The sequence below is a fragment of the Canis aureus genome, chromosome 14 (genome assembly GCF_053574225.1).
Source record: "Canis aureus isolate CA01 chromosome 14, VMU_Caureus_v.1.0, whole genome shotgun sequence".
NCBI lineage: Eukaryota > Metazoa > Chordata > Mammalia > Carnivora > Canidae > Canis > Canis aureus.
The window spans coordinates 54,966,296-55,038,384 of NC_135624.1; the positions used below are offsets into that span (position 1 = coordinate 54,966,296).

The window sequence follows — 72,089 nt, forward strand, 5'->3', positions numbered from 1 at the left end:
AATGTGTTATTTTCTAAAAGGGGCAAAACAATCTTAATGGTCATATCTCTCAGCTTTTGAATTTAACATAATTTAGTTGTCAAAGAATACTAATTTATTGTTATGAGAAGGCCCTCAATTGAAAGAAATGCTTGAATCCAATTTTGACAGCCAAAAACCTAATAGGGGAAATACATAAGCATCCACATGATTGAGATTATACCATCATTTTAAACGTGGCTCACTTACAAACTTACATTTTTCCTGTGTTTTTCCAGCTAGAGTGTGCAATTGTTTAAATAGACATAGCATCCCTGATAAAGCACAATGCAGAATCTAGGTTTCCATCATATGGACACTTAACAGTCTTTGTAAGATATAATTCAATAGGTGATCCTACCTACTGTACTTGAAGGCTTCTCTCAACCTTCATGAACTTCTCTAACTTCCTTTTAAATAAGATACAATGTTTGCTAAGCAATGCTCTCCAACCATGAAATTCTACTTGAGCAAAACTCAGATATAAAGTGTTATGTGCAGCTCTATAAAAAGTTTCCTGGCAAACAGTAACAGAATAAAATTTCTGAAGGTAAAATCAACAACTGTCTGTACCTCATGTGTGTGAGACCTCTTTCAGAGGTAGGTCACAAAAAGCTCATAGCTGGTAAGCTCTGTATGACTGAGGCTCACCAGACCCCATAGGTACATGGGATATAGGTGTTGGGAAGGTTTAATTGGCTAGTCATAAGTATTAAAACTTTGTAGAAATCACCCTTGTTTTATTTTTCTTTATACTTACAAAAGCACAAAATGAAAGAGGCATCTGGGTGGCTCAGCAGTCAGGTGTCTGCCTTTGGCTCAGGTCGTGATCCTGGGGTCCTGGGATCGAGTCCCATACTGGGCTTCCAATAGGGAGCCTGCTTCTCCCTCTGCCTATGAATCTGCCTCTCTCTGTGTCTCTCATGAATAAATAAATAAAATCTTTAAAAAAAAAAAAGCATAAATGAAGGAAAAAATGTGCCATTTGATCAGAACCAATCTTAAATTTCTATATAATCTGAAAATAGGATAAACAAAATGATACCTCAAACTGTAGTTTATTTTTCTTTATATTGATGTTTCCCAAAGTGGCACTGTTGACATTTTAGACTGGATAATTCTTTGTTGCAGGGAGTTGTCCTGTGCACTGTAAATGTTTATCAGTGTCCCTGGCATTGCTAATTCATTGTGCAGTTAGTTGCACATTCCCAATCCTGTGGAAACAGTCAAAACTGACTACAGATGTTAGCAAATGTCACTCAAATAAAGTCTAGCATATAGATTTTCTTTTTACAACATAATAGTTCCAATATTATTTGGAGATCATGGCTATACATATAAATAAGCAATTAAGAATTTTCTTGTTTGATAAGGAGACCTCTCTGCAGCTCCGCTATGGACTGAATGTTTGGATCCCACCCCTACCTCTCGAATTCCTATGTTGAAATCTTGATTCTCCAAATGATATTTTGGGAAGCAATTAGATTTAGATGAAGTCATGCAGGTGGAGCATCCATAATGGGATTAGTGCCCATAAAAGAAGAGGAAAAGACAAACCTTCCCTCCATAATGCGAGGATACAGAGAAAAGGTGGCCATCTGCAAACCACAAAGAGGGCTCTCTCCAGAATCAAATTCAAGCAACACTTTGATCTTGTACTTCTCAACCTCTAGAATTATAAGAAATAAATCTTTGTTGTTTGAGTTCCCAAGTCTACAGTATTTGGTTATAATGCCCACAGTGACTAAGATGAGGCCTTCTTACATAAAATATAAAAAAGTCATAGTTATAGGCTTTATTACAGGATGGCAGTTTATTATCAATAATGTAGATCACAGTAGAGCAAAGAAAAATCAGTCAAGTTAATGATTTCAAAATATTGATTCAACAGTCAATACAATTTCTACATCTAAATAAAATATGCGTTAATTCATACTGATCATAGTTGGTCAATTCTATTGATCATGTTTTTTTTTTTTTTTTTCCCTACTCTGTAGTGAAGGATATAAAAACAGAACAGGAGATAACAAAAAGTATTCTCTACTCATAAAAGTATTAAAACTTCATGTCTTAAATGCATATATTCTTGATTTTTAAAAATGGCTACGCAATTGGGAATAGAAATATTTGTATAGTATGTAAATAAACTTATCTCAAATCAACAGCAAATATTGAAATTGCTATGAAATCATAATTTCATTATCATTATATTGAGAATAAAGTTGCTTCATTATATATATTTCATCTAATATTATTCTCAAAAGTCATAACACTGAAGTAAGAGACACATAACTAAAATAAGCTTAGATGAAGCACAGTGGAAACTCAAACAACTACAAAAAAACAGACTTGTGAATTTAGAAAAGATGACTACAGAATAAATATATGAAAATATATATTTTTTCTTTATATTAACATTAACCAACTTGAATACATAATAAAAACCTACATTTACAGTGACAAACATAATATAAACTAACTAGAAATAAAGATAAAAATAAATGTGTTGGGGGATCCCTGGATTGCTCAGCGGTTTAGCACCTGGCTTCAGCCCAGGGCATGGTCCTGGAGTCCCAGGTCAAGTCCCGTGTGGGGCTCCCTGCATGGAGGCTGCTTCTCTCTCTGCCTCTCTCTCTCTCTGTGTTTGTCATGAATAAATAAATAAATCTTAAAAAAAAGGAAATATATTGTTCCTAAAGAAAATAAGCAATAAAACTGCTAATCTACAGAAGAGAAGTTCTTCAAAGTAAGGAGAGTGACTATTTTCATGGATAGGAAAACTGATAACACAAGAATTATATACAATAGTAGCTAGTACCTATTAAATACCTGATATATGCTATACATTTTAAATATTTTATATAAATTTTCCAAAAAAAATGTTTATAAAAATTCTACCAAGTTGCTACTATGATGAAAGCTGAGTTTGGAGAATTATATCTATAAAATCACTAAGAACCAATCTATGAATTTAAACAAAGTCTGAGCTGCTAGCCACTCTTTTGTTGTTTCCATTTCAGTTTTTTTTTTTTTTTAATTTATTTATGATAGTCACAGAGAGAGAGAGAGAAAGAGGCAGAGACATAGGCAGAAGGAGAAGCAGGCTCCATGCACCGGGAGCCCGACGTGGGATTCCATCCCGAGTCTCCAGGATCGCGCCCTGGGCCAAAGGCAGGCACCAAACCGCTGTGCCACCCAGGGATCCCTTCAGTTTTTAATTATAAGATTAACCCTGGGAATTGGGAAAGGAATAGCTTTAACTAAATTCTGTCATAACATGATATTCATTTTCACATAATCTGAAAATAATTATAAATTTGTAGTCAACATATATTCAGTGTCTAATATGACCAGAACTGGGCTGAGCTTTGGTGATATTTAAAAAATAGCTGTGATTTGCTTTCTCATTTTTAAATAATGGTTGTTTAGGAACCACATTTATTATATACAGATTTAATTTAATTAACCATAACTTTTACCAGTTAGAATAAAAACAAGCTGAATTAAAGGTAAATATCTAATATTATATATAAGATACATTAAATTGAAAATTCCACTTGTTGGGATCCCTGGGTGGCACAGTGGTTTGGCGCCTGCCTTTGGCCCGGGGAACGATCCTGGAGACCCGGGATTGAATCCCACATCAGGCTCCCGGTGCATGGAGCCTGCTTCTCCCTCTGCCTGTGTCTCTGCCTCTCTCTCTCTCTCTCTCTCTCTCTCTCTGTGTGACTATCATAAATAAATAAAAATTAAAAAATAAAAAAAAGAAAATTCCACTTGTCTATTTCAGCTTTTAAATATATTCTTATTTTCAACTCAATATTTAGTCATAAAAATCCCAAATATATGCTTCTGTTACTGATTCTTAAAAAATCATATATTCATTAACATTATAACTTCTTTTTTAATTAAAAAAATTAAGATTTATTTATTCATGAGAGACACAGAGAGAGACAGAGACATAGACAGAGGGAGAAGCAGGATCCCTGCGGGGAGCCTGATGTGGGACTTGATCCCAGGATCCCAGGATCATGACTTGAGCCAAAGGCATATGCTCAACCACTGAGCCACCCATGTGCTCCCATAACTGCTTTTTTTTAACTGAAAGATTAGAAGATAAAAATACCAATGAAGCAAAACTTGTGGAGAAAGCTTGAACACTTCCATAGTGATAAGTACCAATAAAATAATTGGCTTTCATATATCTCTCATTTAATCTGCAGTTTTCCTTGTGCTCATGAAATATATTCCTGGAGAAAGTGGGTACTTAAAATAATGGTCATTATGCAAGAAAACATGAGGGGAAAAACTGAGAAATAAAATAAGCCCTCCAAGAAATATCAATTTTCACTTTAATTTGAAAATTGTCTGAGATACATTTAGTGTCTTTTGCCTTATACCTTAATGTGGTCCTGAGGAATATTCTGTTGGATTTATTTATTTTTTTTACCTTTTTTTAAAGATTTTATTTATTTATTCATGAGAGACACAAAGAGAGAGAGGCAGAGAAATAGGCAGAGGGAGAAGCAGGCTCCCGGCAGGGAACCCAATGTGGGACTCCATCCGGATTCCAGGATCACGCCCTGAGCCAAAGGCAGCCACTCAACCACTGAGCCACCCAGGCATCCCTATTCTGTTGAATTTAAATATGACATTATTTATGTCATTGTTGCTACAAATGTTGTTTTTAAGTGCTTTAATTAGTTTAAAAATGTGTCTCTAAAACCAATGTTTTACATAATTAAAATAACAATATGCAAATACATATAATGTTTCAAAATTTATACCAATCTCAACACTTCAAAATCCATACTAAAGAAGATTTTGTAAGTGGAAACCTATCAATCAGGACTTTAAAGGCTAAAACAAGTTTTTACTAAAATGATAATTACATTTTTAAACTAAGTTATATCAGAGACCAAGTGACAATAAAGACAGAATTTGGCTTTCTGTGTCACTTTGATCATCTACAATTGATGCCAGCTCAGCTGCCAGAAGAGAGAATGCTGATGGATAATCCGAAGTACTGCTGATGCCATTTTCAGCCACTTAAATATGGAAATGGAAAGACACAGTATAGTCCCTGATATTTAAAGTGTGGTTTACTTCTTATACTAATTCAGTCCAATGGCATTCTTCCTTGGATGGTCAAAGCTAATTCTGGGTTTCTCAGAAAGTTCACCTGCCTCTCAACAGGCAATACTCAGGAAACTTCAGGCATAGAGAGAGCTAATGGACTCTTTCTTGTGAGGTCAATGCTTTCAATTATGGTCACTGAGTGATATTGCTGTTAAGAAATAAATTCTTGCATTTTCTTCTCTGTATTGTTGTTTCCAATCTATTTGGAAAAACTTTTCAAATATCTTGGTAGAAATCATACTACAGTATTTATCTGTTCTAACTCCCCCCAAAATTTATTTGGCTGAATGTTTTATAAATTACCAAGCATTAGTTTGAAATCTGGTGCTAAATAAAAAACACCCCAAACTAAAGTAAAGTAATAGAAAAGATAGAGACAGAAAAACAGAAACAGATATCTATAGGGAGAGGCTTAATAAAACACAATTATAATTTTGAGGAAAGTAGATTTCTCGACTTCTTTCCATATCTTTGTGTAAGGTCATTAGTAAAATATGTAATGGATTAAACAATGATTATTAGTTCATGATAAATAGTAGTAAGTTCAATAAAGTAATTATATTTATAATTATGAAAGTATAAGTAGTTAAATTTTATTTTTAATTTTAATTTAGAATAGCTTTGTAATTGACAATCCTTTAAAGTTAGTTTTAATTCTCGAGATATTTGAATACAATATTTTTTCCAGTTTCTGAGATCGCTTGCTCATGACAAAATTGGTTGTGATAAACTCATTTTTTTATATTTAGATTCCCAAGATTTTTAAACATCATTGGAAATATCTTTGTTTTGTAAAATTTAAGTCTGTATGCAGATCAGAAAGTATCACACTTACTATATCTTTGACTTACCTGATTCCAAAAGAACGAAGTTTATTTCCCTATTAAAGCTACTACTATTATTATCATTTTGCATATATAGAGTCAAAGCAGAGGAGAGTAAGTGATTTTACCATGGTAAAACAACTAGTACAAGGAGGATCTGATTTAGACAAAAACTAATCAGGTTCCAAGCTGTATGCTCTTGGCCATTACACTATGCTACCCCACATTTTGTAAGTAGGCTGCTGAGACCCAGTGGAATCAAGTTACTTATCAAAGTTCGCTGAGTAAGGAAGTGACTTATTTGATACAAAAAGCAAGTAATTCTGATCCTCCATTATGCATGCATATGTTCTTAAACATGGTCAACTAGTACTGGTTTCAGTATTGTATATATGCTATAAATATGCTATCTCTCATTCAACATCTTTTCTCGTAATGGTTGTCATACCATTTCATACCAGGAAATATTTCTACAATATAATTTAAGTTTATTTAGCACATTCTTTATAAGAGTTGGGAAAGTTGGCAGAAAAAAGTAAACATCAAAATGATTTCATGCGTTTAGCTGTTGTGAGAGTGGAATGGGTTTCTGGGAATACCTCCCAAGGTATCTGGGAGAACTTTGGTTCACATCATACCTATATGTCTGTTGAAACTGAAACTGTCACGAGAAAATGGTGTTTCTCTTACTTATTTAACAGGAGATGAGATTTGGTGTACTTTATCGAAGTGATTTTTGCAAAATTAAACAGTGTGATTTTGGCCTCCTAATGCAATTGCACTACCCACTCCCAATCCCCCCAAAAGAATTCTTTGTGGAATTTCTCCTTTCTGGAAAAAAAAAAAAAAAAAGATACTAATTTAAGAGTTTTATTTTTAGCGACCATCCCTAAATATTATAGTAAACACCACTGATAAATCCATTGCATTTTGTGATTATTCCTATTCCTAAATGATAAATGTGTTTTTTTAAAAAAAGAACTGATGGGGCAAGATTTATAAAATCTATGCATCCCCCGATTCTAATACCCCCCTAAATGATTCCATAATCTGAGCCCAAATCCTGCTCTTTTCACTTGCACCTGCCTGTCAATTGTCAGTTTAAACGAGTCAGCTATATATATTTTTTTCTATTCTCCCCATGAAAAACGATGGAAATTCTCGCATGACAGTTAGTAATTGCAGAAGTTCCACAGGGACTAATATTCAATGTGCTAGTTGAAGCAGGAAAGTCTGGATACAATTATTGAAGTCATTTCCCAGTGCACTGCAGGTACCCTCTAAAGATGAGGGGTGAATAGATTTATTTATTGCTCTCATCCAAAACTTCAGTTTGATGAATAAACCAGTTTGCATCCATGTGAAGCTCTCTTCCACATTGGATTCAGCCTCTGCGTACTCCATTGTCTAAAAATAGAGAAAAATTATCTTTCCCTTTCCCTTTGGCCAGACATTAAGGCCTTTCAAAGTGTAATACTTCCGTCAGATGCATATTTATTACAATTTGATATCACTACAACATATTAGAGAAATAGCCTATGCATTCTAGTTTATTTAAATAACACAATAAAAAAATCAGAGATCCAAGAGTTATGGTTAGGTTAAAATAAACTGAAGAAACTTGATAGATGGAGATTTTTAGGATCATGATCTGATGTTGATTAGACTATAAACTTGGAGGTAGGGTGGGGTGAAGATGAAGAGTACAGATATTCCATGTTATGACATCCATTGGATGAACAAGATGTTTCAGATATTGCTAAGGAGTTTGATTATCTAAGCAATTTCATTAAATCTAAGCCATCTCAAGATAGGAAGAAAGAAAGAGAAAGAAAGAAGAAAGAAAGAAAAAGAAAGAAAAGAAGAAAGAAGAAAGAAAGAAAGAAAGAAAGAAAGAAAGAAAGAAAGAAAGAAAGAAAGAAAGATAAGGGATGCCTGGGTGGCTCAGTCAAACATCTGCCTTAGGCTCAGGTCATAATCCCAGAGTCCCAGGATCCTGCTCTACTTTGGGCTTCTTGCTCAGCAGAGTCTACTTCTTCCTCTGACCCTCTCCCCTCTCATGTTCTCTCTCTCTAACTCACTCTCTCAAATAAATAAACAAAATCTTCCAAAAAGATAAAAGGAAAATAAGATGTATCCTACAGAAACTATTCTTTGAAAAAAAAAAAAAAAAAGATTTTATTTTTTATTCATGAGAGACACTGAGAGGCAGAGACACAGGCAGAGGGAGAAGAGGCTCCATGCAGGGAGCCTGATGTGGAATTCAATCCGAGGACTCCAGGATCACGCCCTGGGCTGAACACAGGCGCTAAACCACTGAACCACCCAGGGATCCCAACAGAAACTAGTCTAATTCAAGACGTGTGTTGGCACATGCGACAAAACCCATGCAAATTGAAACCAAATCAACAAAACCAAATAGGACAAAGATATCTTAACCCAAACTATAACTTATGATATAATTTAGAATACAAAAACTAGATAAATAATGAACAGAATTAACATGCACTTTAAAGTATGCTACGTGTTGTTCTTGGTTCCTTTGTAAAAACTGTAATGGGGCAATAACCACTTTCCTTAACTTTTTCCTACATCATTCTCTTCTAAAAAATAATAGGTAAATACTTATTCTTGGAGTACATAAAATGTATAAGGCATCTGAAGTTTACTAAAAATTGAATGTAGATTAAAACTGTTTCAAATCTAGTTTCAGTATTAGACCCGACCCTAAAACTAACTTACTTAGCTTCTACTATATCAGACAATTCAAAGTTCCACAAAAAGGGCTGAAAAATAAATTTTCTATCCCCCTCTGTCAATAGGGTGGGCTTTGAAGTAGTCTCAGATCTTATTTCATCAATCTCTTGTCCCTTCTCTCTGCCTCCACTGGTTACTCATTATTGCCATCACTACTTCTGCTGAGATCATTTATTTTCCTGGATTTCAGTTTTGTTAAAAAGCAGATCTGTATCAGCTTAGGAGTTAGTATGGTTTTTGGGAGCATGCTAATAATCAAAATACCTGGTTTCTAGACATGCTACTCGTCCCTGGAAGGCCAGGTGTTGCCGGAACTCCATTTAGGGCACACACTATATTCCAAGGACCTGGCATCATTCTTGGACCATAGAAACTCCTCAACATACATTTAAAAGGATGAACAAGGAAAGGAAGAAGTTGGATCTTGGAAAGTAATTTGATTCTTTTCACAAATTCATTCTAGTTGAGAAGAAATGAAATGATAAAAACAAATATACAGACAGGTAAGTTAAGAGCTAATGTAATATGTCATACAAAAAATAAAGAATCAACAAAAACTTAATAGGATAGGATAGGATTTCACAGGAAAGCAAGCCCTTCATTTACAGGGGAATGGAAGTAATATCTCTCGCGGCCTATTATATCTCTTTAAATGTCAACAAAAGACTCAGATCATCCCAGACCGAACCCCAGATCTCTCTCCCATTACCTACCACAAAATGTCCCTCCTCCTATTTTACCTATCTTAGGAAATGGCTCTCCTATTCATACAGTTATGGAAGCTAGAGACTAGAAAGCCATCTTTGCCACCTCATCCTCATTCAACTAACGTCCCCAGTGTATCACAAAGTACTAATGATTATTATCTCCCAATATTCATTTCCTTATATTTCCACTCTTATAACAATGTATGTCACCATTTTAGAAATTCACCTACATTTACAAAAATTCTTCTATGTATCCACTTTTTCCTCTTCTGATACTTTACCCCCACAGTAGCCAAAGTAATCTCCACAAAGGCAAATCTAATGATAACGACTTCCTCCCTTAAAACTTTCAGTGCCATCCTATTCTTCTTCATATAAGAAAAAAAAAATCTCTATACAGGGAACCATAAAGAACCACCATTCTACTCTACTTCTATGGGCTGACTATATCAGATATCTTACATATGTGGAATCATGCAGTATCTGTCCTTCTTAAACTGACTAAGGCAGCCTTCAAAAGGTGACCGGCACTGAGGGGGGCACTTGACGGGATGAGCACTGGGTGTTATTCTGTATGTTGGTAAATTGAACACCAATAAAAAATAAATTTATTAAAAAAAAAAAAACAAAAACAAAAGGTGCATCTCTTCTCCAAACTCACTTTCACAGAGACTAAGCTGCTCAGGCTTTTCAGGGAAAGATATCTGTCCATTGTCTTTGGGAAGCTCCCAAACACATTCCAAAGTATTTTCCCTTAAAATTGGAAAATATCGTGGTAATATAGAAACACTTGTAGCACAAAAGTTAGTAACACTTCTTTTTAATGCTGGCTATTAACGGGGGTGAGGGGGGAGCTGAATCATTTAGGAATTTAGGATAACTTTAAGGCTTGTTTTCTTTGGATTCAAGAAGAGTAAAAGTCACTCTTGGATTTCATCCATATGTTCCTTAAAATGGTTATCTAACACATTTTAATATTCTAATGCAGTGTTTTTGTAAACACTACTGACAGGCCTAAGCTAAGATACATATGGTCATATTTTTTGTTTTAAAAAGAGAGGAAAGAAAGCAGGCAGGAAGTGATTTAGTAGGTGGTCAGGATGGAATGAGTGTCAAATTACAATTAAAATACTCAATACTCCTACCCGACACTCTTATACGTGTAAACTGAACACAAAATAAATATGTGTATGATTTTTTTTAACTTTAAATAGTATATGGGATATATGTAAGTCACTTGTGAAGAGGTAATATATCTAATTTTTGCTGACGCTTGATAATTGTGAATGGTATGAATGGAAATACACTGGTTTATAAACATGGGTGATGAATAAATAGGAGATATTTTTCTTATAAAATTGAAGAATCTTTTTTTTAAGTTATATGCAAATTTCAGGCACATTGTGTTTAAAATAGTTATTGAAATATATAGATTACTTAGATAACATGGGTTCTATTTTTATTCAGTTGGCTTATAATTACAATGGGGGTGATTTGTCCTAGCTTCAAAGACATAGCTTAAAAATTTTAGGAACTTAGAAAATTTTCTCAGATAAAAATCAATTCAACTTAGAGGATATGAACTGTTATTCTAATTATGTTTACTTAATTGGATTATTATTTGTATTATATTTCAAATTTCTGAAGGATTAGGTGCAGCATTGTACAGATTTTATTTAAATCAAACAACAGTAAGAGTTTAGCAGAAGGTTAGTCAAATCTAGTAAACTGCAGTAAGAAACACAAAAAGTCCAAGAAAAGTTGGAAAGTCATGCACATTAAGAAAAAATGAACCATAATGAGAGTTCTAAGTCCTTTAGGATAATTTTCAAAAGTTGCTAATAGAAAGGAGAAGAAAGAAAATGGTTTTCGTATTAGAATACTTGAGACAACTTTGGGGAAATCTCTATTCCTAAGGCAGTTTTCATAGAGCATCAGATGGTGCCCTTGACAAAGATTGACGTCTAAAATGAGAAAGTTATAGAGCAAGTAGAGTGATTCAAGTCCAATAAATCACCAGGACCATATGGTATATATCCAAGATTTCTGAAGGAAATAAGTGTGAACTAGCATAGATACAGGGGGAAAAAAAAAAACAGTGTGAAACACAGTCTTAATGGTAGCATCTGTTTTTAAAGATTGGAAGATTACTAATTTGGTATCTAGACAATAAAGGGAAAATTTTTTGAAAAGTGTCATACAAGAATTTAATATATTCTGCCTTTATTAACTAGTGATGCTGAGTAATCTTGATTATTTCTATACTGTTCTTTCGTTATCTTTCCCTGATCCTTCGATAATAAAGCTCTTCAGTCATGTCTCTTTCTGATCTTGGCTGTTCTTCCAACCATGCATTGCTTAATAAACCAGCGGTTAACCACCCTGGATCTTCAAATTTATGCTCACCTGTCGAGGACAAAAACTGATATCATACCTGTCCCTCCTCAGAGAATTTGCAGGGGTTTTATTCTTGTGGTTATTTGCTTTTTGTAGTTGTTTTGCTTTCTTTCTTTCCTTTTCTTTCTTTTTTTTTTTTTCTGTTTTGTTTTGATGACAATAAATTGGAATATACTGGCCTACAAATAGATCTGGTGTTGTTCCATTTTGTTTTTCAGCCATTAGCTCACCCTCTTACATAGCTATGAAATCCAGGTAGGGTTATTCAAAAGATCTGTTGAGTTCTAATTTGAGAAAGTGAAGATTCAAATGGGTTGGCTTATTTTTAATTGAAGTATCGAATACATACAGAAAACTGCACTAATCATAAGTGCATGTTCTCAGTGAATGTTTACACATACGTGCACTAATGTAAGCCCTAGCTAAGTCTTCATATAGTACATCAGAGCCCTTAATAAGTTTTCCTTTACCCTCTGCCAATCAATATTACCCCCAAATTAACCACTAATCTGAACTATAATACTATCAATCAGAATTGTCAGTTCTTAAACTTCAACTACATAAAAGCATACTGATTATTTTCTGGCTTCTTTTGCTCAAAATAATGTCTGAGATTTGTCAGTGCTGTAGTGCCAATCAGTAGATGAGTTTTATTTTATTTCTAAGTATAGCTTCATTTTAGAATATACCATATTTTATTTATCCACTGTTCTATTGATGGAATTTCAGGCTATTCATTTTTGTGTCTTAAGTGTAAAGAGACTGTATCATTATTCTTATTTTCATGTCTTTGCTGAACATATGCACTGTTTTTACTTGTTAATAAACCTAAGAGTGAAATTGTTAGTCATGGAGTAAGCACTCAAATAAATTCAGTAAATAATGCCAAGCTGTGTCCCAAAGTATTGATACGTTTAACACTCTAATAGCAATACATATGAGTCCAATTGCTTCACAAATTCACCACCACTTGGTATCAATAGTCTTGTCCTTTTTTTAGCTATTGGGTAAGTGGGTGAAAGAATCTCATTGTGGTATTGATTTGCATTTCACTGAGGGGTAATGATGCTCACACAGTTTACAATGTTTATTGGCTATTTGAATACCCTCTTTTTTGATGTATTAAGTTTTTTGCTCATTGAAAAAATCAGATCTTTTATCTTTTATCTTTCTCTGGTTTTTAGGAAATCTTAATATATTCTGTATTTGAGTCCTTTGTCAAATCTATCATCTATCTTTCCATTTATTTTTCCATATAAATCAATATTCTTAATGTTTGAGGTTCAATGAAGTTTCTTTTATGCTTGTGCTTTTTGAATTGTGTTTTAAAAATCTTTGCCTCCATCAAAGATCATACAGATATTTTCCTATAATTTAATTCCAAAGCTTTATTGTTTTGCATTTCACATTTAGATGTATGATTCTTTTAAAAATAATGTTGAGGTCCAGAATGAGGAAAAGGTTAATGTTCATGTTTTTCCAAAGGAAAGTCAAATTTCTCCTGCACCATTTATTGAAGATACCATTTTCCCCTCACTGAATGTCTCTGGAATCAGTGAGAAATGAAACTGAACAGAATTTTTATAATATTCCATTACTCTATTGCCTATCCAGTGCCTATTGAGTATTCCACTGGAATTTGCAAAGATTATTCAGGAAAACAGCATACGCCCAGACACCCAGACATGCATACACATGCAATAAGAGAGACATTGAGAAAAAAGGAGAAAGATTGCATTCATAGGAATGCATTTGCCAGTTTATATCAACCATATGAAAGAAAAGTGAAAATGTCCATATGCAGCCAGAGTGATCTTTCAAAAGCACGTATTAGATAATAATACTTTCCTGATCGCACATCTCCTATGGCTTTCCATTTCACTTGGCCCAATATTTTACCATAACCAGTTAGTTTGTACGTATTGTGGCCTATGACAAACTCTCCAATCTCATCTCAAGCCACCTTCCCCTCTCCCTCTCTTCTTCTATCACTCGCAATGAGATATCCACAGTAACATTTTTTCTCCAACAAGGCATGCTTTTTGTTCATCTTAGAGCCTTGGAAATTCATATTTCACCTGGAATGCTGATACCCAGGTTTGTGCTTTGCTGAATCAGTTCCATCATTCCAGTCTCAAAATACATGTCCAGTTCATAGATACCATGGTTCATCAAATCTAAAATTTCAGCCCTCATATGTACCAGCCCAACCGCACTCTTCCCACCCCAGTATCTCTCTATTGCATCTTTTCATTTATTGTGTTAAAGAATCTGTCAGCCTCTGACATGATCTCATTCATGTATTTATCTTAAACTCACATATTTTTATTGTTGTCTGTGCATTTGCCTAGTTTTATTTTAGTATAGTAATATTTCCTGTAGATCATATTTATTGACAGTGTACATCTTTATTCAAGCCCAAGGAAATAAAATTGTGAACTATAAAATACTGAATACTATCTAACTGATTTCAATAAAAAAGATAGTTTTTTTATTATTTTAAAATACACTGTAAAATGAAAAGTAAATAAAAAATAGTGACTTTCTAATCATTTTAGGCTAGGCTGATTATGTAAAAGCCTTCAGAGCCTTCCTATCTAGACACTAGATACTTTAATCAAGAAAAGTATCAATACAGGATACTTAAATACTATGCAAATGGCAAAGAACTATAAAATAGCTTAGGATCCTTGCTTACTTTTTTAAGGATGCATGTTCACACATGCATGCATGTGTACTTGTGTGTGTGTGTATGTGTGTGTGTTTCCTTTTAGAATCTAAGCTCCTTGGGCTTTTTATTCTGAGGGCCAGATAGGGCTTGACATATAGAGCTTGCTAAATAAACATCTGTTGAAGTCATAAATTAATTGGAATCTTAATTTTAAGTGAGTTCTAATCAAAGTGAACACACTAAATATTATTTAATATGTTTCTTCCTACACAGTATAGACTCACAAAAACTGTATAATTCTTTTTCTCCTCTCTATGTCCACCCTGTGATTTTTCTACCATGCTAATTTTTCAATAATTTTTAGTGACCTAAACGAGGCTCATTTGAATTCTTGTCATTAAACATATTCAAATATTTAATTTTTTTCTCAAAGATATGTGGTAAAATCCTTAAAGGCCCACTTTACAGAGAGAAGGCAATATACTGTGGCAGAAAACAGCTTATTCTTATTAACAGGATGAATAAGATGAAACTTGCCTTAGTTTCCTTATCGATGAAAACAGAACATTAGACCCTCACTCTTCAGTCAATTACTGCTCTAACATTCTTTGATTTTATGCATTTAAAATGAATAACAAGGTACTTACTGATATTCTTCATGACTAAGTTGAACTCTTACTTTGGATTAGCAAGAACAATGCTGGTGGCTTCAAATCTTCTTACCATGGAAAAGGCTGGCATTCCTCCAAAGAAAAAGCTGCTGCTCCTGCCAGGGATACAAATATCCACTAGTGAATGATTGTAAATGTTCCCTTCGCTACAGTTTCAGCAATGTTTCTCCAGAGTCAGTGGTGGAAGAGACACACTTTCAGCAGTGGTCCCAACTTCCCGGCAGTGACTAGGATAAGTTAATTGGGCCCTTGGAAGTTTCTACTCAGATAGGAAAACTGAGGAGCATATCTGGCAAAGACAGAAGACATTATAGCCAGTTAGGCAGTGAAAAGACCTTATAGAACTATGCAGAAGAAAACAGAGAAAGGTAAGTCCCATCTTTCCTTGTGAAAGACTAGAAACTGATAAAGAAATGAAACATAAGTCACTTTTAGAACGTGTCAAACAAAACTACTCGTAAAAAGAAGACTTCAACTTCATGGAAGAAAATGTCAATGTCCCAAATGTGATGGGCAGTAACAACAGAGGATATCCCCAAGGTACTCTTCTTTTAATGGGATAAGAAAAGAAAGTCAGCTAGGACAAAGAATCATTTTTAAGAGACAAGGCCTTATTTATTTATTTATTTGTTTGTTTCAAAGAGTTAAACTTTCTGAGTAACAGCATTTTTAAAATTGGGAACTGTCTTTTAAAGGAATACATTGAGTTTATCTTATCAGATAATGGTCATGCTATCAAGAAATTGTAAGACTTTTGGATGACTTTTTAAGCCAGGAACTTTGGATACTATATTTTTTTTTGTTTTTCTACTACATAGTTAATCATTTCCTTGATGCTATAGAGTTTTTATTAGTAAGGTTAGAAAATGCCTCAGTAACACAAGCAGAGTATCATTATTTCATCCTGATTTTTTTTTCTATATATTAAACAAAGTCTCTAGTGATGTTGATTTCAAAGCCCATGTTTGATGAGCACCAGGTGATGAGCAGTAAGTGTTGAATCACTATATTGTACACCTGTAACTAATATTACACTGTATGTTAACTGGAATTTAAACAAAATCTTGAAAAAAAAAAGAAAACAAAAATAAATATAAGTAAGTAAATAAATAAATAAATAAATAAGGATTAAGGTATTTCCAGGTTCCATTCAGACAGAAATTTCTAAATGGACCCCAAGACTTAAACGTCTTTTACTAACCTTTAGCAATTTGACCAATGTTTCTTTATGCTACATTGTCCCTTTTGGAGATTCTAGGGTTTAAAAAATAATTTAAATATAAAGAAAGAAGGAGTTTATTGTTTGCTAAAGATTGGATATCACAAGTCAGCCTGACATAGGGAATCCCTAGAAAATATAAATGCTTATTAAAAAATTTGTTTAGGGGCATCTGGGTGGCTCAATGAGTTATGCATCCAACTCTTGATTTTGGCTCAGGTCATGATCTCAGGGTTGTGAGATTGAGCCCCACTTTGACCTCCATACTGAGTGTGGAGCCTGTGTTGGATTCTCTCTCCCTCCCTTTCCCTCTGCCCCTTCCCACCTCTCTCTTAAAAAACAAAAACAAACAAAACAAAGCAAAAAAAAAAAAAAAATTCTTTAAAAATCATTAGGGTGAACTGACCTTGAAAAATAAGTGGTTCCAAAAAAGAAAGTAAAATAATAATAATAATAATAATAATAATAATAATAAGATAATAAAAATATATATATATTAACCTTACTTTGATTTTTCCTTTAATAGAAAGTTGGGAAAATCAGTCTTCTTTATTTAGGTAATTTGAAATGTCAAGGACATATATGTTGAATATTCTCTTTCTTTAAACTTCATTATTCTCTCCAAAGATATATCTAAGGGGACATTTCTCTTGTTACTTGTGAGAGACAGTATAGTCTAGTAGAAAGATCATTATCTTAGGCCTACATCCTTGATAGGTCTTAAAATACGTTGTCCCTGATCCTCCATTTCTTCATCAATATACACGGGAACATTAATCTTGCCCTTAGGTGATACTGAATTTTTGTAAAGACCTGATATGTTGAAAGTCAAATATAAATAATCAATAAACAGATCATTTTGTCTTTATTTTTATGTATTTTATAATACAATAAAAGCAAATGCCTTTGTACAAGAGAAATGTTTATCAAAATGAATAAATTTTAAAAACTGTAAGAAACTAGAAAAAAGAGAAAATTAAACCCAAAGTAGAGAGAAGAAAATAAGTAATAAGAAGTAAAGCAGAACTTAATAAAATTAGAAACAGGAAATCAATAGAGAAAATCAATGAAACCAAAAGATGGCTCTTTGAAAAGATCAATAAAATAAATTATGTTTCTAAAGGAAAAAGAAAGAGAAAGAAAGAAAGAAAAAGAAACAAAGAAAGAAAAGAAAGGAAGAAAGAAGCCCTCAAAAATACATATAAAATAGAAGTTAAAGGTCATTGGCATGGTGTAGGTGGAGAGACTCTGCAATTAAAATCATTCAAAGATACAGATTCCTTCCATTTGTTGTTCTGTTCTTTACTATGGTGTTTTTCTCACCTGCATGGTTAAATGAGCTTATCTCCACTGACCAGTTCAGCCTATGAAAGGGGGAGAAAAAGTTTAAAGTGAAGAGCTTGAACTTTATCTGGAACCTGGACAGATATTTCTTTCTAAGCCATTGGACCAAACTTCAATGTTGAAATCTGCTGGACATTCCCAGAAAAGCTGGGAAATCTGAGTAATCATATGCCCAACTAAAATGTGGGGGATCCCTGGGTGGCGCAGCAGTTTGGCGCCTGCCTTTGGCCCAGGGCGTGATCCTGGAGACCCGGGATCGAATCCCACGTCGGGCTCCCGGTGCATGGAGCCTGCTTCTCCCTCTGCCTATGTCTCTGCCTCTCTCTCTCTCTCTGTGACTATCATAAATAAATAAAAAAATAAAAATAAAAATAAAATGTGGAGGTTTTGCCTTCAAAAGATTAAAGAGAGCTAGAGAAAGAGAGAGATGATTAGTTGTCTCTATAAGTCCTCTGTTTCAATTCTTCAAATGGTTTTTTATTAAAATTACGATAAAATATGAACTCCTAACCATGACCTAGAAGGCTTTATATTTTCTCACCTCTCTGACTTCATCCTCTACCTTTGCCACTTAGACCAATACAAACTAATTTTTTTTTTCTATTCCCTTCTGTCACTATACCAAGCTTGTTTTTAATGTAGGACCTTTACATGCTATGATTTGCTATTCCTTGTACTGGTACCACATCTTCTCGCATGGTTGCATCTTTCTCATGGTTGGGACTTTTTCCTTATCCAGTTTTTAGCTCTTTAGAAACATTTTCCCTGACCACCTAAACTAAATTATACTAATTGGTATTGCTCTCATTGCCTTTTCTCCCCATCCAATATTAATAACCACTAACTGTAATTAGTGCTTTCAACACAGTCTTATTTCTTTATTTACTTACTATTTATTTATTTACTTCTTTATTTGCTAATATTATTTATTAATGTTTTATCTGCAAAGAGTAATCTCAGTAAGAATAGGGATCTTATATTTTTCAATAGTCCTGACATGACACAAACAGCACATAATTATTTGCTGAACAAGTAAATAAAAATAATAATAAATGTGATGGGAAAGGTAGCACGTAGAACCACAAAAGCACAGAGAAGTTTGGGGTACCTGGATGGTTCAGTTGATTAAGCATCTGCCTTTGGCTCGGATCATGATTCCAGGGTCCTGGGATGGAGCTCCACATAGGGAGCCTGCTTCTCCATTTCTCTCTCTGCCACTCTCCCTTCTTGTGGTCTCTCATTTTCTCTCTCTCAAATAAAAAAATATATATATATTTAAAAATTTTTTTAAAAAAATCACAGAGAAGGAATAGTTTATCTAGGGTTGGGGGTAAGGAGGAAAGGTTTCTAGGAAGAAATGTCAGAGATCTAAAGTATGATTTTTAAATATATCTAACTGAAGGAAATGTAAAAGAAACAACTAAAAAGTCTAAATGATGAAAAAAAAAGTCATTCAAGGATCTTAAAGAAGTGTACTGAGGCTATATGATCGACTGCAAGGAAGGGAATGTTAAAAATCAAGACTGGAGATGTAAATCAGGGACAGATCATAACAAAATTATTTATAGAGTGGTTATCACAATAAAGAATATATCCACCCTCATCACATGTCGTATTCTTTCATTTTACTTAAACTACTAAAGGATGAGAGTTGTTGTGGTTTTTAAAAAAGTATCTATGACAAATGTAACAAATTAGCCTATCACAATTTTAAACTTTCAGGTAACATTGCTTCACAGTGTTTTGGTACTTGGTCTTATTTTATCAACCAGTGGTTTCCTCCAGGTGTTTACAGCATAGAATTCTAGAACATGCCACACTAAACATTATGAAAGAAACAGTTTTAGCACCTTATGCCCAAGTACAGCCCTATAGGACCTGGACATAAAATGCTCATTGCAATAGGTGAGAGAAAATGTTTCTGAAAATATTACACATGGAGGAAACAGAATCCCTGTAATCCCAGAATTTCCATGGCAGACGTTTAATTTGCTTTTTTCAACACTAGCTTAATCTTTTAATACCTATGTTCCTTTAACAATGCATAAAGCTGCTGTAAAGTCAGGGCTGAATAGTGTCCTTGTAAAGCTTCCTACGGAGAATTACTCCTAATAGCCCAGTAGTGGTGAAGGGTTTTTTTGTTTTCATTTTGGGATTTGTATTTGTTTTTGTTTTTCAGGTATTCAAGCCAGAGGCTTGAATCTGGGCAGATGAAGCTCACATTTTATCCTTCTGATGGGAGAGCACCCAAGGACTGGCTTTGCACTGATCTTCTGAATGAGATGAAAGAGCTTCATCTTTATTATGCATCCACATTTTAACTCACTTTTTTTAATGCTAAGGGACACTACATTAGAGAGCATATTTCCAGACACATCAGGATAGGACTGAAGCTCCAAGATAAAAATGTGCACCAGCCTACTGTTTAAACTTAAATTATTTACCTTCTTCATTTTATTATTTATGATTAGAATGAGGCTTACATGTTTTATTTCAAATACAAGTTCACATTCTTTCTATATTTTTCAATTTTTTTTTCAGGAATAGCACTCCTCAGAGAGGTTCTTAGTCATTTCTGAGATAATTGCATGGTGCCATCCACAGAAAGTGAGGCCCAGATTTCTCTGTTGGTATCGCTATGGCCTTGTCACCTGCCATCGTGACCCACAGGAAATCTCTGTTCTTTGGCAGGAACAGTCCTGCCCTCAGGAATCTCTCACAGCATCATTTGGAGCAGGTATAAAGGAACTTCCTCTCTCTTCAAACCAGGTGTGAGATAAACCCTTTTCCACAGTACAGTAGTGATACCATAGTAACTAATAATGAGTTTTAATGAATGATCAGAAATAATGATAGGGAATGTAACATGGGGAATAATAAAAACTAACTGCCACCCCCCCCCCCCCCCCCACGAAAGGTACCTCATCCACTCAGGCTTGATGCTTCCCTAAGTCCCAGACTCATGGGATCTTCATCTACAGTCAGAGATATACTTCAGTCTCCCTTACTTTCCAAGCCAGGCCAAACTGTCTCCAAATTCAAAGTTAAAAGAATGTTTTTCTTACATTTAGTCTAAAACCTTAGTTTTCTTGGCCTATTATTGGTGGCTTTCCAGAGTAATTAAGAAGAGGAGGATAATTTCCCTTCCAGAAAATCTGTTCTTCCACACGTAGGAATATTCTGTAGACTTATGGCTCCAGCTGAATGTAGTCCAACATTGCTTTTTTTCTCAAGTCTCAGTGAAGCAGGTTTAAATAAAAAGCTACATGTAGGACATTTGCAGCCCCGTTCAGCTGCAGCTGCAACAAAACTCAGCCTAATTTTTTTTTAACATTTCTTCTCATTAAAAACTCTAAAAATCCTGGGGTCCAGAATCACTAGATTATGCTTCAATATACAGACTTTGGTAAATTATTATATTTTATACCTAATAATAATGAACAACATGATCGGTAAAACTCTTCCACAAGTCAGCTATATTGATTATGAAATGATTCAATTAATTCTCAGACTTTAATAATTTGTGTGCCTTTGCTAAAATTTTAAAAACAATTTCCACTTCACTATTTTTTATCTCCAAATTTATCTTTCAGTCAAGCCCATTTCACATTTTATATTTCACATTCCTGTGATCGGGCTTTTGAATAGATACTGTGACAAATAGTCTGTTCTGAATAGTTTCAAATAGAAGGATCCTTTCACTTCATTTGGCCATGGATAGATAAGAACAACTTACAGAATGCTATATCAATGTCCATGAGGCCTTCTTTTTGTCCTCAGTCCCCTTAAAGGAGTCAGCTAACATGATAATTTATAAAGCCTTTTAATTATCTAGAACAATCATTTTCACATTAAAACTTTAGACCATATCACCTTACACAAAAATAATAATCTCTTTCATCCTTTAAAATTTAAAATTTTGCAAATGAAGTTTAGGGACACAAGATCAGTGTTCTCACTTAACATGAACAGCTTGTGGACTCAATTATTTCACTTGAAAAATAGAGAAGGAAGTTTTATAAAGAAAAATATGTATACAAAGAGACAGAGATTTAGATAAGTATATAAAATAAAAAGAAATTCCCTTTTTTGGAAATTCATTTACAGCATCACATACGAAGAGTGTTTTTGTTTTTAAATCCCAATATTAAGTAATAGCAATTAAATGGCCCATCCAAAAAAATGCTCAAAATTAAGTAAGTAAAAGTTTATGGTTTTACAAAGATTCTCAGGATTCTCATACATGAACTAGAGAATTGGCTCATATAGGTTCATGTAGGTCGAATACACATGGGTCTAATACACTCATCCTTTAAAAGTGGAGCCTTCTGGAAAAAATACTGTCTCTATGACTTGTGGATTCTGGAGTGCTGCTTAAATAGACTGATCATAAATTATCATTGCAAACATTTTTGAGACTTACAGGATTATTGTTTATAGTTACACCAAGGCAAACCAAAAATACCCTACGTAGATCCTCTACCATTAACCTGCACTAGTCCTTGCAAACAAGTCAGCTATTATTATTTTTTTACAATGTCGGATATCAGCTATCATTTTAACATAACATTCTCTGAATGTCTCACATTTTCACAATTCATTACTCTCCCACCTCGCCCTAATATTAAATAAATACCACATGAAGCATATGCCATTCATTGTAAAGTTAATCCTTCTCTCATTCCTTCAACATATAATTATTGCTGGCTTTTCCTTAAAGCTTTGAAGCAACTTCCTTTTGCTAGTAAAGAAGGAAGTGTACAATTTCTTAAGCTTTTTTTTTTCAAGTATTTATTTAAATTCCAGTTAGTTAAGATATAGTGTAATATTAGTTTCAAGAGTAAAATCTAGTGATTCATCATTTACATATAATATCCTCCCTTAAGCTTCTTAACACAAAATATATGAAGGTGAACATGCTATTATTTTCCATTGTTATAATAGTAATTTGAATACATTCATACAATAATTTTCAGGTAAGATTCTTCATTGTTAAACAAAAGTATTAGATAAACTTCAATAAAATATTACATAATAACTAAATATATACTGAGTGTTTGAATAAAATACTACAGTGTTATGAACAATTAAAAAATAAAGCCAAAGTTCCAAAAGGAACTTTCATTTTAGAACAAAACATAAGTGTGTATAATATACTGAAATCACAGTAGAATAGGATGCATTACCTGGGTGAATGCGTCCTACAAGATATAAAAAAATTATTTCTCCTGAATGATACAAAAAGTCACCTAAAATGAAATTTGCCTTTTGCCCATGTCTATTCTCCCTTCTAGTAATACCACTCTGATTTTCTTTTAAGAAATCATCCCTAATCCACTTTCAGGTCATGCAGTCTTAATAGGATTTAGTCTCTCCTTCCCAGGTCTCATTTTCTGGCTCTGGGAATAAACCCACGACCAAGGCCAAACCAATCAACAGTGTATATTTCCTTGGGCACATTCATTGTTTTAAGACGAGCACATGGCTCAAGTCAAATGAATGAGACCGAATTCTGGCTCCGGAAAATACAAGCACCCTCTCATTGATGAGACCATCAGCCTAGAATTTCCAAAATCCATCACATGGTCAAAACTCCTCTGAAAGTGAAAGCAGTTTAGAAAAGAAGAAGGAGGAGGAGTAGAAAGAGAAAAAGAAGAGGAGGAAGACCAAAGAGGTTTGATCTGCTAATATGATTTCTGTAACTGTAGGCAGATATGGCTAAAGAAACTGCTATATTTTTTAATTGTATGACATGATAAATTGTTTATTTTTACTGTTTGATTTCCTCCTCCCCATTTTGTATTTCTGATTTTTTTTCTATAAACATCATTTTTTGTTTTATGATGAAGAGCCCAGACCAGGCTAATGCTTCATCAGAAAGGAGGTAAGATTAACTTTCAACATACAGAGAAAGTTCATGATATTCCAAGGAAAAAGGAAGAGTAAACAAGGGAGATGAGGAAATGATCCAGGGAAACACACTTAAGATGGGTGTTTACCCGGAATACAGCAGAGGGACAAAAAGGTTATCAGAGTAAAAACAAAACAAAACAAAACAAAACAAAACAAAAAACTGCAGAGTCAGTGGCAAGATTGTGTACATTCTTCAATGTCAGAACCAGAAGTTAGAATTTTATTTTGCAGGCAAAAAATGTGTCATAGGCTATTTTAGATAGAGTAGGAGAATGACACGAACAGCTCTGAAACTTTGGAAGATTATGCTGACGACATTATATAGACTGGTTTTAGAAAAAGAAATTCTAGAGAAAGAGCTGCAGAGCCTGTGGCTGACACAGAGGAATAAAACACTTTGGTGAAGTAGCTGTACCCAGAGGAGATAAAATTGAATGGGATGATAAAGTCTGCTTAACTCCGGACTTCTCCACTTACAAATTTCTGTCATTCCTTTTTACTTAATGTGACTACAAAGCATATTAAAGATTATGGTAGGTTTGATGTCAGTGAAAACTGATATGTAAAAGCATGAAATAGAGTATTAGAGTTTCTGTGCTCAGTTATTAGTAAGCAGAAACAAAAGACATCAGAGACCCCTCACATTAAACAGAGTTAATATTGGGGGTCTTTGTGGCTAAGTCAGTTAAGCATCTGACTCTTGATTTCAGCTCAGGTCTTGATAAAAAGAAATAAAAATAAAAATAAATAAAATTGGAGTTAGAAATGTATTAAAAATCAGTTTGTCCACAGGAAAAAAAATAATGTGTGTGTGCATGTTACTCAAATTTTGTGAATGAGGGTATTATCATAAAACTGTTTCAAAACTCATGTATTATAGTTTGAAATGTCATTTGAAATGGCACTTACCTTTCAGAAATCTCTATTGAATCTTTGATTAGGTTTAAAACAACAACAAATGTATTGTGAAGAGCCCATTTAATTCATTTTGTTTTATTGAAATCACAACTGTCTCTATGTGATGAAAAGCACATTTAGAGACAGAATTATACAACATTCCAGGTAGAAATTAAGGCTTACACTAGGACACTAGTAAAGGAATTAAACATATGTGTAGGTGGATATGAGGACCGTAATAGAGGTAGAATTGTCAAAATTTCAAATGATTTGCTTACATTTGAAAAATGATCATGATAATGAATTTCCAGAAGGAGATATATATTCAATTGGATATAATGACCTTATATGTGTATGGTGCCTGGAATGACAAAGGCTCAGCTCCTCAAAGGATTAAAGGCTAGACTAATACTCCATGTGATCCAAAAATGATAAGAGAAGGAAATACGATTATTAAGAAAGATTGATTAAAACTGAGGAAGAGAAAGAAGGACCTGGGAAGAATCAAAAAGCTTTTGTAACATACACAGAATGCACCAAATTCATGTTTTGAACCAATATAACTACTAAGATAAATAAATACATAATAAAGAACTATATAAAGAAATAGATACACAGATAGTAAATCTAATAAAGTTATAAAGGACATGAACTTGAATTCTAAAACATCTCTCAAATAGTACAAATGAGGTAAGGAAAGATGGGGTATTGGCCAGGGTTCTCTAGAGAAACAGAACATATATATATGAACAGAACATCTATCTATCTATCATCTATCTATCTATATAGTTGGCCCTTGAACAATATGCACTTGAACTTGGCAGGTCCAGTCATCCATGGCTATGTTTTAATAAATGTAGTACCATACTGTAATGTGTTTTCTGTTTTTTTATAATTCTCTTAGTAATATTTTATTTTCTCTAGCTTATTTTATTATAAGATCACAGTATATAATACACATAACATACAAAATGAATGTTAATTGACAGTTTATATTATTGGCAAGGCTTCTAGTCAACAATAGACTATTAATAATTAAATTTGGCAGAGTCAAAAGTTATACATAGATTTTCTACTGCACGGAGGTTGGTGCCCCTAGCTCTCATGTTGTTCAAGGGTCAACTATACACACACACACACACACACACACAGATGGACTAAACACTCCAATTAAAAGAGAAAAATCAAAATTATGTGTCATTAAGGAGAGATATACATTTAAAATGTAATAAAAACATATTATATATAAATACACTATATATAGTGTATAATGTACACTACATATATATAAATACACAAGAGAGAGAGAAAGATTGACAGAGGCAAAGATTTATTATAACAAATTAGCTCATGTGATTATGGAGACTGACAAGTCCTAAGATCTGCAGAGTGAGTTGGTAAACTGTAGACCCAAGAGAAAGCCAAAGGTGGAGCTGCAGTCTGAAAGCTGGCAGTCTCAAAACCCAGGAAGCACCCACATACATTTTGAGTCCAAAGGCAGGGAAAAAAAAATGTCTCATTTTACTTAGGGGAGTAAAGCTTTTTGTTGGAGGAGGGTCAGCTTTTTGTTCAATTCAGGGCTTCAACTGATAGGATGAGGCCCATGTGCATTAGGGAAAAAAGTCTGCTTTGTCCATTTAAATTTTAATTTCATCCAAAAATTTCCTCACAGAAGCAGCCAGAATAATGTTTGACCAAATATCTGACCACCCCAAGACCCAGTTGACACATAAACTTAACCATCAAAGTAAATAAAGGAAAAACAAAACTGATGTGGCAAAAAGAAAACCTACAGCAAGATGAAACACTTAATTCCAAACATTTAAAAATGATATTAAATAGGGGTGGACTAAATCCTTCAATTAAAGAAGAAAAAACAAAATAAAACCGTGTGTCATTAAGAAGAGATAAATATTTAAAATAAGATATATATACATTAAAAGTAAACAATATTGAAAAGAAGATTTTTATGAAAATACAGATCATAAGAAATCTGGACAATTATATTCATAGCTGACACGGTAGCCTTCAACGTGTGCAGTATTACCAGAGATAAAGAAAGATATTTCATAGTAATCACCACAGTAAAATCAAGTCAACAACAACAAAAATGATGTTACAAACCTAAATATAGATGAACCACCTAATATCAAAACTTAATATATGAAATATAAACTAACAACTGAAAGAACCAAGAGACAGAAATACAATTACAGGATAGTCCAATATTTCACAAAACAAATAGAAAACTGAGCAAATATATAGAAAATTTCAAGAAGACCTACAACGAATTCAAATTAATTAATAGAGATCAGTATAAGCAACGATTGTAGAATAATTCTTTCTAAAGAAAGAGGAGTGACCAGCCAGATAAACTATAAACTGAGCTATAAACTAGTCTTAGTAAATTTAAAAGAATTGAAATCACACAGATTATGTCTTCTCATGTTGATAAAAGTGGCATTTGGTATTTATTTTAGATGTTAAGATTCTCCAATATACATTTTTAACCGATCTAAATTCATCTTCAAATAATCTATACCATTTCATGTATATAGTACAGATACCTTTTAACAGTGTTCACAATCCCTGCCTCCTGTTGATTATTCTACCATTCATGTAACTTAGTCATATGCAATAATCATTCGTTCCATTGGTAACTGTTACTTTAGGCAAAACTGTTAGCTATAAGTTTCACAGAGTGAGTGAAATAAGTCAATCGGAGAAAGACAATCATCACACAGTTTCACTCATACGTGAAATATAAGAAATAGTGAAAGGGATTATAGGGGAAAGGAGGGAAAAGGAGTGGGAAAAATTAGAGAGGGAGACAAACCATGAGAGACTCCTAACTCTGGGAAACAAAGGGTTGCAGAAGGAGAGGTGGGGGGGAAGATGGAGTGACTGCATGAAGGACACTGAGGAGGGCACTTGATGGGATGAGCACTGGGTGTTATACTATATGGCAGCAAATTGAATTTAAATAAAAAACAAACAAACAAAAACAACCAAGGAAACAACCTAAAAAGCTGTTGTAAAAGCAAGACTCACATCTTCTGCAAGAAATTGAGTGTATCAGCGCTCAATATTCTTCCCAAATTCCCTGCAATCTCGAAGAGGCCAAGCTCTGCTGATTAATCAGTTTCTGCTAGCAAGTCCAACATGAAGATATCTGATTTTTTTGTTGTCAACTTCTTGATAGTAAAAGCTTCCTGATCATGAATGGTTCCTGATTATAGCACCTGCTTGTGAATCTGAAACTAGCCGTTGTAGTAACAGCTTTTCAATAATCAGGTAATTTTATGATAGTAAAAAAGGCGGTAATGTTCTGGTGGTCCAATTCTGCGGTATCATTCTCAAGTCAATCCTGGTAACTGTATCTGTAGTGTATTTATTCAGAAATCTTCTTTACTTTTCTGGCCATTTACATTCTTTTTTCTTTCTTTCTTTCTTGAACCAGTGCATTATTTCGGGTATAGCCTAAGCTGCTTTCAAAATGAAAGAAAAATTCCAGTGTGTTAGCCATAATAAATATTTTCTCTTTCCCTCTCACTGAACAGTCCAAAAGTAGGTAAATAGCCCAGAAAAATCTGCTCTGCATGCCCCTCCAGAGAGAACCTGTTTTCCTTCTTTCTGTTGCTCTGTCTTCCCTGAAGGTACTGACCTCTGTTTGGCTAAAGGGGTTCATAAGGGTCCTATCAGCATTCCAGACTGGAAAAGCAAAAGTAGATATGGAGAAATATCCTTGTGTAAAAGACATACAGAAGTTGTGATTTCCAATTCTATCCGATTCCTTTGGTAATAACCTAGTCATACAGCCTCAACCGGTGCAAAGTAAATTAGGAAATGCAGTGTCAAATGGATAACGTGTGCTATGTGAGAAACCTCAAGGGATTCTATAACCACAACAAATAATGGGAGAATTGCAATATCTGTCTCAATAAGTTAAGATAAATTCTGTTTTTAAAAGTGGAACATGAGCAATACATGCTGAGTTGCCATAATTTCTGCCATGCAGCCCTTGAACAAATATATATTGGTGCCTATCATATTCTAGTTATGTAATGACAATGGTCCCTACCTGCAGGATGCTTAGAGAATAATGCTTTGGACAAGCAAGTAGACAGTAAATACAATATAGCTATCTTTTGAGTCCATATATGTGTGTCATACTATTTAATTGCTTTATGTTTTTAAGTTTTATAAGCTTTGAGATTAATTACATAAGGAAGTACTTATTATTATACCAGCTTTAAAGTTAAGAAATCTGAGAAACAGCTCATACGACTTGTCTAAGATAACAGCAGTGTTTAAATTGGAGAACTAGGGACACTGGGTGGCTCAGTGGTTGAGTATCTGCCTTTGGCTCAAGGTGTGATCCTAGTCCAGAGATCGAGTCCCGCATCAAGCTCCCTTCAAGGAGTCTGTTTCTCCCTCTGTCTATGTCTCTGCTTCACTGCGTCTCTCAGGAATAAATAAATAAAGTTTTGAATTAATTAATAAATTAATTAAATTGGAGAACAAGAATTTAAACTCAGATTTCCTTAGTCCAGATAAATTCACTTAGCCATTTTGTCATACTGACTTTCACTATGTGTTAAAAGGACACTAAATTACTCAGATGAAGTAATAACAGAACGTCACAGATACATGCAGAAGGGAAAACCAAACCAAAGGGAAGGTCGGGAGTTATTTGGGGTTGTGGTATATAGGCAGAGGCTGTGGCACACTCATACAGGGGAGTATTCTTCGAGATAAAACGAACAGATTCCTGATACATGCTAAAGCAGGTATGTATCAAAAACAAGAGTATATACTGTATGACTCTAGTTATATAAAGTTTTAAAAGGGATAAGACTAACTTGATGTGAAAAATAAAATATCAGAACACCAGTAGTCTCATCAGTTTGTTCTCTATAGTTGAGTGTTTCTTGGTTTGCCTCTCTTTATTCCCCCCATTTATGTTGATTTGTTTTGTTTCTTAAGTTCCACATATGAGTGAGATAATATGGAATTTGTCTTCTCTGATTGACCTAGTTTGCTTAGCATGATATATAAAATGTGAATAATGAAATTTAAAAATGGCATAGCCAATAGGGAAAAAATAATGATTAAAGAATGGTAAAAATGAATACTAAGAATAATTCACCATAAGAAGAAAAATAAAGTAAAGTAGAATAGAAACATTAAAATAAATTGACAGGAAAAAAATAAGAACAGCAGTAGCCTCTACGAGTGTAGCTGAATGACTAGGTAGGAGGAAAAGAGAAGTTCCTAGGGAATGACAGAAGTGTGCTATACTTGAGAATGTTAGGATTAGCTGTATTTTACAATTAAAATTTTGCCTTTCACTTTCACTTTTTTTTTAACCTTTGATTCAGTTTTTGCATTTTAATGGCAGTGGGGATTAGACATTCTTTTATACCTTCTCTATATTCTAGGTCTGAGTAAATGAAGAAATATATTAAGGTTGAAAGATAGAAAATCATTAAAAGTGGTTTCCTTCTCAGATGTAGGCAATAGAGAAGGGGGAGATGATGGAAAAGAGTTAAGATTCGCTACCTGAGTTTTGGCTTTAACAACCAGACAATGTCAGTGGCAATTAGAGAGATGAAAGAAGGAAAGAAGAGGGAGAAGTATCTCAGGAAACAGACATTGGTTGAATATTGACCCTAAAAGAGCAGATGAAATTTCCCAGAGAGAGGGTGTAAATTTAAAAAAAGACAAAGAGAATCTTTTGGAGTCAGGATATTTGTGAAAAAATATGTTACACGGAGAATCAGGATTGAAAATACCCCAGAATGAAATGTTAACAAGTCAAATGGAATGATTTTTTTAATGTGTGTTCCATAACATATTAGTTCTCAAACTAGCATGCCTCAGCGTCTCCCAACCGAAAAGGTTTTTAAAATACAGATTTTCACATATTGTTGGATTGTACCTCCAGTCTCCATTCGGTATGTATGTAAGGTAAATAGAGGTGGCATTTGCTTCTAAAATGAACTTCTATGTTGCACTTAGCTGATGAGTCAGTTTCAGAATAACTACACTATATGAATGATATTTTAGTGATGCTCCACTTTTGATGGATTAATCAATATCATTGTCATTTATCTAAAGTAAACAGAAGGAGGGACTTGTCATAGTAAACCTGAAAGAATAAACTAAGTGAAAATGAAGAAAATTATAAGACACATATGCATGCATATATGCATATAAATATATTCATAGATAATTTCACACAAACAATGACATGTATTCCATGGGGGGAGGGGAGATGGTAACTATTCATTTCTACAAAGATATCACATGAACAAATTATGACTGGATTATTTCACTTTATTTCAGCTATCATAATATTCATTGTCTCACCAAAGTAATTGGCTATAATTATAACTTATGACATCAGATTTTTAGTCATTTATTTTTCTAGTTATTAGTAAAAAAAAAAAATAGTAAGCCTGGACAGAGCAAGAATTAAACACAATTAATGATTAAGAAAGCAAGAATATTGGAATTAGAGACAGTGTTATGACTCTTTTACAAAGAATAGGCCACAGAATTATTACTACATTAAAGATGTCCTTATTAATTTTACTAAATAGTCTTTTCATCTCCTGATTAGTATATTGGATTCTTTTCCTTTTTTCATTACTTTGAAGACATAGGGATTATAATAAATAGAAGATTCTTATCTTCAAATGTCCTCCTACAGCTTTTAGAAAATTTAGGAATAAAAATTAGTTGTAAATTTATATAAGGATTAATTGAAAAAAGTGAGAACTGGGAACCATGAAGAATCTACATATATATTAATGAAAAAGATAAAATGAATCTCAAATCAATAGTATAACAATAAGATATAGATATTCCTTCTTAGAAGGAACGTGCATCTACCATCTTAGTTCATAAAGCTCCTATCCAATATTGACATATAACACTTATAATTGTGCATGTGATTACATATGCATATATGTGTAGATGAATAGCCTTAGATACAATTTTTTTTTATTAGATTCCTAGAATACAGCAATAGTGAGGTTTGAGGGGAAAAGTTTAAAAGTTAAAATTTTAAGAAGTAATGAAGCCATGAAATTCATAGGTACATTCTGAAATGATTTAAATCATATAATGTATTCAATCTGAAAAGTAGCAATAAAAAATGAAACAATTGGAAAACAAAGAATATTTTGCTATTGTTTGTTGCAAGGATTTGGCATTTATACGGATAAAAGTGGGGAAAGATACAAAAAAAAATTTTAGCTTATATATTCTAAAGTAGCCAAAATTTTACTTAGATGTTAAACACATGACATATGTATGTCACTATATAAGTTATATATTCCTTTTATTTGAATTCATTGAAGTATCAATGTACTAAATAAATTCGATATTATATAACATGTGTTTTATATCATCCTTATCTGTCAAAGCATCTTTAAAAATAATGTCTAATAAATCCTTGATCAGGTGACTGCTACTTGGATTTATGTATTTACATGGAAATAGAGGTTTAAAAGGTAAGGAAAGAAAAAAATTTTAGCAAACATCTGCACCTCATTGCGTTTGTTAATCACTAACATCTCTTTAAATGAAACTTAAAGCTAACCTGCTAAGGGCATGAAGGTGAAGAGAATGATATACTATTTTGTATTATTTGGGAACTCATTCCTCATCAATCATGTTTTTGGGAGAAATTTTATTTTTTCTAGAAACACAAGTTAGGATTATGAAGCATACAGAAGTTAATCCTTTTTTGAGGGAAAAGGAATCAAAAGATAAAGCTGAGGGATGTGGGTTTCTCTTGTGTTGTTTTAATATCCAATTTGAAATGTTATATAGCTTCCTGTTTCTCTTAGCAAATATTTGCACTTATGTTATTCATAAATTTGACTTATTGAGAACTTATTAGATATCAGGTATGTTTCTAAACAAAGGGACAAAACAAACTTTTCCTCCAATGGATGTTATTTAAAGCCATTCGTCTATATGTTAACAATTAGGGGATCAATAAAAATAAAGAAGAAAAGTTTTTCAAGGACTGACTACTGGAACAGCACAAAGTTTTGTTTTGATAACTAAAGGAGCAATCACCAATGGAAGGTGAGAAAGAGAAGTGGGTGAAATAGGAAAAGATATTTTGATCCAGAATCCAAATAATGCAAATCTTCCAGTTGATGAACTGAAGCAAAAGTTGGTGATAGGCTAAGAAACGATCGAATGCAATTTGACCATTGTATTTATCAATGTAATGAGAAGGTGAGAAGAGTAAGTTACTAGAAATGGTAAACTAGTAGTCAGAATTGATTATATATATTAAAGAATAAAAGGGGCAGTTAACATTTTTAAGGAGTACAAAGTTAAAAGAGACCAGAGAAATGAAGTCAGGAAAGGCTTTATTTATTGCTGGTTTTATATTTATTTGTTTTAAAGCAGAATTTTTTTTTGGGGGGGTTTGCAGCTTTTTTATACTCCTAGGAATATTCATTATTCTAGAGACAGAAAGATGAGAAGCACTGAAGCAATGTCTTTGATTAGGTGAGAGGAAATAGTGCATAAATAGAGGGGTGACATCATCTGGAAACATGAACAGTCATTCAAATTAACATGAGAGGAGGGAAGACAAGGGAGAGAAATGTTATAAAATAGACATCTCAGGAAGTGGCAGACTGAAAGGATTTGGAAAATATAATAGACGTTCCAAGCAGCTTGAAGGATCCACTTGAGGTTAATAGTCATGATTAGAATGTGAAGCTATTCCATATAAATTTGTTTGCCACCCAATCATGTTGAGCTGCATACGTCCTGCTAGAAGTCTGCATTTGTCTTTGAATTTTGCCAGCTGAGATGGACCATACTAGAGAAGCATAATTTGATGGTGCTTGCAAGGGTATGATTATAATGATAAATTATAGGTCATCAAGAAAATGAGGATATGATGTATGTTATAATGAAATATTTGATGTATGTCATAGAAATCATGTTGCTACAAGAAATAAGATCAAAACAAGTTAGTAACTGGAGAGTTGGGCCTTTGAATTTGAGGGTAGGGGGACAATATAGTTACTGGGAATAAGAAGGTTTAGAGAAGTGCTGCCCAGTAAAAATTTATGTGATGATTAGAAAGTTCATAGAGCCACAATAACCACTAATAAATGTGGCTACTGAATCATTGATATGTGGCTAGTGTAACTAAGGAATTAACTACTATTAATTAAGGACCTATATATAGCTCTTGACCAGAAATGAAGGGCTGAGGAAGAGTGAAGGAAGAGCACACAGCATTAGAGAAAGGCAAAGTGAGCTAGAGATGAGGAGGAATGGCCAAGGTGACAAGAGATGATTAGTCTTTATACTAATGGGTAAGGAGTGGTGTAGTCTGGTGATATGAAATTCAAAGCTGGGACATTTTTAGGGGGAAAAGAGAGAGAGAGAGAAAGAGAGAGAATGTTTCAGATTTTAGAACTGGCAATGGCAGCCAGTAGAATAAGATGTTGAGAAAACAAATGTCCATTCCTGGAAAGGATTGCATGGGAAGTCATGTCCTCAAGGCAGAGCCATGTTTCAGTTGGAATAATAAGATAAAGACAATCTTCAGGGAGAGATAGGATATTTATCTGAAAAATCAACTGGGTTAAACATGTCATGGTAGAATCATTTTTTGAATTTAAGAGAAGGGTGGGATGCCTAGGTGGCTCAGGGGTTGAGTGTCTGTCTTTGGCTCAGGGCATGATCCCGGGATCAGGGATCAAGTCCCAATTTCGGCTCCCTGGGAAGAGTCTGCTTCTCCCTCTGCCTCTCTCTTTCTCTCTCTCTCTCTCTCTCTCTCTCTCTCATGAATAAATAAATAAAATCTTTAAAAAAAAAACTTAAGAGAAGGGTGAGTGAAGGGTGAGTTGAGATTATTTAACTAATTAACTAACTAGATGATAGATGCTAGCTAGATAACTAGATAGCTAGATAAAGGAGGGAAGGAAGGAAGGAAGGAAGGAAGGAAGGAAGGAAGGAAGGAAGGAAGAAGGGGTCTTATGGGGATAAGAATACAGATGATGAAGAATGACCTGGGAGTCCTAGGCATCTCACAAAAACTGCTACAAATAGGGGTAAAGAACATAACAAAGTTAATCCAGATTTTCACAGAAAAGACATATTTTTCTATATTCTCATTGGATGGTTAATATATTATCCATTTCATTCAACAAATAATAATTAACAATCGGCTAGGTGACAGACATAATACAAAACTCCAAGGAACAAGTGGACACTATAAAATGGACGTGGTTTCCTCTCATAATTTCTGTCAAATACACCTCTTAAGGTACCAAATTTCATATCTATAATCTGCCATGTAAATGAATGAATACATTGCATATTGTATATTTTTATGTTTTCAGACATTTTGCTCATGTCAATTATCAGACTTTACCTTTACCTTTCAAATAGAATGGGTGAGTTCCTTTACAGTCTCCTGAAATGATCACTCACGGTCTTAACCACTGAGACTGCAAATTATTTTAGTTGTTCTTTGAAAACCATTCTCTAGTTGCATTATTATTTTTAAAAACTCTTTTTGATACCCTTGGAAAACAGGAAGAACAGATATCATAACTATTTGATAAGTAAGAAGAAGAAGCTAGGATGGAATAAATTGCATTATTATTTGAAAGATTATATCGAAGTGCCATTATTAGAAAAACTTCACATTATTCTAAATGCTAATCCAGCAGTTTTACAAAATGGTTGGAAAGTGTTTTCTGGGGATCCCTGGGTGGCGCAGCGGTTTGGCGCCTGCCTTTGGCCCAGGGCGCGATCCTGGAGACCCGGGATCGCATCCCACGTCGGGCTCCCGGTGCATGGAGCCTGCTTCTCCCTCTGCCTGTGTCTCTGCCTCTCTCTCTCTCTCTCTTTCACTGTGTGCCTATCATTAAAAAAAAAAAAAAAAAAAAAAAAGGAAAGTGTTTTCTGTTTTATTTCCAATATAAAACATTCTGTTGTCTATTTTGGATACAGAAACAAACTGGGCTTACTTCCACAGAAAACCACAGTAGTGATTAACATCCTGTGTTGGTGAGTAACCATAGTGCGACAGACTTTCCGTAATTCCAAATCCTAACTGTCAATGCCAAGAATTAACTAATTGACCAACATAATAGACATTTTCTCCAATCTTTTTCTTAGTTGACCTCTCTTTAAACTTGAAGATCTTGACCCTTCCTCTCTGAAACTACTTCTTTAAACGTCCATGACACCATTCTCCTTGGTTTTCTTATCATTTTTTTCTTAATGTTTAATTTTCAATGCTTTCTTCTAAAGTTTAGTATTTATACAGATTCTTTTTCACTTCTTATTCCCAGGTATTCACATTCTCTCTTACTTTTGTAACTGTCATGTTGATGACTCCAAGATAGAGATGATATCTTCTTTATCTTGAATTTCAAGCCTCCCTACTGGATATCTACAGTGGGATTGTCATTTCCAAACTTGAATTGAATATTTTTTCCCCTTCCAAATATGTATGTCCTCATGTTTATTGTCTATAGTGGGGCCACTATCTATTCAGTTTTCAGACCAGAAACCTGTAGTCTTCACTGATTTCTTTTTTTTTTAATTCTATTTTATTTATTCATGAGAGATACACACACACACACACACACACAGAGGCAGAGACACAGGCAGAGGGAGAAGCAGGCTCCATGGGGGGAGCCAGATGTGGTACTCGATCACGGGTCTCCAGGACCAGGCCCTGGGCTGAAGGCGGTGCTAAATCTCTGAGCCACCCGGGCTGCCCTCTTCACTGATTTCTATTGTTCCCTCTCCATCTATTATTTGTCCTCCTAGATATTTAACTTTTTCACAGAGAACTTTCTTCTTTTAATTTTCAGTGTCTGACATCTAACAATGCTTAAAATGTCTGCCACTTGATTTAATGACTGAAACTCTTAATACTAGTGTATTATGTAGAATTTCTCCATGATATTCTAATTTTCAGTTGGTCTACAAAGCATTCTCTAAGTTCAAAGATTTTTTTCACCTTTTTAAAATGTATTTTTTCCAGAATATCTTTTTATATTATTTTTGCTTCTCACTTTTATAATAAATGAAACTTCCAGGTAGAACATAATACTGAACTAAATTCACAGATGGAAAATTGCTTACCAAAATGGATGACCTACTTTGGCCTATTCATCTAACTCCTACTCAAAATTTTTTAATACAGTATACCATGAGATGATTTGGGGATCTTTTGAAAAAAAAAAATAAAGGATAAAATTTAATTACAAAGAAAATATTTATTTTAGACAATTATAATAATAATGAATTATATTACAACCCACAACCAGGTGTCAATATAAGAGTTGTGTTAAAATATGGTGAAGGCTCAAATATTTCAAACTTGGCAAGATTATCAAAATTTAAACAGTTCTGTAAGTCACTAACTTGTTCTTATGTTAAATACCTACTTTTTCTGTTTTCTGAATAAAAATAGATGAGATGAGGAATAATTTAGTTTTCACTCACCTTTCTATACTTAAAAAAGTTCAATCTGACATCTACCCATTTGTTACCCATTAGAGAAGTAATTCAACAAAATTAAATCCCCTCTCTGTTACCATAGCACACTCAACCATGTGGTGGATAATATTGTACCAACTCCTTTTTTTTTTTAAGATATTATTTATATTATTTGAGAGAGAGAGAGAGAGAGCACAAATGGGAAAGGAGCAGAAGGACAGCGGCTGAGGAGAGGGAGAAGCAGACTCCTCACTGAGCAGGCTGCCCAACGTGGGGTTCAATCCTAGAACTCTGAAGTTAGGGCCTGTGCTGAAGGCAGACTTTTGACCAACTGAACCACCCAGGCACCCCTTACCAACTTCTTACTCTGTTGAGTATAAGCCTTGTGCTTTTAAGGGAAAGAGTTGTTTTCCTTCCTCCATTATTTCCTTTTTTTTTTTCCCCATTTTTTTTAGGTGACTTCCAATTAGAATGGAGTTAAAATATTAAGAAGCCAACCTCTGAGAAATTCACTAGTTTCTTCTTTCCTTTACATTGAATGCCATGAGGAAGTGATCATGGTTACATGTTTCACCTTGCTGATAAAAGCTTATGTCTGGGTGAACTCTCCCTAGGTCTAGTTTGAGATGAGGCCTGAGAATTGGTAATGGTAGGCAGTCTCTCTGTTGTTGCTGTTTTTGCTTTGCTTTATATTGTTCTAAGCAGGCTCCACTCCCAACATGGGGACTTGAACTCATGACCCTGATATCAGGAGTCACATGCTCTACTGACTGAGCCGGGAGATGCCTCAGTAATGGTAGGCAGTCCTTTTGGAAACACAAGCTTTATTCCCCAATGAAATGATCAAAATGATGATTGACAGCTTATCACCATTTGTCTGTCTCCCAAGGCTTATTTAAGAATTGGTTAAAAACATAGAAGTCGGAAAGCTGTAGCATGTATTGAATTTCTACAATTTTAGAATTGTGGAACTAACTAATAGGACAGAATGTTGAGAAAAGAAAAAAGAAGAGGAGCAACAGTCTTTTCTTGGCTTTTGTTCAATGTCAAGGTTAGAGTGTAAGTGGCCATTAAATTGAATTCAAAATAGCTTTGATGATGGCAGCTTGCTTTCAGACAAATATTCCTTGGTCAAGTTAGACATTCATTTAAATAGACATAAAATGTAAGCTTTTCTTTATCTAATACTTTGTATTGTAAATTTTTTTCATTATAAACTAAGTAAGCTTTGTTTTCCTCCTCTTTCAATAGCCTCAAATCTAATGTGAGTCAAATAATGACATTTAGCATTTCTAAAATACCTCTCTAACATTTCTTCATAAAGTCACCATTGATATTTCTATGAATACTTGTGTATTAAAAAGAAGACACGATTCCACTGAAAAACCAGTGCTTTATTCAACACCAGGCTTTCTTAAGAAACTTTATTTTTATAAATGCTTTTTTTGAAATATTTGTTATTATATAACCATGTAGTTCATGCCACATGATAATTTACAGTATTGATTACACAATAAAACTAAACTCCCATAGATTGAATGCAAAGCCTTATTCCTAAACCCATTATATCGTCACTCTCATACCTCGGGATACAGCTAGGACCCAGAACTATATACTTACAACCATATAACAAAATGATTAAGAAAGAGGACTTTGATGTTAGCCTGCCTGCATAGTAATCCAAGTTCTAAATATTTCTAGCTGTGTGACATTGGCTGAACTACTTAACCTTCTTAGTTCCCAGATGTTTAATCTATAAATTAAAAAGAATCACATTACCTTTTTATGGACTTATTATATAAAAAAACAACAACAACTAGACAACTCAAGTTGAAGTCAGACACAAAATTAAGTGCTCAGTAAATGTTTGCTATTATTTGAAATATCGGGTTGGGGTATAAAGAATCATAAATTATTCATTTTTACTGGGTTAAAAGTGATTCTACAGAAACCAATGCATCTAAAGTGCTAGAAACAAAAACAACAAAATTAGATCACTTGCAAATTAATGTCCACACATTATTTTTACAACAAGCCACAAGCTAAATTATCATTCAATGTTGCCAACCTAAGGCAAGTAACTGCATCATTTAGATTCCAGGCAGGCAGGCAGGCAGGCAAGCAGGTATGCAATTGCATCAGGGAAGCCAGCTGCTAATTATCTGACTCTAGTGGAACTTTAAATATCAAACCAGTTTCAAAAGTAATGCTCTTTTTCATGGAACAAGCATAGATGTTTATAATAGGAGAAAACTGAAATTTATATTTGGATGCCCTAAAGAGACTGAGAAACAAATAGTCTATTAAAAATTAGGTACACATTAATAGCAAAGATAACCTGATGGTGTCTACAAATTGCTCTTCCTGACAAGTTACAGTGGGGCTGCACCAGACAGAAAGAAATCAAATTAAAAATGATGTGAATGTTGTGCCAGAAACCACTCTGAACCTCTATTCATAAGATTCTCATGTACATAGAAATATGACATTGAATGGTTTAGAACACTTAAATAATTGAAAACCAAAATATGTGTTCAAAAGTAGTCTTCATTTTTAAATTATATTTACATTAAGTTGTACAGTGAATGATCCAAACCTGATATAAACGTACTTTAAATAAATAAAACTTGACTGAGATTTCTAGAGAGAGGGTCTAGATTATGTATCTTTTACATATGTAACAAGTCTATTTGTCTTTGAGATGGAATGGCTGGTAGAGCATACTAGAAGGAATTCTGTTTATTGGAATAAATGAGAAAATAAACAAGAAGGATTATCTCTATACACCACTATTTCCACCAATACAATTATTTTCATCACTTTGAACAAGCAAATTAAACTCATTATTGGAAATGTGAAAATATTGCACATGATAGTTCTAGTAGCTAAATTTAAAAAAAAAATCTGCACCTTTTTTTTTTAAGATTTTATTTAGTTATTCATGAGAGACACAAAGTGAGAGAGGCAGAGACACAGGCAGAGGGAGAAGCAGGCTCCATACGGGGAGCCTGATGTGGGACTTGATCCCTGGTCTCCAGGATCACGCCCTGGGCTGAAGACGGCACTAAACCGGGGAGCCACCAGGGCTGCCCTAAAAATTTTTTAAAAAGCATTCTCAAAATGTTAAAATATACCAAACATAGTAGAATAATGGGTCAGCTGGACTATTTATGGAGAAATCATATAGGATCTTGAGTCATATGGAATGACATTGATCAAATCCATAAAGTGATTGCTTGATTCTCATTTGCATAATTTGTGGATAGATAAATCATAAATACCAAATAAAAGCATGAATCCACATTGGCCTAAGTTTGGAATCAATTTATATTCACTATTGACTGTGAATATTTGTGAATTAGTTAAAAGTACCTGACTTTGGAAGAATCAGAGCTGAATTTGATTCTCATCTCTGTCAATTTCCAGCTTCATCCCTGAAAAAACGATTTTCTTTTGTGAGTCACTATTTTCACTGAAATGTAGTCATATTTATAATAGAAAGTGTTTGTTGAGAACTTATTATCTGGCAGACTCTAAGCACATTTTTAGTGTATATTAGGTCATTTATATAGCACCCCCAAACTCTCGTAAGTAGTGGAGAATTTTGGAAATTACCATATCTGGCCCAGTAAGGAAGCCAGAAAACTGAACAGCAGACAAATTAAGAGCTTAGGTGGCAAGAAATAGGAGCTGAAATCAGACAATTAAGTATTCAATGGAATCTGAATAATTTTCTTTAATGTCTGGGAAGCTTATGGAAAAATACTGAATTCTCAGAATTAATAAGATAAAAGCAATAAAATTAAGGAAGGAAACACCATTACAGAATAGGTTTTGCTCATTTATTTTTATTAGTCTTAATTATTTATGATAATACTTCATAATATACCAATTAATGTCCTGTAGTATAGTGTATAAAATTAATGACAGAATATAAGACTTCTAAGTAGCACAAGGCTATTAAGTCTTTTAAGAGAAGTGGGAGAGTTTACTTTTTTTGAGAGAGAATTTTTGGCTTGCTGGTTTAGTGAAATTAAAATAATTGAGTTCTAACATATTTTAATTAAAATATATGCATTTATTAAGAGATACTTATAAAGTCTTTTAAGAAATTAGTCTTTATCTAAAGAACTTACCAGATACAATATAACTATAGCAATATGGGAGTTAAGTTATAGTAGACTAAAAATAGTGATCAGATTTTTTTTGGGGGGGTGTTGAGTTGTATAAGTTCTTTATATATTTTAATATTAACCCCTTTTCAGATATATCATTATTAAATATATTCTCCCATTCAGTAGGTTGCCTTTTTTTGTTGTCATTGATGGTTTCCCTCACTGTGCAGATGCTTTTTATTTTGATATAGTCCCAGTAGTTTATTTTTGCCTTTGTTTCCCTTGCCTTGGGAAGCATAGTTAAAAAAATGTTGCTTTAGTCAATGTCAGAGAATTTATTACCTGTGTGCTCTTCTAGGATTTTTATGTATAGGTCTCACATGTAGGTGTTTGATCCATTTTGAGTTTATTTTTGTGTATAGTGTTAGAAAGTGGCCCAGTTTTATTCTTTTACATAGTGACATTCTTTTACATACAGTTCATTGAAGACACTATCTGATTGGAAAAATGGGCAGGGGAACTTAAAAGACATTTTTTCAAAGAAGACATAAAAATGGCAAACAGACATGTAAAAAGTTACTCAACAACATCAGTTATCATCAGGGAAATACAAATCAAAACCACAATGCAATATCACTTTATACCTATCAGAATGGCTAAAAAAAAAAAAAAAAGACAAGAAATGACAATTGTTGGCAAGGATGTGGAGAAAAGGAAGCCTCATACACTATTGTTTGGAATGTAACTTGGTACATCTCCTATGGGAAACAACATGGAGGTTCCTCAGAACATTATAAATAGAAGTACATGTGATCTAAAAATTCAACTACTGGGTATTTGCCCAAAGAAAACAAAATATTAATTCAAAAGAAAATACATATCTCTATGTTTACTGTGGCATTATTTACAATAGTCAAGATATGGAAGCAACCCAAGTGTCCATCAGTGGATGAGATCCTGCCATTTGCCACAACATGGATGGACCCGGAGGGTATTCTGTTAGGTGAAATAAGTCAAACAGAGAAAGGGAAATGCCATATAATTCCACTCATATGTTGAATCTTAAAAAAAAAAAAAAAAAAGAATAAACAAACAATTATAAAGCAGAATCAGACCTATAAATACAGAGAAAAAACTGATGGCTGCCAGAGGGAAGAGGGGTCAAAGGATGGGCACAGTGAATGAAGAGGAATGGGAAACTCAGGTTTCCAGTTATGGAATCATGGGAATAAAAAGCACAGGAAAAGAAATATAGTCAATGATATTGTAATAATGTTGTATGGCGACAGATGGTAGCTACACTTGTGGTGAGCACAGCAAAATGTCAGAAATTTGTTGAATCACTATGTTGTACACCTAAAACTAATGCAACACTATGTGTCAGCTATATGTTTTTTTTAAAAATCCCTTTTCCAGGAATTACAAAGCAACTGCAATAGTCAAAATTCTGCGAAAATTAAGATTAAGATTTATTATCTTTATGTTATCTCTTTTATTTTCTACTGCTTTGAGAAAACAAAAACTAAAATTACACACAAATTTACCTGAAACGGAGGGTGTATTCCTGGGCAATGTAGTACATACAATGTCAAATACACACTTTTTTTTTTTTTCTCCTTGTTCTTTTTAAACTACCTCATGGATACCTATGAATGGTATCAACTCTTATGTGACTGCTAAAAATGTATTTATGCAAATGTGGAAAATCATCCAGTGAATGGGAGATTTAGTTACACAATATTTGGAAGATATAGTTTAAATGGGTCGGAAATGAATGAGTATGCATGAATGGAGGATAGGTGATTGAGGACGATGGTCAATAAAGAATCACAAATACAATGTATTTAACTATTCTAATTGTTCAGAGAAACAACAAAATACATAGATAATATGAACCAGAATAAGATGATCTTAACATCCAAGAGGTAGCATGTTTCTTCTTAAAAAGCTTTGTTGTGGGATGCCTGGGTGGTTTAGCAGTTGAGTGTCTGCCTTTGGCTCAGGGCATGATCCCAGGGTCACATAATTGAGTCCTATATTGGGCTTCCTGCATGGAGCCTGCTTCTCCCTCTGCCTATGTCTCTGCCTCTCTTTCTTTGTGTCTCTCATGAATGAATAAATAAAATATTTTAAAAAATAAAGCTTTGTTGTAACAATGCGAGTTAAAATAAAATGTTGCAACTACTTGGTCCATTCTTAAGGGGCTTCTAAGAAAAATAATTAGCCTTTTCAGAGCTACAGTACATGTAATACTCTTGAGGGGAGTTATATGAAGTACAAGTGGTAGAGGAATGGTACTGTGGAGTAAGAAGAATGGGATTTATTAAAAGAGTGAATTTCACAAATCAATGAATTGAAGGTTCCAGATGGCACAGTGCAACAGAATAAAAGAGAAATAGTGCAAGCAAACCATAGCCAAGAGCAAAGGCAGAGCTTATGAGAGGATGCTGAACAGAGGACTTCTGTTTTAAGTTGCAGCCTAGATGGCAGGAGTGATGTGGCCTAAATTTGAAAATATGTGTCATGAATAGAAGAAATTTCAGATCATGTTACAGAGGCTCATTGAATATAACAGTCACCAACCTGCTGGCTATTTGGTAGCCTTTCCTCAGAAGCAGGACAAGCAGCCCCAGAGGAAGAGGAAACATGAGTGATTACCTCGTAGTGTGCTAAGAGCATTAGATGAGATAACAACTGTGTACATGCTTTGTGGATTTAGGACAAAAATGAGTCCTCCCAAAATAAAAAAAAAAAAAAAGAGTCATCCCTGGAAGGAAGCATGCATGGAAAGACCAGGAGTTCTACAGTCAGACAATGAGCACCATAAGTACCCAACCAACACATACAATTGCAGCACATGCAATCTTAGCAAGGCTACTTACGAGATCTCTCAAGTTCAGTTACTTTTTTTTTTTTCTAAAACATGGATGAAAAATTACGGTGCTTCTGAGGCAATGAAATCAACTAATAATGACAAAACACACATTTTCAATAAGTCTCCATCCTTACACTCATGCTGCGGTACTCTTTTATGATCTCTCATATGTACTTTCTTCCTGAGCAGAACATCTTTTCACTTCGTCAGGATGGTCAACTCCTCCTCTCTCTCCTTTAAATGAAATTCCAGTGTCACCTCAAGTGTCACAGTTTCCATGTCCACTCTTTGTCTTATCATAAATGCTTATTCTGAATGCTATTATAGGACTTACCACACTCTATTGCAATTATTTGCTCACAGAGGGTATCTTACACTAAATGGTGAAATTTTTGAGGCTACTGAACATATGCCATACATATCTGGAATTTTCAGTTCCTAGCAAAGCATCTTAAAAAATGTGTATCCCTAAAAGGTTTATTAAGTAAATGAAGTGAACCACTTATTCAACAGGTCTCTATTTCACTTGGACTAATGGTACATGGTGGGCTTCCAGAAAATAGGATAAAGCCAACACAGTAACTCAGTACATGTTGAATGATCTGATTGTTTATATTACAAAAAAAGCCAAACTGAATAGTGTTGAAACCACTGTTATTTGTTCTAATAGATGTTTTAAAGTATTATCATGGCTAAAATAATTGACTGTTAACTTCAAAGGAAAAAAAAAAAACAACTAGAAATCCATCAGTTTTTTTATTAAGAGTGAATATTCATGGGACATCTGAGTAGCTTAGCAGTTGAGCGTCTGCCTTCTGCTCAGGGTGTGATCCTAGGTCTGGGAATCAAGTCCCACATCGGGTTCCTGCATGGAGCTTGCTTCTCCCTCTGCCTATGTCTCTGCCTCTCTCTCTGTGTCTCTCATGAATAAATAAATAAAATCTTTTTTAAAAAAAAGAGTGAATATTCGATATTAGCCAAGTTTGATGGCGCACATTTTAACTTGTCCATTTCAAGGCAAGAAAAATGCAAATCATTTTGTATAAAATGATGTATACAATTGTAAGAAATTGGGGGAAAAAACATAATTTGCTTTATTGTACCTAATTAGAATGAATAAAGCAATTAATCTGGAAAACAGTGAGCATCGCAACTGAGTGAAAACATGAGCATGCTGTAATTGACCCAGCAACACGATTTATATTTGGAAAATTTTCCAGTTTCATCAAAAGAATCACTTCACTAAGAGTTATGTTTTATTCATTCAATGGTGTGCTGAAACCCTGATGATTTGGGATACTTAATTGCATTGGTCCACTTACAAACAGCATGTGCAATTGAGCAAGTGACAGGAGACTTTTATTTATTTTAGGTTATCTTAGCACAATGTTTGTCGATGTTGTATGAGGATGAGTTGTACTTAAGTATGAGATTTGGGTGATATTTTATGTGCCCCCTGAGGCTCTCTCTCTGCCCAAACCATAATGAAAATGGAACACTTCCAAATACCTATATTTTAAAACCACAATGTTTGACTCAGTGGTAAATTAAAGAAAATTGATAAACAAGTAACTCTGAAATCAGTTTGAGGAACAAAGCTTTCTCAGCAAGACACAAGAAATGTACTGATTTTTTGCTTCATGAAAACAATCCCATTTTGTGACTGTGGTCTTGCTCTTTTAGCATTGCGATATTTTCCTTCGAATTTACGGACCATCAAGACATTTGTGTGAAGAAATATTGCTTCAAATCCCTCTACAATATCCACATTAAAATTAATCACAATAAGTAAAATGAGCCAACATGTGATCTCTAGGCCAGGAAAGCAATCAACCATCATTATAATCAATCATATTTTGGGGCACCTGGGCGACTCAGTGGTTGAGCATCTACCTTTGACTCTTGCTGTGATCCCAGGGTCCTGGGATCGAGTCTTGCATCAGGCTCCCCACAGGGAGCCTGCTTCTCCCTCTACCTATGTCTCTGCCTCTCTCTCTGTGTCTCTCATGAATAAACAAAATAAAATATTTAAAAAGAAAGTCAATCGTGCTTTCCCTTGAAAAAGCATTATTCTTTATTTGTGTTAAACCATCCATTGAAGTAAGACTTTACTAGATCCATAGCTTCCACTGTGTTTATCTTAGCTTAAAAAAGAGTGTAGTTCAGTTCTTTGGGAAAATTCTCAAAAATCTTATACAATGCTATGTCTTCTTCTAACTTCTAGAAAATATGATGTTATAAAAAGCAAATAAAAGGTTAACATCTGGGGTGTCTGGGTGGCTCAGTTGGTTAAGCATCTGCCTTCGGCTCAGGTCAGGGATTGAGCCCTGAGTTGGGCTCCCTGCTCAACAGGGAGCCTGCTTCTCCCTCTGCCTCTCCCCCTGCTTGTGCTCTCTCTTCAAATAAATAAATAAAATCTTTAAAGAAGAACTCAACATCTATATGGGTGTGGTAATCTCTAGAGTTGCACTTACAGTAGAAAATAACACACTCACTGTTACCACTCAGCCTATATGTCCAGTGTTCCCCATGGTACAACCTCCATTCTAGTAAGGCTAGAATCAGGCTTCTATTTGGGACAAATAGATCAGGAGTACAAGTGGTATGTGTCACTGTCTGGCAGAGATGGTTTAGAAGGCGTGACACTTTTTTCATTTTTCTCCTTTATCCTACATGGTAGGCCACATGTTGGGATCAGCCATTACAAATGGAGGGAGTGTAGGCCCTTTGGATCACTGCTTGGAGAAGATCTGTCATCAGATCACACCTGAGTTTGTCTTCAGGGTAAGCAATCATCCACGTTTCCCAGTTGTGTTGTTCTTCCAGTAGCACAGGTTACCCATACTGAGGAATTGCCAAGGTTGAAATGAAAGATGAGGTCATGTACCTACCTAGTCATTTGTGGAGCTACTTCATGAGAGTTGTCTTCTGAATTCAAATCCCATGCTTTTCAACTGTGCAGAAACTGAAAGAAGGGATCATTGAAGACATGTACATGTTATATCAGGCCTGAAATTGTAATTATTGTCTTGAAATCTTTCACCCTCCAATGTCTTCAGGGTCTTTTGGGGGAGGGGGAGAGTTTCAAGTTTTATTTAAATTCCAATTAGTGGGCAGCCCCAGTGGTGCAGTGGTTTAGCTCCGCCTTCAGCCCAGGGTGTGATCCTGGAGACCCGGGATCCAGTCCTACATTGGGCTCCCTGTGTGGAGCCTGCCTGTGTCTCTGCCTCTCTCTCTCTCTCTGTGCGTCTCTATGAATAAATAAATAAAATCTTTAAAAAAATAAATTCCAATTAGTTAACATACAGTGTAATATTAGTTTCAGGAGTAGAATTTAGTGATTCACCACTTATATACAACACCCAGTGTGCATCACAACTCCCTTCCTTAATACCCATCACTCATTTAACCTATTCCCCATCCACTTTCCCTGAAGAAACCCTCAGTTTGTTCTCTATAGTTAAGAGTCTCTTTTATGGCTCATCTCTCTTTTTTCTCCCCTATGTTCATCTGTTTTGTTTCTTAAATTCCACATGTGAGTGAAATTATATGGTGTTTTTCTTCCTCTGGCTGATTTATTTTGCTTAGCAAAATACTATCTAGCTCTATTCACATTGTTGCTGTAATATTCCATTGTGTGTGTTTGTGTGTATTTATTAATTTTAGAGAGAGAGAGTGAGCATGGAGGGGGCAGAGGGAGAGAGAGAGAGAGAGAATCTCAAGCAGACTCCTGGTTGAGCATGGAGCCTGAGGCAGGGCTCAGTCTCATCACCCTGAGGCAATTTAAGAGTTGGACACTTAACCAACTGAGCCATCCAGGTGCTCTCCATTGTGTGTATATGTGTGTGTGTGTGTGTGTGTGTGTAATCAGTTGATAGATATTTGGGCTCTTTCAATAGTTTGGCTGTTGTGGATAGTGTGCTGCTGTGCGTTTGCTGGGATGCATGTGTCCCTTCAAGTCAGTATTTTTGTATCTTTTGTATAAATGCCTGATAGTGCAGTTGATGGGTAGTGGGATGGTTCTATTTTTAACTTTCTGAGGAAGCTCCATACTGTTTTCCAGAGTGGCTACACCAGTTTGCATTCCCATCAACAGTCTAAGAGGATTCCCCTTTCTCTGTATCCTCAGCAACATCTGTTGTTTCCTATGTTGTTAATTTTAACCGTTCTGACAGAGGTGAGGGATATTTCATTGTAGTTTTGATTTGTATTTCCTGATGATGAGTGATGTTGAGCATCTTCTCAAGCGTCTGTTAGCCGTTTGTATGTGTTCCCTAGAAAAATCTTCTGCCCATTTTTAAATTAGATTATTTGTTTTTTGGGGGTGTTGAGTTTGATAAATTCTTTATAGATTTTGGATGCTAACCCTTTATCAGATATGTCATTTGTAAATATCACCTCCCATTCTATGGGTTGCCTTTTAGTTTTGTTGTTTCCTGATCTGTGCAGAATGCTTTTATTTTGATGAAGTCCTAAAAATTCATTTTTACTTTTGTTTTCCTTGCCTCAGGAGACATATATAAAAAGAAGTTTCTACTGACTATGTTGAAGAAGCTACTGCCTGTGTTCTCCTCTAGGATTTTTACAGTTTTCTGTTTCACATTTAGGTCTTTCATCCACTTTGAATTTCTTTTTTGTGTATGGTATAAGAAGTGGTCCACTTTCATTCTTTAGCATACTGCTTTTCCAGTTTTCCCAACTCCATTTGTCAAAGAGACTTTTTTTTTTTCATTAGATATTGTTTCCTACTTTGTTGAAGATTAGTTGACTATATAGTTGTGGGTTGATTTCTGGGTTTTCTATTCTGTTCTATTGGACTATGTGTCTTTTTTTTTTGCACCAGTACCATACTGTGTCGATCACCACAGCTTTGTAATATAACTTGAAGTCCGGAATTGTGATTCCTCTAGCTTTGCTTTCCCTTTTCAAGATTGCTTTGTCTATTCAGGATCTTTTGTGATTCCATACAAATTTTAGGATTGTTTGTTCTAGTTGATGGTATTTTGATGGGAATTGCAATCAATGTGTAGATTGCTTTGGGTAAGATAGATATTGTAATAATATTTGTTCCTCGGATCCATGAGCATGAAATGTTTTTCCATTTCTTTGTGTCATGTTCAGTTGTTGTTTTTTTAATCAGGGTTGCATATTTTTCAGGGTATGGATATTTTATCTCTTTGGTTAGGTTTATTCTTAGGTATCTTATGGCTTTTGGTGCAATTGTAAATGGAATTCCTTCCTTGATTCCTCTTTCTGCTGCTTCATCATTGGTATATGCAAATACAACTACTTTCTGTACATTGATTTTAAGTCCTCCTAACTTTACTGAATTTGGGCATCAGTTCTAGCAATTTTTTCATGGAATTTTTTAGGTTTTCTACATAAAGTGTCACGTCGTCTGTGAATGGTAAAAGTAGATTTCCTTGTCACTGATTTGCATGACTCTTATTTATTTTTGCCATCTGATTGCTGAGGCTAGGACTTCCAGTACTATGTTAAATAACAGTGGTGACAGAGGCCATCCCTGTTGCGTTCCTGTTCATAGATTAAAAGCTCTAAGGTTCCCCACTGAGGATGATATTAGCAGTGGATTTTTTGTATATGGCCTTTATGAGGTTGAGGTATGTTCCCTCTATAGATGCCTACTTTGTTGAGGGTTTTTATCATGAATAGATGTGGTGCTTTGTCAAATACTTTTTCCTGCATCTATTCAGAGGATCATATAGTTCTTATCCTTTCTCTTATTGATGTGATGTATCACACTGATTGATTTGTGAATATAAAACCACCCTTGCAACCTAGGAATAAATCCCACTTGATCTTGATGAATGGTTCTTTTAACATACTGTTGGATTCAATTTGCTAGTATTTTGTTTAGAATTTTTGCAGTCATGTTCACTGGGGATATTGGCCTGTAGTTCACTTTTTTAGTGGCGCCCTTGTCTCGTTTTGTTATCAGGGTAATGCTGGCCTCATAGAATGAATTTGGAAGTTTTCCCTCCATTTCTATTTTTTGGAGTAATTTTGAAAAGAATAGATATTAACTCTTCTTTAAATGTTTGGTAGAATTCCTTTGGGAAGCCATATGGCCGTGGACTTTTCTTTTAGAAGATTTTGATTACTGATTCAATTTCTTTGCTGGTATCAGTGTGTTCAAGTTTTCTATTTCTTCCTGTCTCAATTTTGGTAGTTAATATGTCTCTAGGAATTTATCCATTTCTTCCAGATTGTTTAATTTGTTGGCATGTGTGTGTCTCATGAATAAATAAATAAAATCTTAAAAAAAAAAAACAACAACAAACGAAGAACAGCTGCTGGTTTCATTGATCTGTTCTACTGATTTTTCGTTTGTTTCTATATCATTTATTTCTACTCTAATCTTTATTATTTCCCTTCCACTGCTGGCTTTAGGCTTCATTTGCTGTTCTTTTTCTATTCCTGTAGTGTAAAGTTAGGTTGTGTATTTGAGACTTTTTCTTGCTTCTTGACGTAGGCCTGTATGGCTTTATGCTCCCCTCTTATGACAACTTTTGCTGCATCCCAAAGGTATTGGACCATCATGTTTTCATTTTCATTTGTTTCCAAGTATTTTTTTTAATTTTTTCTTTAATTTCAAAGTTAACCCATTCATTCTTTAGAGGGATTTTCTTTAGTCTCCATGTATTTGTGGTCTTTCCAAACTTTTTCTTGTGGTTGATGTCAAGGTTCATAGTGTCGTGGTCAGAAAATATGCATGGTATGTTCTCAATCTCTTTACTTGCTGAGGCCTGATTTGTAACCTAGTATGTGATCTACTCTGGAGAATATCCCACATGCACAGGAAAAGAATATGTATTCTGCTGCTTTAGGATGAAATGTTCTGAATATCTGTGAAGTCCATTGGTCAAGTTTGTCATTCAAAGCACTAGTTTTGATTTTCTGCTTAGATGATCTATCCATTGACATAAGTGGAGTATTAAAGTCCCCTACTATTGATGTATTATTATCAATGAATTTCTTTATGCTTGAGGTTAATTATTTTTGTATATTTGGGTGCTCTAATTTGGGACATAAATATTTATAATTGTTAGATCTTGTTGGATAAACTCCTTTATCATGATATAGTGCTCTTCTTCATCACTTGTTACAGTCTTTGCTTTAATATCTAGTTTGTCTGATATATGTATGGCTCTCTGGCTTTCTTTTGACATCCATTTACATAGTAAATGGTTTTCCATCCCCTCACTTTCAATCTGCATGTGTCTTTAGATCTAAAATTAGTCTCTTGGGCAGCATATCCATGTGTCTTGTTTTTGTTTTTGTTTTTTTAATCCATCCTGACACCCTATATCTTTTGATTGGAGGATTTAGTCCATTTACATTCATTCAGAGTAGTTATCAGTAGACCTTAATTTAGTGCCATTTTATTACTTGTTTTGTCATTGTTTCTGGAGATTTTCTCTGTTCCTTTCTAGTCTTTGTCACTTTTGGTCTTTCCCATTTAAAGAGTCGCCTTCAATATCTCTTACAGGGTTGGGTTAGTGGTCAGGAACGCCTTTAGTTTTTGTCAGGGAAACTCCTTATCTCTCCTCCTATTTGGAATGATAGCCTTACTGGATAGAGTATCTTGGCTACAGATTTTTCCTATTCAGCACAATGGATATACCATGCCATCCATTCTTTTCTGGCCTGCCAAGTTTCTGTGGAGAGATCTGCTTCTAAATTCATTTGTCTTCCCATATAAGTTAAGGGCTTATTTTGTCCTGCTGCTTTTAGGATTTTTTTCTTTATATTTTGCAAATTTAACTACAGTATGTCTTGGTGTTGCTCTACTTTTGTTGATTTTGATGGGAGTTCTCTGTGCCTCCTGGATTTGAAAGTCTGTTTCCTTCCCCAGATTAAGAAAGTTTTCAGCTATAATTTCCTCAAATAACCTGCTTCCTTTCTCTTTCTTGTGGGACTCTTATGATATGAATGTCATTACATTTCATGAAGTCACTGAATTCCCTAAGTCAGCTCTCATGATCCAATATTTTTCTTTTTTTTTTTTTTGATCCAATATTTTTCTTTCCCTCTTTTTTTTTCTTTCCCTCTTTTGATCAGCTTCATTATTTTTCATAATTCTATGTCACTTGTTAATTTCTCTCCTTCTTCCATCCTTGAAGTCATTACAGCCAATTGGTTTTGATTCTCCAGCCTTTGAGCCCTACTGGTTGTAAAAACTCATGAAAATCAGCCCCTCTCATTATCCCAGCCAATGCCTTTGGGGAAGTGTTCTTATTTGATTCCCTGTGTGGTCCTCTCTCTCCTTTCTCTGACCAGGGCTCCTCCCTCTGGAACACTTGTGATCCATTTCTCCCCCAAACCACATCTACACACTTCTACCTTCCACAATGTGGCCTCCTCTCTCCTAGTTGTGCACTTTGTTCTGTTAGAATTCAGATCAGTTTCTTGGGTATTCAGAATGATTTAATATTTATCTAGCTGTGTTTGGGGGATGAGGCAAGCCTAGGGTCCTCCTACTACTCTGCCATCTTAGCTTCTCCATGAGCCACCAACGTCTTAACTGAGTTGCCCTGTTCTCACCGGATATGCTCCCCACCCAGGGTGAAAGGCTATCAGGCCCTTTCCTCCATTCTTCTGACCAGTTATACCTCATAAAGTCCTCCCCCTGATGGGCTTTATCTCCCTGTTATTCAAATAAGCCAATGAAATCCACCCACCCACCCACCCCCAGCAACCAGACGACACCTTACCACCTTGGTACTGAAAAGCTTGCCTTACAGCACCTTTGCTGATTCACTCTCATCCTGAGTACAACCCCTCTGTTGCCATGCAATGTCCTTATTCCCCAGACTATGAATATTTGTGACTAAAAAAACTGCTGCCAGTCTCATTTGTCAAGTGTAAGGTGTTGTGTATTAGGTCACCTCATACCTTTTAGGGTGGGGACCTTTTCAATGCCATCATGGTAAATAAAAGATGATCAGAATGAACACACACACACACACACACACACAGCTAATCTTATACAGAATATAACCAACACTTTTGCTAAGTACAGGTACCAAGAGGAAGGGGAAAAAATAAAAAAAGGAAGAAATATATTCTATTGGAAATGTGACCAAGAGTTAAATAAAGATAAACAACTGAGAAAAGGCTGCCTAGTCGCTTTGGGGGAGATGGAGAAGTGGCTGATTTCAGTAAGTATAAGGTTATTTTGGGAAAAACAAAAAAACAAAGGATAGTGGAAGGGGAGGCGGGCGGGGGGATAGGGTGACTGGGTGATGGGCACTGAGGGGGGCACTTGATGGATGAACACTGGGTGTTATACTATATGTTGGCAAATCGAACTTCAATAAAATATATTTATATTTATATACATAAAGTTTTATGATATTTTCAACAATATGCTGCAGTACTCAACAAATAAAAGGCAAAACAAATGATCAGATCTATTCATAGTTGGGTAGCATTGAAATCGTTATAACAGAGGGACATTGAAAAGACAATTTCTTAAACTTACATTAAACACATGATAACAAACATTCTGGAATATGTCATTTATCAGGGCCACAAGACAAATAGAAAAATTCCTATTTTTGTTAGACTGAGATACCCTGAAGGCGTTATCATTTACCAGGTAGGGTACAACCCACCCTGTGTATTTAAAAAGATAAACACTATCCATCTATAAATTATACAGGTTGTTTATGCACTCCTAAACATATGTTTTATATGATGTCTAATATAATTTTTTTTTCAAATAAAGTGGTTCCATGAAAATGTAGATAAATAAATTATAATTCCATATAGTAATAGAATTGAATATACTTACCTTAAGCAAGATTAACAATACTGAAGTTGGGAAAAATCCAAAGTTATACTAATGTTTACATCAAAAAATAGTCTAGCAAAGAAAAAATCCTTTACTAAACTTACTTCTAAATGTTAGGACAATATTATAATGAATCATAACTGTATTCATATGTATCTCTATGGATGAAATCAATACTTTTTCATTTGATCTATCTGATCGAACTTCTTAATATAACTTCCTGCCTGAGAAATAGAGGAAGTTAATCTTCAAGTGATTTCTGTGGTTGCCATACTTATGTGGGCACACTTAAGTGATTCTAAGGTTATAAGTTAAATACTCATTCAATTCTTCCATGCTATTAAAATACAAATTATAAATAAGTAATTTTTACTTATGAGCAGCATGAAGAAGCAAACTTAGGTAATTTCTCTATGACAACTGGTAAATTCATTTATTCAAGCTTTTGGTCCACATGCATTTATATGATAATGAAACAATGGTAAAATCTAAAAAGTGGAATAAGTGTAAATCAGTTGATGGACTTGCATGTTACCACTGATGTCTCTGTAATATTCCTATATTTAAACACCTAAAAAGCTAACCATCAAACTCTGTCATGTTAGAGTGGCAGGAGGTATCTCAGGCAGTAAACTAAATGAGTCAGAGTTACACTAGGACTTAGATTCCCCCATGGGAATTTATGATGGTCATCTAAATTGTTGAGTACACAGAGTGTTCCATGAACTTCAGTCATCCCTGTAGTATTCTGGAATCGTCCACAAAACCCTTAAGGTGCTATATAGCAATAACATTTTACAGATGTATTTGGAATAGTTCTGATGTTCCTAAGATGCTTGTGAAGAATGATTGAGTTCTCTTATGGATTGATAAATATCACAATAGACTGTTAGTAACTCTTGTAGGAGTTTTTGGAGGTATTTATAAAGATCTGCCTTATGATGTCATTTATTTAATGCTCTTTGGTTTAAGTTTAAAAAAACATTAAAATAAAAGCTAATATCAAGAAGACTAGACAATTTATTCAAAACCTCTTGCTCCATATCTGCACAAGCTGTTAAGAAAGGCCACATACCCCTCCATTGGTGTCAGCAAATAAAACCCATAAACCACAGCCCAAGTTTGGAAAGATATAAAGATATAAAACCTAAGTCAGTCTTTTCTCCCTGTTCTCTCGGGCTACCCTCAAACCTGCTTAAAAGCCTCTCTACTTTCCCCAGAAAGCCTCATTTTATGAGTAATAAGCTTTTTCATACTCCTGTGCATGCATGGTGTCTAAGTATTGACACTTGAACCAAATTTTGGATGGTGGGGTCATCCTGACGCCATAGGATGACAACATAATGAATGAATAATAAATGTAGGAATAGCATACTAAGAAAAATGTGCAAACCAAAATAATTCACTACATAACTATTCTCTATTTTCAGCACTATTTCTGTCTCCTATTTCTTCAAAACAAAGCTGAATATAGTTGCTTCTGGATTTCCTTTTGCTTAGGATATAGTAATCTCAAGAATATCATGCCCATCTGAACAACAAAAAAAAGTATATATATTCTGTCCCAAGAAACAGGACAAAAATCCATTGCTTCTCGTGTGTGTGTGTGTGTGTGTGTGTTTTCTCTAAAGGAGGGCCAGGAAAAATCTCCTGGACTCAGGATACTGAACCAATACAAAAAGATAGGCAACAACTGATCTACAACTGATAATTGTAATAATTATCATTATTCTTGCATTGTCATCAAAAAATGCTGTCTACCTAATTTCAAAGTTTTGTTATTTATTGAGTGCATTGTTTTGATATGATGGAATGTACTAGCATATTTCTTTTCTCAGGATGATATGTTAGTATGTTTTAATGAAGTCAACACTTTTAACTACGTTATCTTATGTCCTTTAGATTTTATTCATTTTATCTTCTTTATTAAGGATCATGATAGTTATAAAGATATTAGTAATATGTTTCTTTTACATTTTTAGCTTTTTTTCATGGAATTTAAAGTTTTATAGAATGTTGCATAGATATCCTTGACTGTTTCATACAATTACAAATTATTCCTCAAATATTATTATAAAGTGCCATTTTAAAAAAACATGTATATTTTTTGTCCAATTTTAATGTAATTAATAATGGTTTCTGTTTTGTTTGTTTTTTGGTTTTCTTTTTTTATATTTGCCTGCTGTACTTTTCCCAATCCTTACATTTTCAATATTTTTGAAGGACTTTTAGAATATTATAACCAGAGGAAAATTGAAATTTTGCCTTGAGATAGAAAATGGAAAGCTAACTTTCAATAAGTGGGTTCAGACTACATATGTTCACTGATAGACATTGTTTTATTGTGTCTTATAGGTTTATTATAATTTCCCCTCTGAAAGCTTTAAAAAATTCACAAAAATTATTTCCTTTGTGTTTCAATATGTTTATATTTATTCTACTAGTTTGTTTGGTTTCTACTGTTTGTTTTACTAGTAGTTAACTTTATAATACTAAGTCTTCATGTTACCTTTTTAAATTTTTTTAAATTTTTCTTAAAGATTTTATTTATTTATTTGACAGAGAGAGCACAAGCAGGGAGAGCAGCAGGCAGAGGGAGAGGGAGAACCAGGCTCCCCTGGGATCAGGGAACTGGATGTAAGCTGGATCCCAGGACTCTGGGATCATGACCTGAGCCCAAGGCAGACACTTAATCCACCGAACCACCCAGGCGCCTCTCATGTTTCCTTTTAATCCTCTATTTTTTAGACAGAATCTATCAACCTCCTACATGACTATTGGTATAATGAGTATATTTTCTTTCCCACTGTCTTCCTATTACTTTCCTCTGGGAAAAAATGCAAATTTAGTTAGTTATATTGGCTTTCTTATCTTTAATTTTCTGCAACATAGTTGATATACATTATAGGGAAATTACTTTCCTTTCTGGCAATATAACTGGGGAAATAATCATATTATCTCATACTTACACTTCTTTTCCCCTGATACTTTTTAGTTTATCTTCTTATTCAATTAACACATTAACTTCTCTTAAGTATAACAATATTATTAATATGGCTTAAATTCTTATTTAATACTATATATTTACATTTATTTTGGGTAAGCTTCAGTCTTTTTGCTTCAGTGCTCTTCTTAACAAATGAGTTGCTTGAAGTTTGAACTTTAGATATTTCTTCAAGAACACCTGGGAAAGTTATATCTTCAACTAATGTATGGCAAAAATGTGTATCTATTGCCCCTTATATGAATAATAGCCTGAATGTGCACATAGTATTTGGGTCACTTCCTTTTCTTAAGGACGTTGTAGGTTATATAGCACTGAATAATGCTATGTAAAAGAAATCTAGGGTTGCCCTATATTATCTTCATTATAGTCAGCTTCTTCTTTACAGTGGTCCAAGGCATTCTTTTGCTATCTTTAAATTCCAAGAGTTTTTAAGGCCATATCTTTGTGACAAATACTTAGTTTCAAAATGTTATTTTCCCAACTTTATGTTTTCAATCTTTTCTGAACCCAAATGGAATCAGTTCCTATACTAAAGAAGAACATTTTGATCACCAATAAGGTTTGCAAATATAATGGATTATAGTGCATTAAACATCTTAAACACACACATTCCTAATCATACACACACACACACACACACACACACACACACACATTCGTTCCTTGATCACTTTTGTAATATACTAGGAAACCAATTCATTATTTGGAAAATTGACAAATTATTGGAGAGGATGAACCATTTATCTTGTTTTCCTTTATGAACTTTATCTAAGTGTAGCAAAGTAGTTGAAGAGAGGGAGTTTCTCTTTATAAAAATATTCTCCCTCATATCTGAAAAAAAGAATTTTGTATCACATAATGGATTAAATCTGGACAATGGTTATCAAAGGCTGCTAAGAATATAAAAATAAATAATATATTTTATACCTTCTAATGGAAACACATAACATCTATAAAGTAATTTTGCAAAAACCTTAAACTCAGTAATCATTTCTTTGGATTTAAATACTAATTTTTAGGATATACTTCAAAAGAAAATTATGTGAACCCATTAGATAGGGAAGCAAATCCAAATTGTGGGAAACTTTACAAGAAAAGCTATTTGGCTTTTTCAACAAAAACAATTTTTAAAAACTGCAAGGAGAATAAAAGGGAATGTGAAGGATTAAAACAGACTTTTAGACATAATACCTAACCCTAACATGTGGACCAAAAGTAAATTTGTTTTAAATGATTTTATTTATTTATTCACGAGAGACACAGAGAGAGAGGCAGGCAGAGACATAGGCAGAGGGAGAAGCAGGTTCCACACAGGGAGCCCAATGTGAGACTTGATGTGGGACTCGGTCCTGAGACCGTGGGATCATGCCCTGAGCTGAAGGCAGATGTTCAACCGCTGAGCCATCCAGGCATCCCAAAAATAAAATTTTTATATAACAATTTGAATAATGTGAATATTGGTAATATTGTGAAAACTGGTAATGGAGAATTATTGTTTCATTGCTGATTTGTGATGTGGACAAAAACAACATTGGGGTTATGTGTACAAAATGGAATCTTTGCCATTTATAATACATGATAGCCACTTTTTGATAAAATAATATGATTTCTGAAATTTGATTTTCAGTAATGTTGATAGGCAGCTTGTGGCTGGCGGTAGATGGGAAATTATATTGTTTTTCTTTTCACCTTTGAAAGCATATTGCTTATGAGTTTATAATTTCTGAAGTTTTGTAAATTTTATATAGGTTTTATTTTACTATTCTTCTTTAGTACATGTTTTAAATTTTCCATTAACAAAGGAAAAAATAAATCATCCCTCATCAAAGAATTTGTTCTTTTGTTTGAGAATCACAACACAAAACCAAATAGAATAGGCTGTGTACTCTTATGAAAACAATTTCTCTGTGTACTCTTATGAAAACAATTTCTGAATCCAATCCCACAACTTTGATTGTAATTATGTGCTATGGATTCGACCATGGATTGAATTTATGTGAAAGAAATGACAAAAGAAGTTATCTGATAATAGCAATATCAGATGATGTTATTGTTGCTATTGGGTGCTTAGATGTTCCTGATATTATTTGGACATCTTATTGAAAAAGCTTCAAGATTAATGATGAGGGCAATCTACATAAAATTCATAAATATTTACTAATACTTTTACATGAGAAGAGATAAAAGAGTATTATAATATTTTAAGAAAAAAAAAGTATTTTAATAAGAAAGCACTTATGTTAATTATCCTCACACCTCATGTATTTTATTTTCTCACTTAATTTCTACCAGATAGTATAATTGCATTTCTAGGATGTCTTTCTGGGAAAACATAAATGATTCAACAAACTATTCTAATTCTTAGAGTTTTTATCATAATTTTAGGATGCATTTAAATGTGTTTTAGTATATATGTATCATACACTTACCTCTTTTAAAATAGGTTTTTGGTGTCTTGCAATACACAACAAAATAAAGACACTTAATCATGCAAGCATCTTATTATTAACAAGAATATCTCTTGTTCCTTATTTTAAAGGAACAAGAGATATTACCAAAAGTCTTCTTTAAAGAACAGAAACAAGGCAAACTGGGCAGCTCAGTCGGTTAAGCATCTGACTCTTGACTTCATCACAGGTCATGATCTCAGGGTTGTGAAGTCAAGCTCTGCATCGAGCCCCCAGTGAGCCCACATGGGCATGGAGCCTGCTTAAGATTCTTTCTCTTCTTCTCCCTCAGCCCCTCCTCACTATCTAAAAAAACAAAAAACAAAAAACAGACCAGAGATAAAATGCCTGAAATAGTGATAAACAAGTGCCAAATTATCCTTTATGTACCCAATAATTCTTTCCAGAGCATCTAATAATTTAATACATAATAACTTGTACTTTTTAAGTACTGGTGGATACTATGTTAATATAATAACTACATTTTCATAGCTAATCTACAAAAGTGTTTATGGCAACCATGATGATATTAAAATAATTTTATTATGTCCTTGTTATATAAAAATAATTCATTTTACAGGTGCCTAGGTGGCTCAGTCAGTTGAGTGTGGGCCTCTTAATGTCAGCTCAGGTAGTGATCTCAGAGTCATACTCTCAGTGTGCTGAGATTGATTCCCACGTAAGTCTCCATACTCAGTGGGAAGTCTGCTTGAGATTCTCTCCTCTCTCTGCCCCTCTGCCCAGCTCATGTGCCCTCCTCTCTTTCTTTAAGATAAATAATCTTTTAAATAATAATTCATTATGATTTATGGCATTGAGATACATTAACAATGTTCTATGATGAAAACAGATTAAAATATGATGAAAATTTGAAGAGATCAAAATATACAGAATGAATGCAAATTTTCAAGACATGAATTTATGACATTATGATTATTTTAATCTTCCACACTTAAATTATCACTTTTAAATTAATGATCATTTAGTCATGTTGGGTGTGTATATCTGTCTGTTTTGACAGAGGAAGGATGGGTGAGAAAGAATAGTGGAAATGATAAATTGATGTTCAACTTAGTAGCTTTCTTAAATATCAATAAAGATCAGTTATTAAAGGTTATTTTTAATTTTATTTTCAAGATATTCCTTGGAATTCTGTTTTCAAGAGAAGTCAAACTGCAAATGCTTTTAAAAAACTATTTTAATCATTTTGGTAATTATTTCCTTACCAATTCTCTGACTTTATAGGCAAAACAAACAAACAAACAACAACAAAAAAAAAAACAATATCCCTCTCCATCTATACACAGAATTACAATCCTTCATAAGTAGTTATCTCTGAGGCAAGCTTCAGTAAACCATTTTGAACATAAATATGACAACCCATCCAGCCTCAATTCATCTCCGGCTTTTGCAACATTTTTGTTCCTTGTATTCTTTTTAATAATATTATTGTATATTATTGTCATATTTTAAAGATATAGTTTAGAAACCAGACAAAAATAAAAAATATATGTAAATCACTGGATTTCAAAATAGATAAAGCTAGAGTGTGTTATGCTAAATGGAACAAGTCAATCAGAGAAAGACAAATACCTTAAGATTTCACTCATATGTGGAATTTAAGAAACAGATGAACATAAAGGGGGGAAAAGAGAGGGAGGCAAACCATAAGAGACTCAACTATAGAGAACATACTAATGTTTGGTGGAAGGGAAATGAGTGGGAATGAGCTAAATAAGTGATGAGTATTAAGGAGGGCATTTGTTGTGATGAGCACTGGGTACAATATGTAAGTGATGAACCACTAAATTCTAGTCCTGAAACCAATATTACACTATATGTTAACTAACTAAAATTTAAATATGAACTTGAAACAAACAAGCAAACAAAAAATAGATTTTTTTTAAATCTTTAGCCACAGCAACAGTAATTCTAGAACCAATTGGGTCAGCCATTATGACATTTAGTTTTTAACTTTCATTACTAATGAAAGGCCACTAAACAATCATTTAATAGAAAAATGGTATTCCATTATTCACAACTTTCTTGAAACATTTATCAGTGAATGTGATTTTTTGTGTGTGTGTGTGATCATTTCACAGAAAATTGGATCCAACACAGCACAAAATTGAAAAAGTACAAAATGGGATGCCTGGGTGGCTCAGTGGTTGAGCATCTGCCTTTGGCTCAGGGCGTGACCCTGCCGTCCCAGGATCGAGTCCCACATCGGGCTCCTGTATGGAGCCTACTCCTCCCTCTGCATGTGTCTCTGCCTCTCTCTTTCTCTCTCTCTGTGTCTCTCATGAATAAATAAATAGAATCTTAAAAAAAAGAAAAATCACAAAATGTTAAAAATAATGATCTCTACTTGTGACAAATGTAATCTATTTAAAAGATTTATTTAATTTAGAGAGAAAGAGAGCAAGGGGAGAAGGAGAAAGAAAAAGAATTCCAAGGAGACTTCCCCCTGAGTATGGATGCAGGGCTGGTTGTGGGGCTTATTGTGGGGTTTGACCCCAGGACCCCAAGATCACCGCAAAGCCAAAACCAAGAGTCAGATGCTCAACCCCTAAGCCACCCAGGCGCCCGTACTTAAGAAAGTTTTCTACTGGGAGAGTAGCATTCATATATAAAAATACATACATTAGCCTAGGAAGTAAACACTGAGAAACTAATAATACAAGGTAATACTACTCATCATTGTCTTGGTGACTCTAACTTTTTCTTATATTAACCTAATCAACTGGGTTATAAGGTTTTTAGCTGGCCACTGGAGCATATACATTCACATGCATACCTTATACCTAATTATTTCTGTTTTCTTTTTGCTATCCATTTTTCTTTGTATGCTGTGAAAATAAAAAGACAAAGAGTAGGGGATACCTGGGTGGCTCAGTGGTTTAGCACCGCCTTCAGCCCAGGGCGTGGTCCTGGTGAACTGAGATCAAGTCCCACATCAGGCTCCCTGCATGGAGCCTGCTTCTCCCTCTGCCTGTGTCTCTGCCCCTCTCTCTCTCTCTCTCTCTCTCTCGAATAAATAAATAAACTATTAAAAAAAAAAAAAAAAAAAAAAACAAAGAGTAAAGAAAATACTTTCAGCAGACCGGAAATAGTTTGAACATAAGATGCATTTCCATTTTCCGTGCCAGTGCTGAAAGTTGCAGTGAGCAAAACCTTTTCAGGATAAATCACATTGACAATCCCTAGTGTGGAGATGGTAACAGTTTATCACTTCAGGTTGTCAGTGTGTTTGCTTCTGGGAATGAAGGGAAAAGATCAAGTTGCCGGAGATCCCTAAAGTGTTGCATCACCATCCGTGCACTCCCTTGAGCAAGCAGAGTATTTGTTCTGATATCAGCCTTGTTGGGCTTCTTATTTAAGTGGGTAAATTTCAACTAGATACAAAGTGTCATCTTTATTATCCTGAATGCTAAATGTTCCCCAGAACGTTGTAAAATAAGTAGCTATGATATGAAGACGCTAAAACACTAAACTAATGGTTCACTTTTTAAAGCATCCTTTTACATATTTAAGCAAAATAATCAGAGTACAATAAAATAAATAGGGTAGAAAAAATGAATCACATGAAAAACAAGGAATAGAAAGAGAAATACAAGCAATACTGCTGTACATGATTAGAAACACAGCGGGTGCCTATGAAGCACATGGAATTGGTCATTGAGATCCTTGATTAGCTTTGCCCAATTGCTTGGGTGGTTGAGCAGAGAAATTTGATTGCTGATTGGTTTATCCAATCTGGTTGCTAGGAAGACCAGACCAATCATTTACAGTCCAGTTATTTTGATTACCTCATGACTCAAATTGCCCATTTCATAAACTTATCCAGTGCTCAGATCTCAAGTTGTAAGTGATTGAGGTGATCAGCCACATAGAAATGATCAGCGTACTCAATTTTAGAACATAAAATTGGTGAATGAAAATGAGAAAATGGAAAGAACTCCTCAAAATTTAAAAACTGATATAATGAATAAAGCCTTCCCCTCATAATATAATTGTTTTCGGCATCGTTCTTATTTCTAAATTAAAATCTAGATAATCTTTTTGAAACTTTTCTCAGCTGACAAAAATGGGTTTACTGAGAGAAGTCAGAACATTAGTTCATTGCAGTGCATATGAATGAAATGCACTGCATTATTCATGATAGTTGAGTGGCATTATTTAACTGATTATAATTATGCAACAAATTAGGTATTTGTTTAATTGAAATTTGTCCAAGGAAACATTTCACAAATTTCTTTCAAATCTGGTTACTACTAAACTCAATTGCCATGGAATATAAAACACCTAACCTCATATCATAGGTATAGTGACACTTTCCCCCTCCACAGCTTAAATATTTAACATTTATTAATATATTTTTTTTCTTCTGAAGAGATATTTAGGGGAAGAAGGATATTGTGGACAGAGACTGATTCTTATATATTCTGCAGGCACAAATTTACCTTGGGTATATCTTTATTAGCATTCCAAAAGTCAAATCATAGGTTATATCCCTGTATATGTTAAACCTTAAATGTATAGCTCTCTCCTCCTGCAAACCCTGATTTTGGTATCTTTTCCTTTAAGAAGAAGAAAACCTCACAATACATTCAGATATGCTCATATGCTTCAGTCTTCCTACTTGACAATTTCTCAAGAAAACTTTTGTGAAATAAGTTCATTTTAAACAGTACAAAATAAGTCCATTCAGTAAGGTAACTGTTAAAACTTAAGAAAAACATCTTCTGTTGAATATCTTGTATTTATATCACTTTGGGATTATATTTAACATTAACAAAATAAATGTTTTATTTATGTAACTTGTTAAAAAAATAGTCAAGAAACTGAGGCACAGAAAATAAGGTAAGAAATCTTGCATTTTTTAAAAAAGGAAAAAAATGCACTCACTCGATGCCTTGTCCCTCTAGTTTCCTTATCCATTTCCTAGAATCAAATGACAAGAGGATAGTTGTAGTCTCAAGCAAGAACACAATTTACTTTCCCAATATTGTCATCTTTTTGGAAGAATAGAAAACAAACATGCAGACCACAAACCAGCAATGAACAAGTCAACATTGGGAACATGTGAGAGAAACAGAAGACCAGAAACGACAGGGCAGGAATGATTGCACCAACCCTTAGGTTACTGGTTCTGTTTTATAAAAGTCTGTATATTCTGAGTCAACTGCTTTGACTGATGGTTCTTACTCAAAATTATAGGTAATTTGGGAAAGGCGCTATCTCAGTTCAGAATTTAGGAACTATTTTAGTTTATAGATCTGTTTTCACTTTAGGTGTTACACAGAGATGCTTATAAATAGAGAAAAAGTTACTTAAACTATTGTATAACCTTCATTAAGTTATTTGGGTTCCTCAATAGGTGGATTTTTCTAGAAATAGTCTCAGAAAAAACACCTGAGGGGTATGAAAAGAAAGCAAAATCAGGCAAAGAGAAAATTTGGGCTACGATGTAGTCAAAGTATATGAAGTGACCCCACAAGAATTTGTGAACCTAAAATAGCCCCTCAGAGTTATTTCAGATGGTAAAGGGGCCAAGCCTATATACCCCCACAAAGATCAGGCATTTTAAGCAGGCTATCCCAAGAAGGTAAATTAACTCTGTGTAATCAAAGGAAAATTCAAGAGAGGACTGCTACTGAAGGCTTATAGCAAAACCATTCCCAGACACTAGATGAACATTCTTTCAGTCCTGAAAGGGGATCTCTTCGGTGAAAACTAATATTCATAAACACAATGTTTATGCCCAGACTAGAGATGAAATTGTTAGAAATTAGAATAGATTATGAAGGGGTGTGCTGCAGAACTTGTGTGGGATGGTTAGGGAGTATAAGCTAAATGGGGAAAATATTGGATTGACTTAAATCTAATACTAATGCATAGAATTTGAAAATAACTGCTAATCTACTAAAAAATTAAGATGGCTCTGCAAAGGTTTGAAAATAAAGTTAAGATTTAAAGATTCAAGCACTTCCATATCCCAGACTCAAAGAGGAAAAAAAAAGAAAAAAAAGGAAATTAAGAGTCCAATGCCTAACTGACTGAGCCACTCAGGTAACCCTCCATTGGCATATTTTTTAAAGCCTTCCAACTACCCCCCTTTTTCATTCTTCTTAAAATCCACTTTTCATAACTCAGACAGGGAAATTTTTTAAAATATAAATTAAACTTTATAAGTTTTACCTGACTTTGGTCATTACTATATTCTTAATTTATAGAATGAGTTTTATTATATAGTATATAGTAAATATTCAATAAATATCTGTTGAATAAGTAAATATTATTCTATTTCCTAAAACTTTTGAAAGGTTTTCTATCATACTGAGGCTAAAATATAATGTAATGGTTATAGTCCTCAGTAGGATGTATTACACATTTTTTTTTTGCCTATCTCATCAGCCTTATCTTGCACAGCTCCTAACTTTATTCAATTTATTCATTTTTGTCTTAAGACCTCAGCTTTAGCAGTTCCCTCTTCATAAAACATTATACTATCCTTTCCACACCTGACCACCCAGACCCTTGCATGGCTTATCCCTGAAATCCTTGTGTCTAATATTTAAAATTGCCTCCTCACAGAAAATTTCCGTTGCCACCCGAAATAAATAGACTTCCAGTTACTTTAGAGCAATTCATTTTGCTTTTCTTAATGACACTTACAATGTTCTTATTGTACATATGTGGCTCTTTGTTATAATATATACCCTAAAAGGTTAAATTTTCTATCAATCTTCCTTTCCATTGTACACCTAGTTTCACACATGGGTGCATATGTGTGCACACATGCATGCACACACACATCAGGTGATTTCACTGCATTCTGATTCAGTTAAAAATAAGAATTGTCTGCTGCATTGATTGTGTGAGATGTGGGAATATAGTCCATGCTATTTCAGCTTTCTTAAATGTAAGTGCATAGAACTGTATATTTGTCTAACTCCTATAAATGCTGTGAAAATCAACTAAATTATATTAATAAATACAATCCCAAAATGTACAAGGAAAGTGTCTTCGTCATCCGAAACTGCTATAACAAATTACCATAGGATGAGATATAATTATATATATACTGATGTCAACACAAAGGCAATCTTTTAAGGAGAAACACATCTCTAAAAAAGATTAAAAAAAAAATATGCTCTTAAGACTATTTGGTCAAATCACTATTCATTTCCATGACCACCTAAGACCTAATATGAGATATGAGATAAATATGAGGTCTGAGATAAGCATTTTTAAGGTAGTAAATCATTTAGTCCCAGCTGCTAACCGTGTAGTAGCTCAAATTTAATAATGTAATAACTTTTATTATTTAACCAAATATGTTTCTCCTTAAAAGATTGCCTTTGTGTTGACATCACTATATATATATATATGTGTATATATATATATATATATACACATATATATATATAATTATATCTCATCCTATTTTGCCTAGTGGGGCTTCCTTGCCACTACTACTAAAACATTATTTTGAGGGGCTCCTGGGTGGCTCAGTGGTTGAGCATCTGCCTTTGGCTCAGGTCATGGGTCCTGGAATCTAGTCCCACATCAGGCTCCCCAGAGGGAGCCTACTTATCCCTCTGCCTATGTCTCTGCCTCTCTCTCTGTGTCTCTCATGAATAAGAAAATAAAATCTTTAAAAAATGCTATTTTGATAATTTGAGATTGGTCCTAAATCAACCTCTTTAAAAATAACATTTCCCCTTTTGTTGCCTAAATTGTCTTTCCTGTTGTAGAAAATTCAACCAGAAAACTTGAGGGTGACTAAAAGTGCATCAGAACCAAATGAGGAATTAAGTTTGGTTTTTGAATCAATTTGCCAATTGGGAAACAACCCCAAATAATTCAACTTAATTTTAAAATATAATTTGTAATAATTTCAAATTTATAGAAAGTTGCAAGTCTAATTCAAAGAATAATATTTGTTATAATTATATAATTATCATATAATTATATTAAACTATTCCCAGATTCACCAATTTCCTCAATTTTAACACTCATATATAAAATTCATTATATAATATATATTGTTATTATATACCATGTATACTATATATAATATATAATATATTACAAATATATAAAATTATACTTATATGTGTGTCCATATCCACACATTTTTATGTATTCATGTACATTTTTTCTGAATTATTTAAGAGTAGAACATATATAGTAATATGCCTCTTTGTGTCATAACTTTTCAGTGGTTACTTCTTAAGAAAAAGTTTATTGTATTCATCAGGGTTTTCTAAAGATAAACAGAAACAATAAGACAGTTTTACAGAATAAGAGATTTATTGTAGGGAAGTGTCCCATGAGACTATGGAACCTGCGAAGTCCTATGATTTGCCCTCTGTAAGGTGAGACTCAGGAAAGCCAGTAGCATAGATTTGAGAGCCAGAGGGCCAATGGTATAAATCTTAGTAGAGAGCAGAAGAGTGATATCCTCAGGCAGAGAGTGAAATCTCTCTTTCTTAGTCTTTATACTCTATTCAGGTCCTCAGAAGATGGGATGATGCCTACATGGGGAAGAACATCTGCTTTACACAGTCCACCACTGCAAATGCTAAATACCCTCAGGGACACCTTGAGAAATAATATTAATCTGGACACTTCATGTCCTAGTCAAGCTGACTTGGGAAATTAAGCACCAAAAGCCCACATCTCATCAACTTGGCACTCCTACACATCTCAAGCCATACTTAACTCCTAAAGACAATAACAGGGTCATGATTCCATCTACCATGAAATATCTGTTCTGCCTACTGCCAAAAATTGCCACTTCCCCTCAAAAGGAAATAATGTCACTTTGATATCCTATAATTTAAATATTATGATATAAAATTAACAATACTTAAATATTATCATAAAAGGCAACCTATATTATGTTACATGATAAGACAATAAAAGGAGAGAAGACAAGGATATTGAGAGACACTTGGGGGGCTCAGCGGTTGAGTGTCTGTTTGCCTCTTTGGCTCAGGGCATGATCCCAGAGTTCCTGGATCTAGTCCTGTCCCTCATCAGGCTCCCTGCAAGGAGCCTGCTTCTCCCTCTGCCTATGTCTCTGCCTCTCTCTGTGTGTCTCTCATGAATAAACAAATAAAATCTTTAAAAACAAAAACAAAGATATTGAATATATATACACACATACAAATGCATTAATAACAAAATAAGGACAAAATATTTATGACAAGTGCAGTCCTTATTTCTGTAACTGGTCGTGGGGCTGTAGCTGATTTTTATAACTACCTTCCTCCACTATCCATTCTGTACTCCCATTACCTTCAGTAAGCACCTTGGCTTCTCATGGTTCTTTTCCTCCTGAGGTCTGGAGGAGACCTTTCATTCCTGAAGGGTCTGAGCCTTTAAAAGTTCTGCCTGGATTGGGTTGCTGTAGTTGTAGTTTTTCATGGGTGTGGTAAAACTAAGAAAAGTACAGGGGATCTCTTATATTGCAGACATACTTCCCCTTACCTCCATTGTGTAGTAAGTTATCCAGATTCCCCTTTGCAGTTAGGGTCAATCATCCCAGCCAACACAATAACTCCTTTTTTGTTTTTGATTCAGAAGTATCAGGAGCCCACAGTGGCCAGGTGGGAATCTTAGCTTCCAATTCAGTAAGTCATTGCTTTGTCTCCTGGTGGAAGCATTCCTCCCTTTGGAATTCAAACCTCTATCTAGGCCAGCAGAGCATAAGGTCATGGGAACTGGAAGCAACATTTTTGCTTATGGGTTACTAGGGGTAATAATGAACAGTGCCACTTCCATTTCCACTGTTTTGATTCTTAGGTCCATGAATCCTGGCTATGGAAAAGAATAGTACCACATTTTAGATGCTGATTCAGTATACATACAGCCTTGTGAAAACATTTCCCAGCCTGCAAGGTATTGTCACCTCATTGGCATTATAAGTGAATCTTCAAAATTATAGCCATTCCATTATTTTATCAAGCTAGCTGCTTCAGGATGGTGGAAAATATAGTAAGACCAGTGATTGCATGAGCAGGGAACCATTGTCTCATTTCTTTTGCCATAAAGTGAGTTCCTAGAAAGAGCAATACACTATGGAATATTATGACAATGGATAGGGCTTTCTGTAAGCCTATGGATGATAATAGTGAAAAGTCAAATTCATAACCAGAGTTAAAGGTCTATTCTAGGATGAACAAAAGGCTGCCCTTTCCATGATGGAAACCATCCAGTGTGATCAACCTGCCATCAGGTAGCTGACTGGTCACCCCAGGGAAGGGTACCATCTTAGGGATTCAGTATTGGTCTCTGCTGTTGGCAGATTGGATACTCAGCAAAAAGCCATAGCCAGGTCAGCCTTGATGAGAGCGGGTCCATACTGCTGACTCCATGCATCACCTCCACCTCTGACACCATAGCTGCTTCATTCATGAGCCCACTAGGTAATAGCAATGGTGCCTGAGGGAAGAGGCTAACTCGTATTCACAGAACAGGCCATCCTACTCACTTTATTATTAAAATCTTCCTCTGCTGACATCACTTTTTGGTGAGCATTCAAATAAGATAGAAATATGTTCACACTTTTTGCTATCTTTACATCTTTTTGGATGAGGCATCTCTTCACACCTTTCAATGATTTTTTAATAGCATTGTTTTCATAAGGTGGATATTTAAAAGTTCTTTATATGTTTTGGATGAAATTACTTTAACTACATGAGTTTTTGCAAATATTTTCTCCCAGTCTGTGGCTTACTTGTAGTCTCTTAACAGCATTTTTCAGAGAGCAGTCATTTTTAATTTTAATACAGCTCAATTCATTTTTTAAATTATTTCATAGATTATACTTTTGGCATATGCTTTTTGTACCTAAAAACTTACCATCAAACTCAAAGTCACATAGATATTCTCACCCAAATTTTATAACTTTGGTTTTCACATTTAGGTCTATACCCATTTTTTAAATTTTATTTAAATTCAATTAATTAACATATAATATATTTTTGGCTTCAGAGGTAGAGGTAACTGATTCATCAGTTTTATATAATACCCGGTGCTCATTATATCACATGCCCTTCTTAATGCCCATCACGCAGTTACCCCAACCCCCACCCCCTTCCCCTCCAGCACCCCTCAGTTTGTTTCCAATAGTTAAGTCTCTTATGTTTTGTCTCCCTTTCTGATTTTGTCTTGTTTTATTTTTCTCCTCTCTTCTATGCTCCTCTGTTTTGTTTCTTAAATTCCACATGAGTGAGACCATATGATAAATATCTTTCTCCGATTGACTTATTTCAGTTAACACAATATCCTCTGGTTCCATCCACACCACTGCAAATGGCAAGATTTCTTCTTTTTATTTTTATTTTTTGATGGCTGAATAGAAGTCCATTGTATATATATTCATTCACCTGTCAATGGATATCTAGGCTCTTTCCATAGTTTGGCTATTGTGAACACTGCTCCTATAAACATTGGGGTGCAGGTGCCCCTTTGGATCACTACATTTGTATCTTTGTAGTAAATATCAAGCAGTGCAATTGCTGGGTCATAGGTAGCTCTATTTTTAACTTTTTGAGGAATTTTCATACTGTTTTTCAGAGTAGCTACACGAGCTTGCATTCCCACCAACAGTGTAAGAAATTTCCTCTTTCTCCACATCCTCACCAACATCTGTCATTTTCTGTCTTGTTAATTTTAGCCATTCCGACTAGTGTGAGGTAGTATCTCATTGTGGTTTTGATTTGTATTTCCCTGATGCTGAGTCATGTTGAGGAGTATTTTTTTCATATGTCTATTGTCCATGTGTATGTTTTCTTTGGAGAAATGTCTGTTCATGTCTTCTGCCTATTTCTTAATTGTATTATTTGTTTCTTGGGTTTGAGTTTGTTAAGTTCTTTATAGATTTTGGGTACTAGCCCTTTATCTGATCCACATAGTACTAGAAGTCCCAGCCTCAGCAATAAGACAACAAGGAGAAATAAAAGGCATCCAAAGGGGCAAATAAGTCAAATTGTCACTCTTTGCAGATTATATGATGCTCTATATGAAAAACCTGAAAGACTCAAACAGACTCATACAGGAATTCAGGAAAGTGGCAGGATATAAAGTCAGTGCACAAAAATCAGCTGCATTCCTATACACTAATAATGAGACAGAAGAAAGAGAAATTAAGGAGTCAATGCCATTTACAATTGTACCCAAAACCATAAAGTACCTAGGAATAAATCTTTTTTTTTTAATTTTTTTTTATTTATTTTTTTTTCCCTAGGAATAAATCTAACCAAAGAGGTAAAAGATCTATACTCAGAAAACTGTAGAACACTCATGAAAAAAAAATGAGGAAGATACAAAGAAATGGAAAAATGTTTCATGTTCATGGGTTGGGAGAACAAATATTGTTAAAGTGTCTATGCTACATAGAGTGATCTATATAGTCAATGCAATTCTTATCAAAATACCATAAATTTATTTCACAGAGCTGGAATAAATAATACTAAAATTTGTATGGAACCAGAAAACATCCTGAATAGCCAATGGATTGTTGGAAAAGAAAACCAAAACTGTGGGACACCTGGGTGGCTAGGTGGTTGAGCATCTACCTTTGGCAAGGGCATAATTCTGGGATCCAGAATCGAGTCCCACATCAGGCTCCTTGCAGGGAGCCTGCTTCTCCCTCAGCCTATGTCTCTGCTTCTCTCTCTCTCTCTCTCTCTCTCTCTCTATCTCATGAATAAATAAATAAAGTCTTAAAAAAAAAAGGAAAA

At 34.3% G+C, this 72,089-nt stretch overlaps 1 long non-coding RNA gene across 1 annotated transcript; it reads right to left on the reverse strand.

Annotated features, from left to right (window-relative positions):
• Window positions 1-7,254: 7,254 nt before the first annotated feature.
• LOC144282961 (uncharacterized) lies at window positions 7,255-44,287 on the reverse strand. Its single transcript, XR_013351370.1, has 5 exons — window positions 44,195-44,287; window positions 40,443-40,504; window positions 18,856-18,997; window positions 15,161-15,279; window positions 7,255-7,388 (listed from the first exon to the last, which is right to left on the reverse strand). It is a non-coding gene; the product is annotated as an uncharacterized LOC144282961 (long non-coding RNA).
• Between the last annotated feature and the right edge of the window lie 27,802 nt (window positions 44,288-72,089).